Source organism: Triplophysa rosa, linkage group LG21 (genome assembly GCF_024868665.1).
Source record: "Triplophysa rosa linkage group LG21, Trosa_1v2, whole genome shotgun sequence".
Lineage (NCBI taxonomy): Eukaryota > Metazoa > Chordata > Actinopteri > Cypriniformes > Nemacheilidae > Triplophysa > Triplophysa rosa.
In genome coordinates this window covers 9,492,407-9,545,733 of record NC_079910.1, presented here as the reverse complement: position 1 = coordinate 9,545,733, position 53,327 = coordinate 9,492,407, and the positions used below count along the sequence as shown (strand labels likewise).

Sequence of the window (53,327 nt, the reverse complement as noted above, 5' to 3'; positions counted from 1 at the left end):
AACGTGTCATCTCAATAGGGTCCCTTTGTCCACTTATCCACTATGGTGGGTGCGTTCATGAATCGCCTGCATGTTTCCTGTCGTGGCGGAAAGCAGGTACACGTAAACCATGCAGCAATCTGAGGACAGGATGGAAATTGTATATTACTTATGCTAATGATTTTTTTCATCTCTGTCTGGCAGAACATATCGAAAGGAGAAATGCTGGTTGTGGCATCAGCAGTGGGCGTGGCAAGCTGTTTTGGGGCTCCAATCAGTGGTCAGTTGATGTAAACACCTTGGTCTCTTTCAGCACTATGAAGAAGCATGTCATATAATGCCATCAGTCCATCAGTTTTTGCCTCACTTATATCTTTATCTTATTTTTTAGGGGTTTTGTTCAGTATAGAGGTGATGGGGTCTCATTATTCGGTCAGAGATTACTGTCCCTGCTTCTTTGCAGCCGCTTGTGGAGCAATAACCTTCAGATTGCTTTCTGTTTGTAGCAGAGATCAAGGTGAGAGTGTTTTCACTACCTAGAGCGCCCTCTGATGGATGGTGGTAGTTTTTACCTTAAAGGGATTGTTTAAGCAAAAATAAAATTCTGTCATTATGTATTCTCCCACGTGTTGTTTAAAACCTGTATATGACTCTTTCTTTTGTGGAACACAAAAGAATATATTTTGAGAAATGTATCAGTGGTTTTGTGTTCATGAGGGTGAATAAATGATAAAAATCATTTTCTCAACAGAAACCATCCAGGCCCTGTTTAAAACCAGCTACCCTGCTGAGTTGCCTTTCCAGCCGTTTGAAATATTTCTCTTTGCTTTAGTTGGGTAAGTTTTCAGGTTAAACGTTACAATTCAACACAATTATGTGACTGTCTATCAATCCCAACAATCACTGTCATACAAATCTAAATTTGATTGTTAGTCTGTCCCTGATGAATAGTGTATACTGAGCATCATTATGTTGTTTATATCTGTAGGTTTCTTTGTTTCCTCTGATTCAGGCTGATCTGTGGTTTTATCTGCTGTTTTTACTTATACTGTCATCGCTGGGCTCTGCGGTTTGTCAAGACAAACAAACCCATCAGCAGACTTTTGGCAACAGAGTGAGCATCAGAAAGACTCATGTCATACTAGAGATTTGTTGTTTAGGGTATCTGCTGTTTTAAATGATGTCCGATAGCAACCTCACGCTGGCTTACGTTTCTATATTTATCCAGAAAGGCTATTTATTCAGCCATCGTGGCATTTCTTCTCGCCTGCTTTACGTTTTATCACTCGGCAGGACGTTTCATAGCTGCTGAGGTGAGGATCCTTTTCAGGATTACTGGCAGTATAATGGAAATGCTTTCTCTACTGCTGTGTTTACCATAAATGTGACTTTGTTCCTAATAGCTCACAATGAAGCAGCTGCTTTCTTCCCTGTTAGATGCCACATCATGGTACAACATTTCCCAGAATTCCACAGGGCTGCCTGAGCCCCAGAACACATTCTGGCAGGCATGGAACCCACCGGATGGAAGTTACTTCAAAACACTGGGAATGTTTATTCTTACTAAGGTGAAATGAAATGAACATGAAATAACATTATTCGTTTTCATGACCTAATTTTTAACAACTTTCTTGTTGGTTAAGGTTGGGCTGTTGGTTGTGGCGTGTACCTTGCCTTTACCTGCTGGCTACTTCATGCCAGTGTTTATTTATGGTAGGTAAAATAAAGTAATTATAATGCCCAATGCTTATAATGACAAACATCATAAGTTAACTGAATAAAAATATATTGTTTTTCAAATGTCTTCAGTAATACAAAATCCAAAATAGCAGTTGCCAAAATGTAGTTTTTGTAACCAAGTCATTTTCAATTTATAAAGTAAACAGATGTGTTGTCTAGGTGCTGCTGTTGGGCGTTTTGTGGGTGAGGTGTCTGCCTATGTTTTCTCAGCAAAGCTTCAGTTAAACCCGGGGGGCTACGCTTTAGCAGGTAAACAAACGTATTAACCTGTCAATTTACTGCATGAAGATTATCAATACTGCGGGCTGACTCAGATGATAAGACCTCTTTAAATATATGGGGCTCTATTTTGGTGCGTGTGTGTAGGAGCAGCAGCTTACTCTGGGGCTGTAACACAAACGCTCTCTCCTGCCTTATTGGCTATAGAGATGACCGGCCAGTGTACTCATGCGGTCCCTGCCTTGGTTGCTACGTTGATATCCAACGCGGTGGCTCGAGCAAAGCATCGCCCATCTTTCTACGATGGCATATCCCTTATTAAAAAGCTCCCACATTTGCCATCTTTCATCCGGGCTTGTCCAAAGTGAGTAAACTGTTCACTTGTTGCCATCAGGTTGTGGCTGGAAATTTAACTCTTTTTTTCTTAAGCCGACAGAGCAATTTTTTACTAAATTAAGACCTTAAAGATTCTGGGGGAGGCATGAAGGCATTGATGGCTGGATAGTGTAGTGATTTCATCATGAACGCTTCCCCGCAGGTTGGCCTCAGTTCAGATCAAGCAGTTTGAGATCCCAACAGGTGTAGTGCTGGAGAGAGCTGAGGGACTGACAAGTGTGCAGAAAATCTTAAATGTTAACACGGAGACCGAATTCCCTGTTGTGGACTCTCATGGTGAGTCTGATGTGTGAATTTCAAGGTTAAAAAAATAAAGATTTTACCTGCTGGCTAATGTTGCCCTGGAAACATGTTCACTGGCCCTAAATGATTTTGTTTTAATTCATTGTCATTACAATGTACAAAAAAAGTCTAAAGTCTATATTTTCTAAATAAAATCTGAAACATAATGGGGTTTATGAAGAACAAAAAAATGGTATTCTACAATTTAAAATAAATAATAAAATAAATAAATATAATTTAAATAAATAAATACACTTAATAAAATAAATAAATGAAATTAACAAAATAAATAAAACAATGAAGAATAATAAATAAATAAGTAAATAAAATGTGTAAATATTTTATTTAATAATATTATTCAAAATATTTTTCATTCAATTTTTTTTGGAAAAGATAACCTGACATTCCTGTTAAAGACGAAAGGCTGTATATAAACTAAATAAATAAGTAAATAAATCAAATTAGCAAAATAAATAATACAATTTATAATAATTAATAAATAAGTAAATAAAATGTGTAAATATTTATTTAATATTATTCAAAATATTTTTCATTCAATTTTTTTTTTGAAAAGATAACCTGACATTCCTGTTAAAGAAGAAAGGCTGCATATAAACTAAATAAATAAGTAAATAAATAAAATGAGCAAAATAAATAATACAATTTATAATAATTAATAAATAAGTAAATAAAATGTGTTACATATTTTATTTAATAATATTATAAAAAATATTTATCATTAAAATAATAAGAAAAGATGTGTTTAATTTTCATTATTACCTTCTGCACTGATGATCGTTCACAGAACAAGACGCCGACCAGTTGTCACAACAGGCAGAGTAAACACATGCGCAGAGTTATTTTTAAGTGTCGGCTAGGCGTGTGTCCTTATGAATCTCACTCATACTGGGCCATATTTATTGTTGAGCACTCATCTTCCACGTCATCAGCGCAGCACCACAATTTAATCTCTTCACTTTAATAATAGTTGCTCTACAGCGCATTTCAGTGCTTGACAAAGCAGAGCGATCGCTGTTGAAAAGGCCAAATGTCAAATGATTCTGTAATGATGACTGAAGAGACAGCCGAGACGGGACTCTCCAGATAATGATTCGATATAGTACTGTTGAATGAAATGGGACTAATGCTCAGAAGCTTGACTTTGCAATAATCTAGTTTCTCTATTGTCTGATAGACTCTCTCACTCTCCTGGGCACAGTCAACAGATCACTGCTGCGAGACTTTCTGTATGAGCATAAAGATGAGGTAATTAAACCTATTATTTGCTGACTCACAGCGAGAATTGTGCAAAGTTACTGATGACATTAGTAATGAAGAAATAATGAATGGATTTGTATTAAGCTGGCTTCTCAGCATCGCTAAATGATTTGTCTTGCAGGGGTTGTGTAAACAGTTAGAAGAAGCATGTGCTATTCAACCTGTCAGACTACAACTGACTCCAGAAACCACAGTACAGCAGGTGCAGTGTGAAAATAAACTGGATTAACATATTGACTGGATCACAATGTTTATGGTTTGTGCAGATGTTCTTCGACATTGGGCATGTTTGTGTATGTTCTGTCAGGCCCATTGTATCATGAACATGACGGGCGAGAGGTGTTTGTTTGTAACGGAGAATGGGCGGCTGTGTGGTGTCCTCACACGGAATGAGGTGATAAAGAGTAGCCAGTTTACAAAGACACACATGTACAAAGACAAAAATATTGTTGCTGTCCTTCCGAAACCTCAGATGTCCAAATTGCTGTTTTTTAGAAAAGGGAAATAACACTGTACTTTTAAAATTATGAAATTCTGTGTTGTCAAAGTTGACAAGCTCATGTAATACTTTTTATATTTGCAAAACCCAGTGATAAACATAATAGGTAATGATGGAGAGACGAGGTTTCAAAAGAACAGCAGCAATATACATTCATACACTGGTTATGCTGTATTAATGGACTGTGTGAAAACGGCCAAAATGTTTTTTAACACTTGATTTTTTCTTCCAGATGAAGAAAATAATCGAAGAGATGGCAAAGGAGGTCTAATGCATGGATGAGAAGCCCAAATGTTAGAACAGGCATTGATTTATGCTTCCCACTTAAATCTCATTATTGTAATAATCATCCGTAATGTTTCTTTTGGTGGTGATTTTACTTGCATTATTATATGGAAATCAAGCAATAATTATTCATTGTAAAATAATGAGAAGGTGATCTTCTCATTGAAATGAAGCAGGAGTCCAACTGGGCTAAACTCCCCAAAAGATTTTCTACTTCTAACAACATCATAACATTTTCCTAAATATGTAATATTCATGTCCATATGGTCATTGTGTGCAGTGACCAGAGGTAAATTTTGAGGTAGATTACAGTTGCATTCTCAGATTGTGTGGTTTAGCCAAGTCAATAAGAAATTGTATATATTTTTCATCGACAGTTTTAGGCCATGTTGTCTTAATTGATTGAACCCAACTGTTCTAACACCATGAGCTATAGTGATTACATTATAACCGATACTGACCGTCTTTAAAACTGACCCTGTTACATACAGTCAAACAAAAAGTTATTCAGGCACCAGATATATTTTTTTAGTGGGTGCAGGACACTGTAGTTCGTTTGTGAGGATAGCAAAATAAAGTAAACTGTCATATTATAGTCAAAAAATCTTTATACAGTGGACTACCAGTAAAATTGATCAAAATTTGGGACCAAATTATTCAGACCCTTTGACCTGACCATGTTTTGCTTAAGTGTTTTTTCTTTAATTGCTAATGCGACCTTTTTACACCACAGACTGAACAAAATGAAGCATTGCTTGTTGATTGGTTGCCCTAAATTGGTATTATCAAATTGTGTACTTAAATTTAACAGCTGACAGAAACAACTGAATGAAATGGACTATCTTGTTGTAACCCCTCATGGCTTATCTACTATACTGTATGACCAACACTGGAATAAAAGAGCAGTTCTGAACAAAGGCTTCAGTAACAAAAGACCGTTGTTTGATTTCTCGGCCATCCAAAACCGTTTCTTTTTCTCTGTATTATCCTCATTATTCTGTGTATGCGTTAAACACCCACTGCTTGTTCCCCATAAGAGGTTTCAGAAGAATTCATTTAAATTCTCAATATACGTCTCCTTAATATATTTGGTTGAAATTGAATTCCAGTTACAAACACCATTTTGATTCTGCTCACCACCCCAGAGCCTCTATCTACACAATTAAATCCTACTTTTAGGTTTTTGACGTTATCTCACCTAATGTGCTGTCTATTATAAATGCATCCCTGTATAATAGCATTGTCCTGTCGTGTCTTAAACATGCGGTGGTTCACCCCCTGATTAAAAAACCAAATCTGGATTTCTCTGATCTTCAAAATTACAGACCTATTTCTAAGGCGCCCTTTCTGCTGAAAGTTCTGGAAAAAAGTGGTCTTAAACCAATTTACTCCGTATTTAATATCCAACAATATTTTGGATCCCTTTCAGTCTGGTTTTAAGGCCAAGCATAGTACCGAGTCTGCCCTCTTAAGAGTGACAAATGACATCCTACTATCAATTGACTCTGGTAAATGTGTAGCACTTATGTTGTTAGATTTAAGTGCATCTTTTGATACCGTGGACCATTGCATTTTGTTAAACAGATTCAAACATGAGGTTGGTATCCGTGACACTGCATTAGTTTGGTTTGAGTCTTATCTTTCAAACAGGAGCATATCTGTTGAAATTGGAGAATTTTCTTCATCTCCAACGCCGATTACATGTGGGGTACCACAGGGTTCAATTTTGGGTCCAGTCTTATTTTCTCTTTATATGCTCCCCTTACGTTTGATTTTTTAGCGTCATAAGGTTTCTTATCACATATATGCAGATGATACCCAGTTTTATTTGCCATTAGACTCTGGCAGTGATTCTGTTCCTTCATTGCCTGCTTAAAGGATATTAAAGAATGGATGGATGTAAATTTTCTCCAGCTGAATGAGAAAAAGTCTGAGGTCATCCTCTTTGGCTCAAAAGCACTGATTGATAATTACAGTACTCTCCTGGGACCACGACAGACAAATAACCACCGATATGTAAAAAACTTGGGGGTTATCTTTGATTGCCACTTGAAGTTTGATAAACAAGTAAACTCTGTGGTCAGGGCTAGCTTTTTCCAACTAAAGCAGCTGCGAAAGTTAAAATCTTTCCTTTCTTTCAGTGACTTGGAGACAGTTATTCACGCATTTATCTCCTCAAGGCTTGATTACTGCAACGGCTTGTATGCTGGAATTAGTCAGTCATCACTCTCACGACTTCAATTGGTACAAATGCTGCAGCTCTATTTTTGACTGGGACAAAAAAGCGGGACCACATTTCACACATCAGAGCCTCCCTCCACTGGCTTCCGGTGAAGCAAAGAATTGATTTTAAGGTCTTGACATTTGTTTTTAAAGCTTTACAAGGACTTGCTCATTCTTATATATCAGATCTTCTAAATCTTTATTCACCTCAGAGATCTCTCAGATCTTCAGACCAGCTATTGTTGAACGTCCCGAAATCTCATTTGAAATCTATGGGTGACAGGTCTTTTTCAGTCTATGCTCCTAAACTCTGGAATACGCTACTCAGCAAAACCGCCAGTGTTAAAAAAGGTCAAATTAACACTCACAGTGTATATATAATCCACACTATCGAAGTGTGGATTATGTATACACTGTGAGAGTTAATTTGACCTTTTTTAACACTGGCAATTTGCTGTGTACCAGTAACGATCAAAGCCTCTCCTACATTAACTGCTTTTAAAACATCTAATAAGACATTTCTTTTTTCTCATGCTTATTTATAAGTAGGTTTTTATTTTGTATTTTTTTACTGTACTAGGGGTTGTAGTTTGTGTTTTAGCATTTCTTTTTATGAAATATGATGTAATGTACTGTATGTTGTATACTTGTTTTTAGTTGAAATACTCATTTGACATGATTTGTTATTTTTAAGTATGTTGTTACTATTGCTATGTGAAGCACTTTGGTCAACACTTGTGTTGTTTTAAGGCGCTATACAAATAAACTTGACCTTGACCTTACTTCAAATCCCCCCCCCCCCCCCCCCCCCCCAAAGCACAGAAGCAGCCATGCACATTATCTGACACCACAATAGGATCACACTGTGTAAACTTCTATTAAAAGACCCTAGAGCATGATAACACTTGACCATTCCACCTCCCAACACTCAGCTATCCTCTTCTCCTTCTGCCACTGTATCTATTAGAATTCCCCACATCTCTCCTTTCCCTCTTCCTCTCTCTCTCTCTCTCTCTCTCCAACACCTCTCTTTTGTTAGTGGAGTGTGAATAGGGCTAATTACGGAGAGAAGGTAGACGATTGTTATTCCACCTATGCCACTTTTGTGTCTTACAGAACAGTCGCATGAACGCGCATGAATTTTCTCGTCAACAAGCATTTTCCGCAGCAATATAAATTTGAGATCCTTTTTAAGATGAAATCATAATTTACACGTACAAAGGACTTTTCACAAATATGACAGGTTGACACATTCATTACCACAACATGAAGGCAAGTTACTCAAAGGCAGCTGAGGTAACACTTTTGTTTCACTTCTACATAGTGTGTACATCTGTGTCAAGTGTGACCACACCCCTTTAAAAGCTGAAGTGTGTCATTTTTTATGTTAAAATACTTTCTTCGATTAGACAAAAACAGAAGTATGCCTTTTGAAGGTTGATTTTGCTGAAAAGTGTAAACACTGTGGCTATGAGCTTTCCAACCAGCTCAACCAACGACATTAGTTTGAGGCCGGGCCATTGTTTTACAACCAAGGGCATTGTCCGGGAACCTTGTTTTTTTATTTGGTGACACTGGTAGCACTGAAATTACACACTTCAGCAAATATACAGCTGCGAAAAAAATTAAGAGACCATTTCAAAATTATTTCAAGTTTTTCTGAGTTTACTAGGTAGCCTGTATGTTTAGGTAAAATTATCATTTTTGTTTCATTCTGTGAACTACTAAAAATATTTCTCCCAAATTTCAAATAAAAATATTGTTTCTATTTGCATTTATTTGCAGAAAATGAAAGGTGGAGAAACAGGTCAAAACAACAGAAAAGATGCTGTGTATTTTTTTAGACCTCAAATACAGCAAAGAAAACAAGTTCATATTCACTTCACTTTTAAGCAATACAACAGTAATATTTGTACATGTATTTAGAAAAAGTAAAAAAACGATTTTTATATGTGATAACCTCGATTTGTCTCACAGTTTTCATGTGTCTTGTCATGCTGTCAGTCTTTCACATTGCTTTTGGATGACTTTGTCACTCGTGAGGTTTGATTTTGTTGAAATTCATCAGACATTGGAATGACAACAATACATCTAGAACTGTATTTTTTTCCGCAGCTGTGTATCCGGTCATTTGATACATTTGTTACATATTTTACACTCAAAGTCTCTATAATAACATTCAGCAAAATCTTTCAAATCCCACAGTCCCAAGAAATAACTGCAGCTGTACTCAAAGGCATAAATCGTTTCCATCTTCCCAAGTCCTTACAAAAGATTTCTATTCACCCTGTAGCCTCATTGAGTTGCTCTTGGGAGAAATACACTAGCAGAAATGTCTGTGCTCTATCTGGGAGATGAAAGCCTGTAAATTTTGTCTCTCTCATCCTCAGTCTATAGCACTAATAGGGATCCTCTTCTTTTTGATGGTCTAGCAGTGCTGAACGGGTGCTGTAAATGTCAAGTTGTGTTAATAGCGTGACCCTGTTACTTAAAATCCAATCATCATTACTGGAAACAGAGAGGGTTTCATCTGGGAAAAGGTCATGTGATATGGAATTAGCATGATCTTGTGTACATCGATCCCTGCATTCATTGTTTGAAGACGCTCGACGGCAGCTATTACGTAGTTTAACGGTAAAGCGATAACCTCGTTGCGCGTAACTTCATACAGTCTCTCTCTCGCATCGCCAAACACAAACAATAGACAATATGCTGACCCTTCCCATCACCAGCGGTCAGTTATAAAACACCTCATCCTCAGATAGAGAAATACTGTCCGCATGTCGCACGCTTCCTTCCGACGGGGAGATTCTGTGCTGTGGTATAGGACGTTGTGTGTCCATCGGAGAATAGGAACGACTGGGGGAATGAGACTTTGGGGGCTGAGAAGGAGCCAATGAGCTGGTTTCATCATAAGCTTCCATATGCATCCTGTATAAGTGCTGAGGAACACCCAGACTCCCTCCATCCAACAGGAACTGAGAAAGATAGAGGCCCTCGGGGTCTGCGAAGACATCATCAACATCATTACGAGAGCAGGAATTAAAACGACCTCAAGCACAAAGAGCGTCTTTCTCTGACAGAATGAAAATTGTATTATAAATGAAGATGTCCATTAAGTACAAGCTCAATAAAGACCGCTGATGTGCTCGAACTATGAGTCATTCTGTCCCCAACACATTCTCACAACAGAAACATTTCAGTCTTTTATTAATGCACCCGGATATGAGGCTCATCAATATCAGAGTATAATGTTGTTATTCATTTTGCACCTGGCTCATCTGCGTTGGCCATTTATCATTATTCTGTGCCTATTACTGTAAAAGGGCTATCATTCTCTTCATAATGAAATAATAGTTTTTACACCGGCTGGTACACAGCGAGATGAACTAAATGGTGAGCATGATTTAACTTGTGCACGTCTGTAAGCGATGAGAACAGGAATATAATATCTATATAACAAAAAAACATACAAAAAAGTATAAACAAACGCATATTCAATGTATGTATGTACAGCCACAGAAAAAATTAAAGAGGCCATTTTAAGACCATCTTCAGTTTTTCTGAATTTACTATTTATAGTTATGTGTTTAGGTAAAATGATTATTTTTGTTTTATTCTTTGAACTACTAACAATATTTCTCCCAAATTTCACATAAAAATATTCTATTTGCTTTTTTTGCAGAAAATGAAAACTGGAGAAACAGGTTAAAATAGCAGAAAAGATGCTCTGAATTTTTTCAAACCTCAAATACTGCAAAGAAAACAGTACTGTTCATATTTCATATTAACTTTTAGAATGTTAGAATGAAAAGCTTATATTTACTTTCAAGCAATACAACAGTAATATTTGTACAAGTAAAAAAATAATATTTTTTATCACAAAAATATATTTGATGTGATAACCTCGATTTTTAACACAGTTTTCATGTGTCTTGTCATGCTGTCAGTCTTTCACATTGCTGTTGGATGACTTTATGTCACTCCTGAGGTTTGCTTTTGTTGAAATTCAACAGACAAAATTTGAAATGGTCTCAAAAATGTTTCCACAGCTGTATATATGGCTGTATTCTACATGTGTGACAGATTTTTGTAAATAATTTCGATATTATTACCTTCCCCATATTATCATACAACCATGAATTTTCATTCCAGCATTTATGACCAGCCAGCTTAGCAGCAACACCTTAAATCTTATATATTTGAATATTGTATTCAGTTTTTTCCATCGGATTTCTGCTGCTTAAGCCAGGCAACTACTGTGTTGTTGTTGTTTTAGCACACCAGCCTATTGATTTTATTTTATTGATTATTTTAGCATAAATACGTCCATCGTGGAATTGGAACTTTGAGTCCATGCTTTTTAATGGGTTCTTACCTTGTAATGGGATTGTGCTGGTTGTCAATTGACTTTCAACGTCCTCTGTGGACCAGGCATTCATCGCTGCTTCAGCCAGGGCAAACTGTTCTGCCACGCCTGGGAGAGACACAACATAAATCTTTAAGAGCGGAAAAATGAAGATTCAACTGTAAAAAAAACTGTTGTTTCAACTTAAAATTTTAAGGCAGGGTAACTTTTTTTAAGTTAATTAAACTCAACGAGTTTAGTCAATTCAACAAGAAATGTATTGAGTTAACTAACATTTTTAAGTTGAATTAATTTAAAATGTTAAGACAACCATTTTAAGTTGAACCAACAAAAAAAGGTTTTTTTACAGTGTGAGCACCTGTCTGCTCACAACAGAAAACAAACTCTCAGACAGGTTGCAACTAATATGTCAATATATCCATATTTTTGTATTTGTTATGCAGATGTGAGTGTTCTTTTATTTGACAATCGTTGTAATCAGATATGTTTGTTCACACAATGCATTTAGTATCTGTAAAAAAAAATATATATATATATATATATATATTGTTGTTCATTCTCTCCTTTGCTTACTCCAGCTCTAATCCTCCTATAGCATGGCCTTTTAAACTAACGGCACTGTTTAGCGTGTTGACAAAATGTTTATATGCTCTCCTGCTTGTAATTCGTTTTGGATAAAAGCATATGCCAAATGAATAAATGTAAATGTAAATCTGTTGTATTTACAGTAGTTGCTATAGTGACCGAAGTGTCAGCACAATACCAAGAACCGTACAATAGCAGACATTGTAAAAAGACAGATGGGGATTGATGCTTACCTACATCAAAAGCTTGTTAAATTAGATTAATAACGCCACATTTTTCAAAGTGCATTGTGTGATGTAAATGCAGCACAAAATGTTAGTGATTCAATTTCTATGTTAAATAGGCCTATAAAACGGCCGTATACCTGCAGCAAATCGAGCTTCCTTGATTTCATCAGTTAGATGAGAGTAGAGCTGTTCGTCCTCCTGCAGTGCCGCTCCGACACCTCCCCTGCCCCCTCCATCTCTGCTCCAGCCACACCATCCTCCTCCAGATGCCTCCCCTCCCCAACTCTTCCACTCAATCAGATGGGCGACCCGGCCCTGAGCCATCGCAGTGGGCTTAGTGATGTGGTCCTTAATGGTTGCCAGCAGTCCTAAGGAGATCGTAGCGATTAGCATGGGTGCGAATCAAATGAAAGAAAAGAAGACATGGAAGGAGATGAAAATGTGCTGTTTAAAAGAGAGATATGACATTGTTGGATTCTAGATAAAAACTTCTTTTCAAATCACAAAGAAGTCAAAAAGCAAAGAAAATTTTGCAAAAACATAATTTCCATACACTAAAAATGTTGGATTATTTTTAAACCATGGTTGGGTCAAAAGGGGAAAAACCCAACTCAACCCAAGTATTTTTAGAGTGTAGGCACAAATGCATTTCTTGTTAACAGGCCCTACTAATTTATTACTGATGTGAAAAAGAAAAATGACACAATGGATCCTGGACAAATTAGATGTCAAGCTACTTTCCAAACCATAAAAACAGCATCAAAAGCAAAGAAAGTTTGTGGAAATCATAATTTCTCTATAGGCACATTGCAATTCATTGTTATTATGGAAAGTCCCTGTATTACTAATGTGAGAAATAACAACATCAGATCCTGAATAAATTGGCACAAAAATTAAGAGATGTTATAAGCTTCTCGCCAAAAGCAAAGAAAGGTCCTAACTTATTACTGATGTGCTGCCATCCATGTGACCAGTTTTTTAAGTGGCTTTTTAATAGCTTCCCCCTCCCCCAAGTGCTTAATTTATCCAAATTTGTTAGATAAAAAGTAAGAAATTAAGCATTTTGGTTAATCATAGATTTGCCGGTCACTCATTTGAACTCATAATACATATTTCATTGGCAGGTGACGGCATTTATAATTAAACCAAATAGATAAAAGGTTATTTAAAAAAGATTAAAAACCCATAACACAGTCTCAGTAATTAACTTCCTGAAGCGAGTGGGCGTGGAGTGGAGCTTAAAAACAGGAGGAAAAGAAAACAGGTGGTTAAAGATGCACTGTACGAGAAAGAGAGAGAGAGAGATGTGCATAAATGAGATATGCAAGCAGAGGGAAATTATATTAGCAGGTTTGCGTAGAGGTCGACTGCACTTCATTCAGATGAATGATTCTGAATGATAACAAAAACATAGCAAAACAACACATCCTGTGTCTAACATGCTCTGTGTTCCTCACCCAGCAGGGAAGATGTGGCTAGTTCTCCAATGTCATACCCACTGCTGCTCCTTTTATCTGACATAGCCCCGTTATAGGACTGATGGTTATCCTGAATGAATCGACAAGAGATATACATGACAGCCTTACATACTGAATACAAGCTTTTGAAACATCACATATCCAAGCAAGGCGGTGAATCATAGGTGCTAATTACACCTAACAAGATGCTTTTCGTAACTCTCGCACATCCTCAGAGTGTGAAAGCACTCTTGTGTATCTTTAAAATGTACACATTTTTATAGACTGTTAGAGAGACTTCTATATATTTTTGAATAGCTCATGGTTATAAACAAGCCTAAGTGATTTGTGTCATAAATGTACCTTAAAAATGGGCTGTCCCTCAGTGTAAGAGTGAAGCTCTTCCATGGGGTGTTGCTGGCCACCTTGAAGCTCTGTAGATACACATACATGCTGCTGTTATTGTTTACTTAAAAATATATATTTCCACAATAATATATAGAAGTGCAGTGTTTGTTTGCATGTGCTAATGTGCCCTTCTGAGTTTGAACTGGAGTGGACGGATGGGACTCGTTCCTGTTGCTCTTGTGTTTCCATAGCAACAAGAGATTGTCTTGACAACACCTCCCTGGGGATCCCCGGTGCACGAGAACACATTTTCGTCACGGGCCGCATCTCATTGAGGTGAGACCTCAAAGAGGACAGCTAATCTGTGGAGCTTCGTGGCCCACCAACAATGTTTATGGACATTTGTTAATAAGTATCAAATGACAACGTGTGACCTTTACAATGGCACACGTCACCCACGTGACCCCCGGTAAAACCCACCTCCCATACATCACACCTGCATTATACATAAGTTTCGACCCTGGCGTTTAGCACGCAACGTTCTGTCTTAGCTACGGCGTCCCTGTACCTTCTCACCCGTGCACGAAGAACAGACAAACAAACACTGCCCCCGCTCCATGGGATTTACACATCATCCACCTGACTGCAACCTTGTTGCTTGGTATTTCCTGGGAGAACACCTTGAAGATTAAATGTCATCTCTTGCCTTAAAGGGACAGTTCGTCCAAAAACACCGTTAACTACCACAGTAGGAAAAATTACAATAGTAGTCAAAAGTGCCCCAGAACAGATTCCTTTCCTACATTCTTCAAAATATCATCTTTAGTGTTCAAAAGAACAAAGAAATTCATGAAGCAATTTTTCCTACTTTGATAGTCAATGGTGGCCAAGAACTGTTTGGTTACAAGCATTCTTACAAATATCTTTTTCTGTGATAAAGGCAATAAAATCCCTCAGTGTAGGAGGACAATATTTTGACAACCATAACACAATATAAATTCCCAATTTTATACCAATTTACTTGTTTTGCTCACAGAGAAAATCCCACATTGTTACTGCAACACTTATCTATCTCGAACACGAAAGATTCAAAAACAATTCTACAATCTGGTACTATTCACACCAGCCGCACCTGCATAAACATTCATTTTGCAGTCTAAATAATACACATAACAATACACTGTGAACATTATACACATCAGTTCATTATGGAGCGCTTATGGAAATGCTCTGCGTGGTGGAGATAACAGACAGGTGGATTGAACAGACTGAAAGGTAAGCTGATGGACACAGGACGCAAAGAGAACAAGACTCACATAAGACCCAGAGACAGATAAACTCACAGACAATTAGGACGAGACTGACCTTGGTGACCTTTGCAGAGGCAGGAGCCCATGTTTAACAGCTAAGCAGTTATCTGTTCACCATGCTGAGTTAAAGTGGGGCGACGGGGGAGTACTAACAACAACAGAGAGAAAGAGAGAGCGAGGGGGGATATGGAACAGACTGAGAGAGCCAACTAGATGATAGAGGTGGAGAAAAGTCAGAAGGAAAAAGATTGGTCCAAAAGAAGGATAAAAGAAGCTGTGGTGTCCATCTGTACACTGAAGCACTGTTTCATAAGTGGGGATGCAAGTGAGGAGAGAGAGAGTAAGTAGGGAAAACTGCACGCTGACTGTCTGCGTAGAGTCCCTCCCCTCCAGGTCCTCTTTTCTCCTCCCCCTTCTGTTCTCTTTCTGTACCACAGCACCGCAAGTTCAACACCTTCTGAATACTGAAAATGCCACCTTTCATTGAGGTTAAATGGGTGAAAAGAGTGTGTAATCATGCGAACGTGTCAGAGAACAAGACTGATAGACCGATGACAGGAGAGAGAAAATAATGGTAGCTAAACGTGTGGGATTAGATACATTCTGGTCGAGTTGTGCAATGCGGCTGAAATTTTTAGGGCAGCGTAAAAAAATCTTTGAGGAATTAAAACAAGATTTGCTGTCAGCTCATATGTAAACATGTAAAGACTTTAGCTTTGTGCTGCCCTCTAGTGGTCCTACAGTGAAGGTGCATACAGAACAGTCAATGTGAAGGACAGATTTTTTTAAATGATTGAAGATTACTTTTAGTTTTAGTTTACATACAGTACAGTGAATTAAAATATATATATTATGTATGACAGTTTTGTAAAGTAAATTTTGTGGTCACTGAATTGCACAGAGCATCCCTGGGAGATAAAGGTAAGAATCTTCCTCAAGGGCAAAAGAGACGTGATAGGTGCTAAGGAAGAATTATCTGAACACGGAACAAAATAATTATGGTTTGGAACTGTCATTATTAAAAAAGAATAAAGAAAAATTATTATTTATAATTGATCTGTTAAGATAAACTGTAGAAACATGATTTAACGCTACGTTTAACTTCTATCATCTGAATGAGCATTTTTATCATATTATTTTATGTTACTTTAATGAATTTAAAGGAACAATACAGGGTTTTGGGGAGGATCTATTGACAGAAATGCAATATAATATACAAAACTATTTCTTCAGAGGTGTATAAAGACCTTATAATGAACTGTTATGTTTGTAATACCTTAGAATAAGATGTTTATATCTACATACAGAGCGGCCCTACATACATTGAATTCGCCGCCATGTTTTGTACAGCAGCCCTAAACGGACAAACAACTCTACAACGCGCGTTTCCTCTCCCTCTCCGCTAGTGAAACGGACTGCGGATGATCCATGATCCGTACAGATCGTACTCTACGGTTCGGAACGCATGTGACCCGCGGATTAAATTGTAAATGTATTCATCATTGAGTAAAAGAGTAAAACACGCTCTCGCGCTCTCTCCAGTTTTAGCCCCAGTGCGCTCTTTCTCTCTCTCTCCAGTATCTGGACGAGAACAATATTAAAGCAGTTCCAGATAAACAATGACGCTCAAAACTGCTCTGTCACACAGCTAATATTAGAACAACAACAACAACATATCTTGGTTCTAACAAACAGAAAAACCAATGTTACTCACATACTGATCCGAATCAAAGCATCATCGGGGGTGATTTTTAGACGATCTTTCTCTCCAACGTCTCTCTGCTGGAAAGTATCTCCATAGTTATCTATGAGTATCTCTGCTAAAAGCCATAGTACCGCGGGTCCTAACGCGTCTCTGCTGGAAAGTCTTTATAATATTAACGCAGGTCAGCTCCTGCCTGACTTTTATCCTTTAGACTTTTTATTTTATGTAATAAATAAGACATCGCTCTTTCTATAGTCTTTCTAATGCCTGCTTGATCTCTTCCCTGCGTCAACATGAGAAGACACGCTGTCTCAGCCGACGACATCTTTTTGTACTGTGGTGGCCACCGTCGTGTTTGGACTGAGAGAATCTATAATACTATAATGCAACGCTAGTGGCCGCTGTAAATCATAAACTGCGCCTTTAAAGGGTGTGAGAATCAGCTTTATTATATAAATCTTCCTTCCTAAATCATTATTTAACAAATTAGATTCAATTACTCTCTCATTCCTGCAGGGATATAAGAATCGCAGAATTAAGAAGGCACATCTGTCTAAACCTAAACAAGAGGGAGGTCTGGCTCTCCCAGACTTCCGTCTTTATTATTGGGCTTCTCACATTAGACATTCAATGTGCTTATATTATCATAGTGACTCTCCAATTTGGCGCCAAATAATTTGTGATCAATGTTATCCTATACAATCCAGGAGCGGTGATTCGCTCACCTGTTATTCTAGATCACTCTGCCTTCGATAGTAATATCGTAATTCGTAATATTCTTTGTATCTGGAAACGGATAATTATATACATGTTCATACAGCCTCGTTGGATAATGCTTCGCCCTCAATTATTGATAGATGCCTTACCCAGTGTAAAGGAAGAAAAGATGTGTTACCGATAATTTATAACCTGTTACAATCCTTTAATCCTCCCTCCACTAGATTTCTTAAAGAAGAATGGGAGAAAGAACTAGGAGTGGAAATATGGCAGAACAGTTTAGAGGATATCAGTGAACATTCTATTAATTCTAGACACAACCTTATTCAGTTTAAAGTTATCCATAAACTACAGTATTCAAAAAAGAAACTGCATAGAATTTTCCAAAATGTTTCACCTCTCTGTGACAAATGTAACTCGCAGATGCGGCAGATGCTGATCTGTCCCACGGCTCTATTTTTTGTTCCAAGTTACAGAATTTCTGGAATGGTATTTTTGAAGCACTCTCACGAATGTTTAAGGTGCAAATACAGCCGGATCCGATGCTTATTATTGTGGGACTCTCTGATGCATCCATTCTCAGGAGCACAAAACAAACTGCTTACATAGTTTAATTATTGCAAAGAAGTTAATACTGTTGTTCTGGAAAAAAGGAGCCTCCTACGGTCAAGTTATGGCTTGAAGCGATGACTTCTACTTTATATGGAACGAATTAGATACTGGTTGGAGGATAACTATGAACAGTTTGTCAAAATTTGGCACCCTTTTTCTGTTATCTTAATGGAAATTCTATGGACTAATGCATCTTCTGTCAATGTAATGCCTTAATGCTTCTAATTGTATTCTACAATTAATATAAAACAGGTTGGGTAGGGGAGGGTTGGTGATTCATGTGATTTGTTTAATAATGTTTTTTTTCTCTTCTCCTTATTTCTTTGTATGTTTATGGTAAAAGAGACAATTATGTTGTAACTCTTCTTAATTTGTGTCTTCAATAAAAACTTATTTGACAGCTTTATAGATTCACTGCCAAGCAAAGCAAAACAATTTTAACCTGGTTGGAACACGTGCCATTCTGAGCCAGCATGTGTCTTAAAACCTACAAACATTTTGGTAACCTGTAAACTGGCAATATGGTATGATTTATCTGAGTAATTTGGTATTAGTAAAACTAGGCCGATTGTAGCATGAATATTCCATTTAGCCTACTGTAATAAAACAAAGAGTTCACGTTTTTTACATTTTTGTAGCCTACATAATGTTTAAGAAAATGTCTTTTTTTCCCCTCAGAACGAGCAGAAAGACAGGCTCACAAGTCTGAACTTGTGGCTTCAAAACAAAATTCTTTTCACTTTGTCTTTTGTCAACCTGTAATCCAGTAAAAGCAAACATTGTTCACATTGTTTTTACTTGACGTCACGTCACCCTCAGTCAAGTTCTTGCACATGGGAAATGTTTTGCATGTTTGTAACTGTCCTGCAAGTCGAAGTTAATCATTTTTAGTCACTTAACAAAAAAGTGACTGTTCACTTTACATTTTCAGGATGAGCATTTTTTAATCTAACGAAAATTTGAAATGATTAATTACAACATAAGGGATTCATTTAGATGGATGTGCTGCATTGTCTGTGGGTACATAGACACGTTTAAGTTTGTTAAGTTCTCTTGCTTACCACAGTGTAACAAATAAACTGTAAGTGAATTTCCCTTTAAATCGAGTAGGTCTATTTTCTCAAGAGCGAAAATAATTTGCTTAGAAAGCCTGACACCCTGTGGTAGTTGGATTTAAATACATTGAAGTGAGTTTTAATTGAGCCTAACTTAGAACTTAGAAACTGTAAAATGTTAAAAGTGTGTATAACGGATACTGATATGAGGACACATACATTTTCATACACATTTAACAGGCCTTTAACTATTCCCACAATTTTCCATGCATACACACCGGATCTATTTCTTAACTTTATCACAGCATGGAAAACTAGCCTAACATATTATTACTGCCTATTCTAAGAGAACAGAGAGGGGAATACTTTGTGGGAGGGGGATGCTAGTCATCCCAAATTAAAGTGAGCAGTACTTCACGAAGGTCCCATCCAGACGGGCGAAGTGAAATTCAAGTGTCCTTTAAAGTCATTTGATCCTGGCTCTTGCAATTCTGTTTTTTCTGACGTTAAAGGGATATTTCACCCAAAAATGAAAATTCTGTCATCATTTACTCACCTTCGAGTTGTTCCAAATCTGTATAAATGTCTTTGTTCTGATGAACACAGAGAAAGATATTTAGAAGAATGCTTACAACCAAACAGATTTTGCCCCCCAATGACTCCCATATAGGAGAAATTACTTTATCTTTTTTTTTTTGTTATGTTGAACAAAAAGAAGGCATTTTGAAGAATGTAGGACTGCAAACTGGGGCACTTTTGACTACCATTGTATTTTTTTCCTATTATGGTAGTCAATGGGGGGCAAAATCTGTCTGGGTATAAGCATTCTTCCAAATATCTTTGTGTTCATCACAAAGAAATTTATACAGATTTGAAACAACTCGAAGGTGAGTAAATGATGACAGAATTTTCATTCTTGGGTGAAGTATCCCAATAAAGGATCTTTATGAAACCATTCGGCAAAACAATGCATGGTTCTTATATGGCACCATTATTTTACGCACACAACAACTGTCAACGAAAACATCCCTGAAGTATTAAGTATTAGTATTTTTATTTTGTGTAAACCAAACGCCACGAAAGGGTAAACAATTTGAAATATATATATATATAAATATATATTTGATAAATATTTTTAATAATAACATATAAGCAGCTGCATTTTTTCTGCTGTTGTAAATGTATAATTCTGATTCAAATATGGACAAGGTTTAAAGTATTTGCAACATGTGCATAGTAGCAGTGCGCTGCCAAATGAATAAAATAAACCTTTCACTGTATAGTATGCTACATGACAAACACAAAATGCAGACACAGAAAGGATGAAAGAGATTTACTGTAATATTGTGTTTTGTATGGCGGTTAGCTGATGACACACTGAGATGTCAGTGATGAATTATAATTAAAGAACTGTAACAGCTCACGGATGATGGACGATGCCACGTGGTAGAGTGAAGGAAAATGGGTTTTAATAAAACAAACAGGAACCAGGAACAAAAAGGGTGATCCATAAAAATATAATCCACAGGGTAAAAACGTGAAAAAAAAACAAGAAAATCCAAAAGGCAAGTAATCTACAGAGCAATACAAAATCACAAGCAAAAACCATTCACGCACCAATAGAACACAGGTACGGGTCAAGAACATCCACGGGAACCCAGGTTCAGAACTAGATATACATTAAACTTACAACAAGACCTGACAAAACACAATGGGCAACAGAGAGTACATATAGTGTCCGGATGATGGGGTGCATGTGTGAAAGACAATGAGGGACAGGTGACAGTCAATAATGATGCACTTTTGAAGGAGCGTGCAAAAAGGACATCCTGGGGTAAAAACAGGGAAAAAGGACTAGGGACAGACAGGAGTGTCACAAGAATAGGGCACAATAAATGGGTGTGTGACTGTGTGTAATTGAACATCTGCATGAACGTCTATATCCATGCTGCTGAGCGTCATCAGTATAAATGTACATTCTGGTCTCCACAGGATCTTCTAAACTACTTCCACCTTCATGTGCTTTGTTGATTATCCTTCCACAAAAAAAAGGGTTGAAAAGATTATAAATCATACAAAAAAACATACAATTCTGTCAGTAGTTGCATGGGTGAAATTAATATGGATGTATTCCAGCTGCTCCTGCTGTGTTTTACACTGGGTTATAAATAATCACAAAATAATAATTGAAGCTGCTGTCAGTTAATTATGATTTGACTGATAAACCCATGCCTTCATTAGGCTGGTTTATTAAATAAAGTCATGTTAACTGTGATAATACTTTCCTCTGTTGTGGATGACGCCATCTTAATTTCATCTATTAATTCACTGTAACCATAGTTATAGGCAAACAGCTTTTTATTTATATTTTAGTGGATAATGTTGATTCTCTTCCACAATAAGATCATTGTAAGGAAAGAATACATTCCATTTAAATTCTTTTGTATGCTTATATTATAAACTGAATTCAAAATAATTATGTGCAGTTTGGTTCTCTATTCTTAACCACTTTAGCTATAAACAACTAAACATGCTTTACTGAACCAATAAACTAACAGATTCACAAACACGAAAGGTTTTTCAAAAATCTTGACAAAGAGTTTCTGTGATTAACATGTTTTGTTCAATTTGGTTCATGGGGAATAATCCCTCTTCCTTCCCGTGGGATTTGTGAATCTAATCCCCAGTCTCTCACTTTTCCAACATTTCCACAACCCAAAGCACACGAGAGAAGTACACACTGTGAATTTATTTTCGGTTGCAGATCTGCTGCTCTGTGTCTCCGTTCCGTTTATACTCTATTACCATAAATAATATGGCTAAAGCAATAATCCATTTTTATGAGTGTGTCAGTAGTTATTCCCCGGGAGAGACAGGACTGAATGCTTTTAAAAACACAAGGTTAACTGCTTTAAGAAAAAAATGGAATCAGATGATGTTTTTAATATATCAAAATATTTATTGCAGATTGGGTTTTATTAGAAATACACAAATATATTTTTTAAAAGGATTCAGTTAAGCTTGTTCAGACTGATTCTTTAAGGGAACTTTAAACCTTTTAAAGTTGTGAAATCCGTTTTCATTCAAATATCTTCAACATATTTATGTAAGGGATAATGTACAGTTATCCGGTCATTATTAAAAAATAAACCCAAAGATCCTAAAGGGGTTTATTTTCTGATGACCGACTAACTGTACTTTATCCAGTTATATCATGCATGGCTACTTACCAAATAAATAAAGGTTAGCTTTTTTAAACAATGGAGTCAGAGGACTTATTCAAAATAACTAAATATTTGTTGTTTTCAATTATTTAAGAAAAAATAGTTATTTGGCTTTAATTATAATATATAAACAGTTATTTAAATAATTTAGTTTGAATAATCTATTTGGAACGAATTTGGAAGTGAAAAGACGTAAACAAATAAAGACATGGGCACCATAATATGTACCATAATCATAGTATAGGATGACTCGACAAGTAGCCATTTTTCTTTTTATTGACACGTTAAAACATGAATAACACATCATTCAAATTCATCATTAACCATGCAGTGATTATAGGGGATTTCGTGAGCTGTGGCTTAAAAAACACATATTCTTAATTAATAACCACAAACCCATAAATCATGTGTCATTTGTTGATAGTAGATCACTTACATGTTAAAATTCATTATCAATCAATCATTTATTTATACTGTTATTATATCACCGCTTAGATAAACCTGATCTGCTTTTCTTGTCCACTGTTTTTCCCATTGTAAAGGCCCATCCCAACTCCAAACCACCAGCTCAGCAGGTTCCCGCTACTGTTTACTCCCTCCCACTGTCATCTGTTCTCACACCTCTTCAGACAAAGGTAATCTTACCAGTCTCACCTGCTGCTGTGGGCAAATCCTCTGTGACCCCCCACTTGTCCCTGTTGAGGAAAGAACCCTACATATTCTTTGACTGCTTCAAAGAGAACGATGAAAGACAGATTTGGAGATATGATACGAATGTGCCAATGCTTGTTATTTTTTACGAAGTCTCTGTGCATTTTGATGGACGTTTGGTGCTTGTAAATGCCATATGGAAACAGTGTTTTCTGCCTGTTCCTTTTTGATACTGTTACGCTAAAATATTTGTACTGCAGTTAATGTCCTAACGTAACACAAGAAAACTTCAACTTAACAAATTCAGTCTGCTTGTTTAAATGCTCCAGGGCAAATGTGCTGAAGCACCAGGAACTGAGGCCCACATGTGAATCAGAAAGTGATATATAGTCCAGTGTGCAAACAAGGAGTTTGTGTTCACAGATGCTTCTAATGCACAGAAATACACTAAAATCATACATTAAAATAATAGTAACCAAAAAATGTAATAAAATTCAAGAGGCGCCTTGCAGTTGTCTGCACTTAATACAAATCAACAAAGCATTTATTTTATATAAACTGTGCCATGTAGGAATGAAGAATTTAAAGGGACAGTTCACCCAAAAATGGTTAAACCATCATTATATATGTATAAATGTCTTTGTTCTGATGAACACAGAGACAGATATTTGACAAAATGCTTGTAACCAAACAGTACTGGGCCAACATTGACTACCATAGGAAAAATGTCTTTGTTATGTTGAACACAAAACAAGTCAATGGTGGCCAAGAACTGTTTGGTTACAAGATTTCTTCCAAATATCTTTCTCTATGTTCATCAGAACAAAGAAATTTGGAACGATATAAGGGTGAATGATGACAGAATTTGTATATGTGGGTGAACTGTCCCTTTATGTAAGATGATGCACACTCAGATACCACCTCAATACATTCTGACAGGGCAATCAGCTTGCTGTAAGTATTGCATCGTACATTTTGAAATAATGATTTATAAATCTTATTACATGGCTTTCTACCATACAAGTAGATAAACAGAGTTTACATTGTTTATTGTGTTAAAAAAGAACAGAGACCTAAAAGTGTCGTGAAAGGTGAAACCAGTAGTTTATGAGAATGGCTGTCAGGAACAACGGCCAAATATATTTGATCACAGAATGACCAGCGAGCCGTGTAATAACAAATAGCTATTAAGGCCACTTACAATAAACTTCATTCTGAACATACCCACATGGGAACATATAATGTAACTGTGAGATGATAGTTCTGAGGTGCTTTTTCAATGTTTAAAACCTCATCTTCTTGAATACATTGTCCTCCATTGTTTCCTTTTACCAACAATGTGAGTATCCAGAGCCCAGCAGCGTACATCTGCATGACCAACTGCCTCCAAAACACTATTCAAGCTCAGCTAAAAGGAAATTGCTTTAATCCAAAATTGGGTTGAAGCAATTTCCCCGGCCCCTTGCTTAAGCAGTGCCAGAGACAAGGACCACCTCAGCAGCACCTCACGTAGGGGGACGGATAGCAGGCCTCTGTATCCTCGGGGCATGCAAACTCTCTTTCCATATGCTGCGTAATTGGTTTAATTACTGTAATTATCTGCTGGGGTTCACATTGTGCAGACAGGAGCGATAAATGGCTTCAAGAACACATGCAGACAGGAGTAAGGGGGTGAAGGGAAATGCTGAAGAATGCCAGCAGAAAAAGGCTCAATAAAGTTTGAAAGGACTGTCGCGGCCGCTTAGCGACAAGAAAAAACAGAGCTAATTGGAAGAATACTACAGAGAAGCGAAAATAGAGCTCGTGTTGTTGAACAAGTAATTATTTGACCTGGAAAACTTACAACAACACCGTCAAACTTAAGGGGAAGCAATCACAGGGATTTGTAGCGTTTGCAGCTGTCGTCTTAAAGGAATAGCGTAACTGAGCAGCAACACGGAAAGGAAAGAGTTCATGTTTCATTGTCAAGCTGTCAAGATCTGAATGAAACTTAACTAAGGCGCATTGATGGATGGGTTACAGTCTAGCGAGCATAATTAACCAAACCGCATGGCCTGTGTGTTGTAAAAATAAAGATAAGATAAACTATGTTAAAGATAAACATATCAAGGACACGTTCATCACAAAGCAGCATTTGTTTGACAGACAGACAGACAGGCAGACTTTTTATGATATGCAATCTTGCTATTGCATTGGGTGACCATTTAATGCACAATATACAGTCAAAACCAGTAAAGAATAACCGAGCTGCGACTGAAAAGAAGACATGGGCCATGAAGACAAACAGAACAATCTGTTGGAAAAGAGAGCAATAAGGAGAGGTGAGGAGAGAGTGAGAAACATACAGAAAAAGTGAGTGAGGATGACCAATATAGCCCCAAATTGGAGGATGTGTTTTTTGGTCAGAAACCCATCTCTAAAATTAGCAAGGGATGTAAATTCCACAACGCTTTCTGGCTTTGTGTGTTGAGATGAAAAAGAGGGCGATGGAAAAGACAAGAAATAAAAATAAAATGGAAAAGTATAATGATGACTTTAACAACACGAGCGCTTTAAAGAGCAGGAACATTTCAAAGCCACTCAAAAGGAAAGCTAAAAATGAAAGCCACAGGCCTCACACTGGACATTTGGCCATTAAGGTTAAACCATGTGTACAAAACATAAAACAATGCAAATAAAACAATGCCCGACCTTCAATGCACTCCTCACCTATGCTGTTGTAGCATGGAGTTTAGGCTTGGAAGAGCCACGCATGCACCAGGGTCGTGCACCATTAAAACTGCATTGAGAATGCCTTTTATATCCAAATTCAAATTCCACAAAAACGTTTTTAGATTTTCTGACTAATCTTAAAGAAAAACAATCACGTTGTGACTGTGTTGAATTACGTTTTCATTCAGTAAATCCCTATCATTTCTATTTAAACCCAAATAATACAAATGTTAACTCATAATTTAAAACCGACTATGTTTCACACATACATACACATGTTGAAATATTATATGTATAGATATAAAAAAAATTATATTGTACAAACGGTATATTCTATCCCCTAACCTTCAACCTACCCCTAAAGCTAACAGAAAACTGCATTTTCACATTTTCAAATAAACATCATTTAGTTTGATTTATAAGATGTTTTCTCATGAGAAACTTAACCATCTAAATGAGGTAATTCCATAAACACTATTATTTTTTTATACATAGCTATAAATACTATAACCTAACCCTTAAAAAATACAATCTTGAAAAAAACTATATTTTACTGTTTTCATGATTTGTATTTATTTACTATGTGTTTTCACAAATGTGTTTTGTTCAGATTTTGCTCACTTTTGGGTACAAATTTGTTCCCAGAATATAGTTAGGTGGGTACACGCACACAAACGCACGCACGCATGCACACATATATACACACTTAGGGAAATGTGCTTCCAATTATCCACATTTTGGTCCATTTCTGATGTAAACAGTTCTGTTCCCTGCTCACATGTTTATGTAAATGTGTCATTTACATACATGACTTCCTTTCACTGCAGCCTGACTCCAACTTTTTCTCCCTTTGTACTTTCTTTAACCCATGTCCACCACAGACAAACATACACACATTGAACCACATGAGACATATGTAAATATACAAGACGAAATAAAAAAGTCTTAGTGCAGCACTGGTTTTAGGTCTTTCCACACAACACTATTTCAGACCACTAATGCAGGTACAGCTAAACAAAGTATTGCAAAGCTACATTGACCAAGAGGGACACGGGCATGGTCATCAGAACCAATCCTGGATATTTTCTCTCCTGCTTTACCTGCTTGACGTCGATGATGACATTCATGCCAGCTTTCCCTGTCCGACTATTTTCGTATACAAATATTTACATTCCAACCCTGACATTTCCACCTTATCAAAAGGATACATTAGTGGTATTGTTACCTGCATCACTCAGCGGCAGCTGATAAATTTAATACTCTGGGCGCCAGGCAAAAGCCGCTCTTAATTTGGGTTCAGTAGAGCTGTGGATGTGTATATGAGGGGTAGAATGAGAAAAGTAAATCAGCCAGCAAGGGTCATAAGGTTCATTGGTTCTTGTCATAGTTTACAGATGAACTGCAACCCATTGAATAGAAACTCATTTGACCAATTAAATACTGCAGTCTTGCAAAGTTCCTGGCTTCCTGAAGTGACACGGTCTACATTACTACAAAACAGCATAATGCAATGCAACGAAGTACTCATTAAAACCGCTTTTGTGTTTATTTTCCTCTTATGCCTTTTTATTGTTGTGGGTATAGTGAATGAATAAAAAAATGGGGTAATAAAAGGCGAAATTGAATATAAAGGCTACAAAGATTTTATTGTGACTGAAAGACAAACTTCAATTACAAAATAAATCCCAGTTCAGTGTTGTTAAGACAATAAATAGAAGTAAAAAATAAATAAAACTTAAATAAAGTACAAAACAATTGGCCCAATCAAACGTGTTTTCGTGAAAATTGTGTCCATGAGTGGGGTCTGCATGTTCCTACAGAGCTTTTTAATATTTCACGTTTGGGAAAAGAGCAGCGTAGAGCAGAAATCAATAGTCAAAAGCAAGACATTACAAAGAAAAAATCCCTTTTCAGGTGTGTTATCAATCATACCACACTTAGAAAAGATATGAAACATAAGTTTTGCAAACAAACACTAAATATGTCATTCCAAAACACGGAAGAGCCCATGGAACTGCAATATCATCCGATACCATAAGTGTCTTTACCAAAAAGTTAAAGGACATTAGATAGTTAATTCTATCCTTTGTAAATACAAATAACCCTAACCTTCCTGTTTAACAAGAAACCATTAACAAAACCTTTCATATTCGTATCTATATTCCCATTTTAGACCACAATGAGGTTCTGTAATTCAGAGGAAATAATCGCAGGCTATAACATTTCATCCCCGCATATCTTGTATCAGTTAATCATAAACTGAATCTGCCAAAGATATTCCACACAATTCACAGCTCCAGGCAACTGTGCTTTAATCTGCTGATACAGAATGAATAACAGACCTTGTTATATCAACCACATATCCCGGTAAACAAAACTGTTTGTAGATTTCTTCTGATCATTCCCTTATTTTGCTCGGATTGTCGCTCGGCGCAAATATCTCGAATTCAAAGCCGTGCGTTTGTTTGCAGCGCACTGCCAAACAGATTTTCCTATTTGATTCAGTCCGACGTGACAGCTTTGCATGCCAAAATGAGTCTTCTTTTTTCTTCGATTCTTTAACCATTTCCATGTTGTCATTTTGCGTGCTCCGTGTTCCCTTCAATCCCGAATACCATCATAACAGCAACCTTCCATAATGATAAGGGATGAGACAACCCGCATTTAAGTCTCGTCCACGCAGCTGCTGAGATTTCTGATTTAAGTGCTTTTAATTTCATGGTGCTGCGTCTGCTTCTCTCCTCTCGACTGGCTGCTCCACTTCATTCAAACCAGAGACTTGAAACTTGATGGTTCAAAGCACATAGCACTGAGATTGTAATTGTAAAGAAAATGTCATCAGCGCGCCCGACATCAAATCACGGCCAGCTCAAGCTACGATAGAAACCAGAACGCAATCACCTTGATCTCCACTGAACATCACTAAGTCTTACGTTAAACCCATAACCACCAGCTTTGATTCCACATTTCTGGTAGAGGAAGGCTGGTTCTTTCTCTTAATGCAGACAGTCATGTTGTCGCAGCATCCAAGCTAATGTTAAAGAGCTCAGTCATATACACGGCCCATTCTGACAACATTGGAGGAGAAATGCTGGCTTTGACTTTAAGATCAGAGTGTGACAACTGCATTGGTTGCTCTCTGGCAAAATAAAGCATGCATATGAAACTAAACGAAAAACTAAAGCAACTACTATACATGTTTCTAAAAAATAAACATATGCATATGCAAAAATATATCTATATACATGGTTTGATTCAAACATCAATAGCTTTTTGATTGTTTTACACGTTCGCCCTCCCCCCCTCCATTTTTGATAAGCACATCAAATCTGCTACAAGTCTCCACAGCGACGAAGAGTCCATCTTGGCTGGGGGGTTATGGGCAGATCGAGGGCTGTCCCTGCAGTCCGATCCCAAGGCATCTTAGAGTTTATTCAGTACACGGGGGGTTGGTCCCTTTGGCGAGTTTTAAAAACAGTTCACACAGCAAACACACTCAGGGTGCTGGTTTGATCCTTAAGCCCCAAGATGCTGTAGGCAATCCTCTTTAGGTGCCCCGGTAAACGGACTCCAATGTTCCGAATATCCCTGAAAAACAGAAAGAAAAAATGTGTTAGGACGGTTGAATGCTTGAAAATAAACAATGCAATCTTTCATAAGGTAATTTTGAGGGAGGCAGTCCACGCCAGCAATTCTGCATGTTATCCACGTTCTAATTATATTTTTAATTCGCGCCTTGATAATTTAACAAGGGTTCCCTGCACCCACCGCGAACGAGAGCCGGCGGCCACGGCCAGTGGAGGACTTGTAAATAGTTCTGGTTTTAAAGAGTGCTACCAGATGACACCATATGGAACACTCGCCCATAAAAAAATGACAAACACATCAAAGGCATTTCTGGTCTTCCGCACAAAGTTCACCAAGCTTCCAGGCTAAAAACACCCATGGGAGCTGATCCAGAGGTCTAAGGGCTTGAAGCTACAGTTTCCCTTCGCCTCTAAGTCGCACCCGATTCATCTATTCCAACCCCTTCATCAGTCAAGCTTCCTCCTCCGCGAGGCCTAACATTGTTGTCTCTACATCCATTAGTCTCAAAACTTCAGACGGCACGCCCTGGGAGCACCCACTCCGGCTGATGCAACTCCGTACGCAAGGACACCGTTTATTTTTTTACTGTCCTGTGTTATTTTAATACGTTTTTTGTACAACCGTTTGAGGAGAGCGTCCCAATATTACTTGGGTTTTTTTGCACTTATCTAGTAGCAAAGTTTCGTACCTGGTGTTATATATTATCTTTGTAAACCCCGCCCCTAAATGGCATGTACAGTTGCATTTACATCAGCTGACTGTGTCTTCTGGTCTACCATCTCATTTGGCTTTCATCTCCTATGTTCTGTCTTTTAAGTTCGATGCTATTGATGTGAGGGGGTGTAGCCGCATAGCCTCACGGCCCCAGAAGGCTGAAACAGTGGTTCCTGGCTTTAGTTGAACACAGGCTTCGGGAAAAAGAGCCGAAACAGTGGGAGGAAGGGAGTGATGGCAGACCGGGAGAAGAGGAACAGCACGCCTCTATCCACCACATCCAGGCCACTGAAATCTAAGTCTATTCTGTCTCTCTCAGTCTTTTTCTTTTAGGTTTGCTTTAAAAAATAGCTTTTAAAAGTATTTAAGGTTTTAGTATATTAAAATGTTGTTACAGTCAAGTCAAAAGTTGAATTATAGTATTGAGAAGGTTAAATCATTATTACTATTTATGTGGTTTCCATGTTGGTCAGACACAGTAAATTATAAATGGTCCGTGGCTCTGCAAGATTATCCTTGCAACCAAAGCGCATATTTAAGCCACGTTTAATTACGGGATCTTTAAAAGAAAAACATGGAAAATATTTGTGTTCGTCAAGAATTATTAAAAGTTGAAGATACCATCTCATTGAAATTCAATCTTGTCCTGGCCAATCAGTGTCAGCGTGGGTCGTTTCTTACTGTGTGCCACAGGAGAGAGAGAGAGAGAGAGAGAGAGAGAGTTCTCTTAACAAACCAAATTCTTTCCTAAATTTACAAGTCTCAGTTACAGATGATGTTCATCTGGGGCCATTTGTATAAAGAACAATTTAACAAAAAAACAATGTTTGCATTTTGGACGAGGGAGGAGTTTCCTTAAAAAAGGTTTTTCTTATAGCTATAGATTTAAATGCATTAAAATGTATTGTTCTTTTAAACGCAAACTATGTTTTTGGTTTTTATGTGTTAAAGGTAGTTTTTTGGAGGATCTATTGACAGAAATGCAATATAATAATAACTATGTCTTCAGCGGTGTATTAAGACCTTACATAATAAAGTGTTATATTTTTATGACCTCAGAATGAACCATTTCTATCTACATACACCGCGGGTCCCCTTACATGATATTCGCCATGTTGTTAGCCCTAAACTGACAAACTGCCCGCTAGAGCACGTTTCGTAAAGAAATTAGTCAATTTTCCTGTGTCAGCCACCATAGTGCTTCGAAAGGGAGGGGTGGAGTGAGCCTATGGTTGCAGTTCGTAACCTCACCACTAGATGCTGCTAAATTTCATACACTGGACCTTTAATTTGCAAGATAAATGAAATATTTTGAAGACTGTTAAATACTACAATTGAGTAGTTGAGACAGGTTTTATTAAACTCTAATTTAAAAATATAATTAAGTCCGTATGCCAGAATCTACTTATCGTTTAAGTAGATCACATATTTAGCTTTCTTTAAAAGAGCAAGTGAATGCATTGAAACATAATTGGTATGACTTATTTCATTTCTTCTTTTCTACTGGATAATCATTTCCAGTAAAGTGCAGTCAAACCCAACATTCCATAGATCTAAAAACCAGAATGTGACACATCGAGGAACGAACAAAACAAGTTGGACATTCTTCTGATCTTTCTTTGGACTGTCCGTGTGACCTCATCTAATTGTTCACAGCGCTTTTCTTTTACACAGCGTTCTGAAGAGCCGGACTGAGAGGAGATCTGCATTACTCACTCGCTCTTCATCTGTAGCACCTGCTCCATGCTGACGATTCCTGCTATGCTGAAGTTTTCGCTGTACTGGCTCATCTTGATGGACTCCAGCCACTCGGCCACAGACCTGAAGGGAGAGCCGTCTGAGCCACTGGTGCTGGGAAGCCGGATGGAAACTCTGACAGGGACAGAACACAAATATATTCAGCAAACCACACAGTGAGACTTTATTTTGGCTATTCCTTGTTGTAATTGTTGGGTGGGAGAGAGACGGCTCGGGAGGAAAACCTGTCTGTTCAGTTTTTTGAATCTGATAAAGATATGAAACTGTCTCTTCTCTCACACACATACAGTGTGATAACATAAAAAAAATGCCAAACCATTCCAGGCATCTGACTCGTACATGGTGCGTGTCTTAACCGAGAACTGATTTGTTTAAAGTACATGTGCACTTATTCACAATTGTGTAATAGATGGTACATGCCTCAACTTCTCTCTGCCTCTTATATGCGGTAAAGCTCTATTTAAGCCTATTTTAAACCTTTTTTAAACCTTTTTTCACCCCCCCAATACAAAATAAAAACACGTCAAACACAAATTCTGTCACTATTCACACTTCATATTAAACCTGTATGGCTCTTTTATAGAAAATCCTAAATATGGTAACATGTTTGGTATATACTGTCCGGCCACTTTTCCATTTAATGAAATACAGTAAGGTTTATTCACCTTTCCACTTCATTGTGTTACAATAATCATTCTTTAAACATATTTTTCCCTAAATGTTATATGCTGAGCTCTCACCGTGGGTCAAAGTCTGCAATGGCCTTCAGGGAATCTGGGCTCTTAAGGAGTTTATCCAACAAACTGACAATGTCACCAAAGCGGGGCCGTTTGGAGCGATCTTGCAGCCAACACTGCAACATCAGTTGATAAACAGCAGAGGGGCAATCCATTGGAGCGGGGAGCCGGAAAGCCTCATTAATGGCCTTCATTACCTATCAGAGAAATTAAAAGAAATCTGATTTTGCTCAAATGAAGATCTCTCGAGACAAAGTTATTGTTTAGAGTCAGTGCTGTGTGGCCTGCCTGTACCTCATGGTTACTCATGTCCCAGTAAGGTCTCTCCCCAAAGGCCATGACCTCCCACATGACAATGCCAAAACTCCACACATCACTGGCTGACGTGAATTTCCTGTAAGCGATGGCCTCCGGAGCAGTCCAGCGAATAGGAATTTTACCTCCCTGTTGGGAAAACCATACAAACAAGTGTCAGGCAACCCTTTGTAATTTCAGAAAATAACCAGGTTGTAATATTGTAAAAATAAAGACATCTGGGTTAAGAGCAGCTTTAGAGAACAGTCCGACCGCAAATCTATTGAACTTCTACGTGAACTTACACTGGTGGTATAGGTTCCCTCGGGGTCATCCTCCAAAACACGTGACAAACCGAAGTCAGACACTTTGGACTCCAGGTTACTGTTGACCAAGATGTTGCGGGCAGCCAAATCCCTGTGTACATAGCTCATGTCTGAGAGGTATTTCATTCCGGCCGCAATGCCACGGAGCATACCAACCAACTGGAAGGAGGACATCTCGCCATCATGGTCCTGTGAAGAAATGCAGAGTTTAATTTTTAGTTGGTCTTGGGGCGGGAAATGGACACAGGCACATTGTAACTAAATTATTTGAAATAAATCACTTTAAAATGTAATATGTCATAATAATGTCCTAATTTTATGGTCTCAGAAAATGAATTTGACTAGCGTACCCTCAGGTATTTGTCAAGAGCGCCATTTTCCATATACTCGGTCACAATCATGGCATGTTTGACTGCAAAAGAGAAACAGACACACCACATGGTTTTATTACATAAAAAGCCAATAAAACTTTGAATTAGAATCAAAGAATACATTTTTTTTTACATTTTAATTCTAATGTTTCAATTGACAATGTTTTATAATTATACAATTTATATACATAATATCTAATAATTTTGTTTAATTATTCATATTCATTTAAAATAAAACAAAAATGAAATAATCCAAGATAAAATAAAATAAGCTAAAATAAAAAATCGACACCACATCTGGTGTTGAGTAGGCAAAGTATCAGCCATACAATAAAATAATAAAAAATAAACTATATTTATTATAAACTGCAAATTTATTATAAAATGACATTTAGACTACCACACTTACATTTGGTGACCACCCCCTCCAGTCGAATAATATTTTGATGTGAGAACTGTCCCATAATACTGGCTTCACCGAGAAAGTCCTGCCTCTGCTTCTCGGTGTAGCCCGGCTTTAGCGTCTTTATCGCTACTGCAGTCTCCTTCCGACCTGGAGCTTTCATAATTCCCCGAAACACCTCACCAAACTCACCTACAGCACACAAACCACCCAAGTGAGATGCGCACAGGCATCAGATAACAATATGCAACAAAAATCTTGACTCATGATGACATATAGGGGTTATTTAGAAACACTCCATTGTGATAGTCAGCACCAGAGAGGGTGACGAACAAGTGGCATGTGGATGACCCACGTGCACCTTGAGCTAAGGCCATGAAGAGGACCGTGAACGGTCAGTGAGGAGGGGGTCATTGAGGGCATGAGAATTTGTGTATAACAAGCAGACAGAAAGTGGACAAGATTCATGTCCTGTGGGTGGCTTGAGAGACTGATCTTCTCATTTAAAAACTAGGGAGGGTTGACATTTGAGGTACAGCCTGTAAACACTCGGGGCTTAGAACCAATTTAGCTGTTGTTTGTTTTATTTTAAAGTCATGATTAATTAACTTGGCTTTTTTCAAACGGCAGTGCTTCGTGTGGGCTATGAAAAAAGCTCCAGAGCGGCTTACGAAAACAACACTAATTCAATTTGAGTGACAGTGAAAAAAAAGACGCTCTCGGGAGGGAAAGAATTGCTACATTGAAAATATTCCAGCTCGAACATGTAGAGCTTGAATCGAACAATATCTGATTCGTGCCTTGTTGGAGCTGTCACTCCAATGATCTGTAAAAAGGCTGTCACTTGCAATGAACTGTAACATAACTTCAAATAAATAATGAGTGAAGTGCACAAGAGGGAAAGAAAAGCTCCCTTCCCCCAAAAAGCATGCAAAACGGCCCCACAGCGGGTTGTCAAACTGCCACAAATGTACGAACCGGCGCCGATGACTTTCTGCTTGGTGATGTGATTGGGATGAATCTCGCTGGCAAATTTGAGCACCGCTGTGTTTGGGTCTTCGTACGTGTGAGGATCAACGTAGGTCTTCAACGGCTTCAGTTGGTCTGGATCGAAGAGAATTTAGTGAGAATTTAAGAGGACTAAGGTTATAAAAGAAGAAAGCGACCAAATGAAATTCTATACCACTAACCTGGGCTGGAGAAATAGGTGTCCTCTGGCCCCTGCCTGGTGTGAGAGTTCCTTCGGCTGTAGAAAAAAACAACTCAATGAGAGCTCTATTTTGCAGCAAACCGTTTCTTTTCAGACCGGAGCTGAAAAGTGGCTAGTGGCGGATTGGCTCTATTCATTCGAGAAGTGCTTAGATAAAAAAGCAGGATGTGTTTGCCAAGTACCGACGGAGGTCTAGGTTATCACAGGGAGGACTTGGGTCACCTTTATGGGCTACAGTCTCCAAAGCAAAAGAACGGACTGCTCTTATCTTACACAATACGCCTCTCTGATTCATCTCTTCAAAACATGCCTCACTTATTGAGCAGTCAGCGAACCGGTCGCATTCAATACAGATTTCTCATTAGAACCGTTGAGTGAAAGAGTGCAAGACCAGTGAAAAGAGAACACTGAATGCACATTAAAGAAGGAAGAAAAGAAAAAGAAACAAAGCTTGGGTGTGTGCGTAATAAGCGCTCGTTCCTAACCGTTTTCGGAGAAGCAGGATCACCACCACGATGAAAAGCATGACACCTCCCCCAACCGCTGCACCAAGGATCACTGCCGTGTTTCCCGTTTTTTGAAGGGCTGAAAAAACAACAACAAAGCATTCAGGCAAATAAATCACTCCATAATGCAATAACAAATTCTACAGCATAAAAAGCACTTGGATACAATTCATTGTTGCGTCTCCACAGAAAACACATTCGGCCATACGTTATAACTCTTTTCACAACCTATATAAATGTCAATGGTATGCATTTCTGCTTTGTTTACTTTGTGGGAGTGTTGAAAACTCCTGCTCCATGCTGTAGCTGCCCGGGTTTCCCTCTGGACTGAGAGCTTGGACTTTAACCAAGTAGACGGTGGAAGGAGATAAATTACTGATCTGGACAGAGTTCTTTTCCAACACCAGCACGGTGTAGGTAGTGACCTTTCCTCTGGCTTTCTCCTCATCGTTCTCCTGCGGTGATGATAATGAAAAGACCATAATGAAACGGAGAATAACAACGGGCCGATCATAGATCACAACTTGGAGTCATGCATATGAGATTAAGAGGACACGTTCCCGACCTTCTTGCGATACATCAGTTCGTAGCGTGTGGCGACGGGCTTGGCGCGGTGAGAGACGGACCACTGCAGGGAAAGACTGGTGGGGCCGCTCTCCACCAGGTGCATCGCGGTCACTTTTGGAGGATCTGGAATCAAAACAAAATTTTTACATTTCATGCTTGTATTGTTGTATATATAATAAAATGAGCGTATTCAAAAACATATATTTAATCTATATACGTGACATTTTGAAAGTGATGAAATTGGATCCGTTTGTTCAGACAGTGGAGTTAACATCCAGTGAATATAGAGAACAAGAGCGGGATGAAAATTTTGCCTCCATTGACGTCTATCGTGACGTCTTGCCACGCTTTTAAGCATTTAACAACATAAGCCGTTTATCTGTTACACATTCATGCAAATGCCATGTCCAAATGCGCCGACTCATTCACTGCAAAGACAATGTCACATAGTTCTCTATGGGGAAATATTATTAGGGCACAGCTTCAGATAACATCGCATTTTGTATGATGTTACATAGGCGTTGCAAAAAAGTCAAAAGTGAAATTTGAACAGACTATTTAAAGTGACATGCATTCCAAAACATTACATTATAACCAGATTTCAGACCGCATATGTAAACATAGAATAGTTAAATTTTTTAGTTAAAACTATGTCTTCTTGAATGTCTTTGTGTTCACCCTTGTTTTTGGGCGAAATGGATTTAAGTGTGTTGTGTGTGTTGATCAATAAAAGCACAAACCTGTATAATGCAATGCGGTGTTAATGCTGCTGATGGCTCTTTTACTGCTGAACTGAGACACTCCGCTACGCGCCTCCACGGTGAACGTGTAGTTCAGATGCGGCTCCAGTTCACTCACAATCACTTTGGTCTCCTTCAGGTCAGTGCCGCTCGGGTCGAAACGAACTTTTTCGCCACAAGACTGGCACACTTTTCCTTCGCAGCATTCGCAAGCCACAGCGTACGTGATGTCGCTGCGACTGCCAGTGTCTGCGGGAGGTTTCCATGATAACCGAAGCTTGCCTATTGGCATCTGAGCTGTCGTGGCCACTAGACTTTGAGGAGACGAGGGTAAACCTGAGCAGACAAAGAACAGAGGACAAGCCTTTTATTTACCCGTTCACTCGTGTTCAAAGGAACTCATAGTTTGCTTAATCCCTAAAGAAAAGGCTGACATGGGTAAAGATCCGTAAAGGTAAATAGAAAATGACAGGTGGCTAAACTGGGTCGTGACAGGAACAAAGGTAGAATGATGGTTTGACTGGGTCTATTCTTACCGGAGCAAGCCGCTGTCTCAGGGTCCGCAGGTGCCCGGTAAAAGCCCTCTTTGCAGGAACAGCTGATGGCGCCGGGCCCCGAAAGTTGGGTGTTTTCTGGACAAGGTTTGCAGGCCTCGGTGGACACTGATGATTTGAAGAAGCCTGGCCCACATTCTGCAAAAAGAGTGTTTGGATAAGGATGAGAGGTAACGGTGCAATTAAACTGCTCTCGGCATACATGTCAAGTGATCATCTATCTATGAACACATTTAATGAAGCTCCATTGATGTGGTGTTTTTTCTCAGCTTTTTTTTTAAGCTCTGTGCAAGAGTGTGCAAAGTTGACAGAGCACGACTAAGCATACTCCTACTCCTCCAGTATGAACCATCCCCCCCGTTCTCTACAAACAGGACCAGTCATCCCACATTCCAGACCAGAACCTTCGCTCTCAAAAGTCAACTAGAGAAAACAGAACAAAACAAATAAAACCAACACGCAGAATGAATACTGCATCCAACAAAGAGAATAAATAGTTTTACGAAAGAGAAATGTTTTCAACGAAGTCTGGTTAGTTAGTTGCCACACACATTTTTGACCAATGCATAAATCATATCCCATGATTTTTTTATGTTTATAACGGCAAGGATTTTTACAAATAATTTTGTAGAGATTATAGTAACAAAGAACGTCATCTAGCCATCCAAATATTTTAAAGCTGAGCATAACTAAGAAATACTCATATCTGCATAGTTTAATCATGAAAATCATTATTTTAAAATTTCTTCATACTTTTAGGTTTTTCATTACTGAATCTCTTTATATTTGACATGATAACAAACAAATATAACACATAATTCTAGAACAAAAATGAAAAGCAACGAGAATGCTTTGTAAACATACATAAATTAGCCAATTGGACGTTTAAATGTATAAGCAGGAAGAATTTTCTGAATCTGCCTACAAACATTCCAATGTGTCCAGCTCATGTCCTTCCGCTGTCAGAGTCATTCACAATCCCTCACCACCCCATATACACACACACAAACGCACACACACCGTTTCCTGTCCGCAGTGTACTGTTCCATTTATTTACATTCGCAATAAAAAGCTGATATCTGGTTCTCGGTTTCATGTGTGGCTTTTATCAGACAAAGGACAAGCTGAGACATGGCAGGGCAGATTATTAGTTGCATTACACAATCATACACGCCATGTGTCTGATGCAGGTGAGATATCAAAATTTGTGTGCTGAAATACTGCCAGCGGTACGTTCAGTGTAATGCCGCAGAGATTAAATATGATTAAATGATCCAGAGTAATATATTAGTTTAAGGACACTTTAAAAGTATGACTGGATGGAAAAACACACACCCTATGGTGAGGAAAAATGTTAAACATGTTTAATTAAAACGTTTGTATTAAATAGACAACTCAAAACAGTTATTTTAAGAACTCAAGCACTTTAAGAACAGTTCCTTAAAAAACAGTTTACCTCATATGCACACAGGTGCCCTGGGAAAGTAACAACAGATGTAGTTTATTTATGATGTAGAAGACATTTATTGTCTTCATTTTTTAAAGTGTTAGCTTGAAAAGTGTGTCTGTGCCATCTTTCTTTCGAACAAACGGTTTAATTACCCGACGCGATGACATTCATGCATTTTAAAGTGTAACCGAAACTTCCAAATAGTTTTCCGGGGCCACCGTATTCCTGTAACACAATAGCCAGAAACCAAATCACTGTTTCCATTTTCTAATGGTTTGTTATCTGAAGATTTGCCAAACAGTTATAATTACAGACTGGTGTGCTTCTCTCTTCCTGAATGCTTTGTATCAATTGAGGCCTTGTTTTGGGTTAAGCCACTTGCTCGGTCTCACAGGAAGGGGGTTAACGGGGGTATACATTACCTCTAATATTTGAGAGCACGCATTCTCTTATTTCAAAAGAAAACTCTCAGCATGAAAAGAATTTAGTGTGGCAGGGAAGATCGAGCCAATGTGTTATTTATTCCTTCTTTCAAGTCGACTCTTCATCGAGTTTCTGTGCCAGCTGTTGTGGAGACTTTACTGCAACTCATTAACACGGCCCGCTGCGGAGGTGGGGACGGTGTGGGAGACACAGGGACTGAGAGAGAGAGAGGGATAACAAGTCCTACAGGGATTTGAAAGGAAAGGGGGAGAATAAGAAAAAGAATTGTCCTATTCACGAAGAAGGGGCCAAACAGCTGCTGCTGTGAAGCCAGTTTCATATGCCTGCCGCCCCCCCATACATGCACACATTGGTAATCTCGAAATTCTTAAGTCCCCTCGCCTGCCTCATAGCTACGTGTGAGCGTCTGACACAACAATCACCAGCCCATTCAATCTGGACAACAGGCACGGAAAGCCACTCGGCACAGCTCGAGAGAAAACACTTGTTTCGAATAGCGTAGATGCCACATAACGCGTTAATACGATGGTTGGCTTCTTAACGGCTGCGGACAAAAACTTGACAGCATTTTTGGAGTGCTGCGTTAATCCTAGTTAACAAAAGAAGTATTCTACAAAAATCTATTTACGTTTTTTGTGCACACCGAATCAGCACATCTAGCTATAGTCTATTATACTGATTAACTTGGCATTTTTAGTGAACTTTTCACTTTCAGGAATGCGGTTCAGCGCGAGGGGCTTTGTCTTAGTGTTTTGGACAACAGGAAGCAGGAAGGACGAGGCTGACGCGTTGCTTCCTTCCTAAGGCAGCCAATCAAAGCATTCTGGGATGGAGAAGGCGAATGTTGGAAAGGACAGCAGATCCGACCCATTCGCAAAAATCATCCAGGAAGGGTCACAGAGAGAAAGGACATATGGCTTTTGAGGAACGTTGATTACATTTATGTAATCCAAACGTCCCGCAGTGATGAGACCCTGTCTGTTTCGGACGATTCTCAAGAGCCCCGTCTCGTTATTTGGCACCATGGGCTTAAGCCCTAAGAGGCTCTGAGTGACTGTTTGTTTATTGTGAGAGTAGCTGGATCCTGCTCGCCGCTGACCTGCCGGAGTCTGTGAGTTGTGTGGGTTGAGTGGAACAGTCGGAGTGAAGACTGATGAGAACGTGACATTAATGGACGGATGTATGGATGGATGGATCGCCCGAGAAGGGGAAGAGGGGTTGAATGAATGAGTGTTTACATGGCGGCGGGACAGCACGAAGCCCTCCAGGACAGGGGGTGTTTCAAATAAGAAAAAGGAAAGAAAAACAAAAGGCCCAGTCATTTAAACCTAGGCGCAGAGGGGCTTACATGTAGCCTTAGGCAGAGTTGAGTTAAAGTGTACTGCCCCACCAGGTGCTGAGGGCCAAGTAAAACAAACACCACAGCGGAGTAAGTGCGGACAGCGGCCAGGGGCCCATTTCACAGGGGAAAAGGTTAAATTCAGAAGGGGAGCCATTAAAAAAATAAAACATGTGCACGTACGAAAACAGAGATTAAGATAACATGGAGGAATCGTAAAGGCTGCTTTTCTGGAGTCTGTCATGAGGTACAGCCACATATGCTGCCGACTCGTCCAAAAGGCCTCAAATCTTTGTTTTTGATGCAATAATGGTATTAGGAAAAGCCTAACCACCACATAATAACTTTTCACACAAAAAAGGTTTTACCACATCTGAATGGTTCAGCAGGACAATAACAGAACTGTGAACATGTGTGTGTGTATGTTTGGGGGGGATGTAGTGGTAATATGAGGCCACTGGGGAGGGAATGGTCTCAAGGTGTGGTGAGAGCATTAGTGCAAAGGATTATCAGCCCAATGGAACAGTTGTAAGAGAATTACATCTACGCTTTACAATTCCACTTACTCTTTCATCTAGTCGTTAACAGACACAATAAATACTCTAATCCCTCTCTTTTCACTCATTCTCAAGAGAAGAGGGGATGAGGAAGAGAAGATGATGGGCACAAAAGGAGACAAAGAGTGAGACCCATCCAGAAGATTTGTTAATTTAGAAAAGGGGTTAACTAAGAAACCTCAGGCAACGCTCTGAGATTCTCAATGACTGCAGGGGCACAACGCTGATTTTCCTAAAACATTGGCTCATTGCCCAACTATTAAGATGATAACACAGATAGGAAGAATCCTAAAAAAGTGAGGCAATAAACAAAATTCCTCAATAAATAGGATATGAACAAATGAATGGAGTCTATGGCCAGAGATCACAATAGAATCCCTGAGCTGACGGTTGGAGGGTCACAGAGGATTAGCAGGCCTCCGGTTTCCGCTATAGTTTGCCCTGTTTCGGGGGACGAGGGGCTGACACGGGGGCAGGAAACCGCTGATCTCACAATGACCGCACAATACGCTCAACAACACTGAGCACATGCACACAGTTCTGAAATGAAACACATGAATCATGTGAGGGCTTCAATCTATAGATGGTTTCAGCGGCAACAACATAGACATTATGTGGCCCAAACTTAACTTCCGGTAGACCTCCGTAAAGTAGAGTAGTTTTAATTTAATTTAACACAATTAATATACAATAAAATAAATTGCTCATTTTTACCAAACACAGACCAGAAGTTAACTTTGGGCCAGGGGCGTGCATCTGATGAAAACGTTTAAATACATGGTGCTTTAAATGAAAGCTATTTAAAATATACACACAAAAAGAAAATAAATGGCTCAATGGTCACTAGAGAACTTATATGTAACATTTTCTCACATTACTAAGGTGGAAAAATTCCCAAAAGTTCCCTCCTTCTAGGCTAGCGAGTCATACTAAAAGACTTTGCACACTGTGTGTAACAGTGATTTGCAGCAAGTGTAGTTTATTTCACATTAATTTCTACAAAAACCATTATATTGAAATGGAAAGAACAATCATAATATCCTCACTTTCTCATGTTATGTTCAAACCTGACAGTAAGTTGACACTGGATTAAAGAAGGCAAACAACCCATTTCCATTCAAGTACGCATCATTATCTAAACCTGTCTAGGCAGATGACACTGCAATAAAATGAGCCACCAATGAATTGCTAAAGTAAATGAAAATGATCCCAAAGGTGAAGATCAAGTTTTCTGTGAGCCAATAAATGCAAAGAGGGGAGTGAAGCATGTTTGCATATTTGAGAGGAATAAAGCACATTTGCAGACTGTACGTCAACACGCATCGTTTATGCTGTCAGAACATAGCTGGCCATGCCGTACTATTTTTACTTTAAATAAGCCGTTTACTGGCAGAACGGTTCAGTTTTTTATTCTATATGCATCTCAGCTTTACTTCCAATGCCCTGGGCACAACGTGTTCTGTGGCCCTGCGAGCTCAGCAGATATCTCACTATGCACACTGCATTTAGACTCCACAGTGACTCGAGTTCTATATTCTGCTTTTAAGCGAGAGAATCGATCTGCATGTCACTCAATGGCATGCAGTCTTTGGAGTTTCTCAAGCTTTTTAAACATACACAACACATTTTGGATGTATCGGAATTTTGAGCAAAAGTTCATTTGAAATGTTGTTGCGTGTAAACAGGGGATGGTCTAAAAGCATCTATTTATCTCTGGAAGACAGAGGGATAAGCAAAGCTGTTTATTTACGAGACACCATTGGAAATTTCCCAAAGGAGTATAAACATTTTTTGCAGGGCCGTGTGAAACGGAATGCTTCAATGCATGTCACTTCCAAGACCTGAAGTCAAGGCCAAAAATAACATTGTCATCAGAATAGCCAATAATAATAAATATAGTCCATGCTGCCCTGTTTGTTCAATTCGGATAAAACTCAGGGATCAGTCAGTCAACATATAAAAGTGGAACAATACAATATGATATAAGACAATATAATACAATTTCATAAATGATACATACTGTATTATAAAATTATGTTCTATATTATTTTATAAATCTTGCTATATTACATATCATATTTGTTACCATTTTACCCTATTATTATATAAATTACATGACGAAAGAAAGCGAGAAAGAAGAGCAACAGCAGGATAAGAAGATACATCCAGTAACCAGTACGTACAGCTCTTGAGACACACACCCAAGTCAATTGCTACCCAGCCATTCACTCACCACACATAATACACAAACAGCTTTAACTTGGTCTCCCATAACTCACGTTCCGGTGGGGGGGAATCACAAGGCTTCCATAACATTGAAACTTATTACAATAAAAGATTCAAGATCATCAGACTTCATCAGCATCTCAATTTTCCTACAGACCAACAATACAGAGGCCAATTGCCTATGTAATGATTCAGTAACAATAGACATTTATCCACCTCTGGAAACTTTGGAAGGGCTTACTGTTGGTGGCAGGGTGTGGGCATGGATTCCTTGAGCAAACTAAGATAAATCAGGCAGCACGTCTTTGTGTGGTCAGCTAAGGTATGCACTCTTTTATTCCACGGAGCGTTTTGACTGAGTATGGGTGTGTTTTATTAGTGGAAAACCGTGTCAGTGTCAACACTGATTAAACTTGAATACAACGATGTGCGCTTCTGTCTGCACGTGTGGATCCCTGATGTCTGACGCTTTTGGGTTTGTATTTTTAAGTAATCCCACTCTAGACAGTTTGCCATCCTCTCCGAGAGCGAAGGCTGGACCCCACCCACCCCATTTCTCTTCTCCAGTGCCCTGATCCGAGTATTCGACAATGATTGCCTTTAATCAACAGTACATCCATCAACCCGAGTCGCCTCCGGCCTGAAGCTCTCCCCAGGGAATTCCTGCAGCCTGCAGTAGTTGAGGAGGCTCCTTAATAAACCTAGCAGGAATGCATCAGATGAGTGAAAGAGGTGGGGGCATGTCTCTAGCCGAACACAACACAACATTGTTCTGCTACCTTTACATTCCATTCTGCACCTTTCCAGTACAACCTCCTTCCTCTCCGGAGTCCAACACTTTATCTCTCTTCTAGGTTTTGAACACACACACACACCTGTTCCTACAATTCCAAGTCTACAAATCAAGGAATGTTTGCTGAGGAAACAATGCACATGCAAGACAGTCACCTAAAACTGCTAAAATGAAAAAAATCTAAGCATTCAGCCTTATTTTACCTGTCACCGCATGTGTTGGTTGGGGTATGTGTTGTTAAAATGTTTAAAATGGAAAGATTGTAAACACGTCCCGGCATGTCTGTGTGCTCATATGCATTTCAACAGCCACAAAACACTTAAAGACTGTCACATTGATATTTCTCTGTGGTGTGGCAAAGACAGGAGAAGAAGAAAAAAATCAGGTGATATGACACACGATAGGCCCAACCGAGAGAAACTGTTACAACCTCGAGTTTTAAAACAGTCCTCGAAAACGTTCTGCCTAAAGCACAATTGTTCGCAACAGCCGCTGACTTCTGAACTTGTGTTTAAAGAACGCTGGGGGTTGTGGGAGTCAAACCCAAAGCGGTGAAAAGCAAACAGGTTTTGAAAGAAGGAACAACAGGAACAAAATGGCTGATGAGTGAGATGTTTTAAAAAGAATAAAGTGTGGTTGTGTGGATTCCAAAACCGCCAAAACAACCCCAAAAACAAATGTGGGTTATATTTACAAGAAAATATTAAACTCTTGTGTGGCATTATCGTATGCTCATACATCCAAAACCCTGTTATAACCAAAAAAATGATGTGGCAACATCTTGTCCATCTTTATCACTCAATACAAACTATCACTTCTTTGAAAATAATATAGTATTTTACATAATGATATAGCAAATGGTATGATAATCACAATCCATGTGAAAATCTATTCAATATTCAAACGCTTGACCAAAACCAGTCCTTAAAGGGACAGTTCACCAAAAAAGGGAAATTCTGTCATCATTTACTCACCCTCAGATTGTTCCAAACCTGTATAAATTTGTTTGTTTTGCTAAACACAAAGGAAGATTTTTGGAAGACTGTCAGTAACCAAACAGATCACTTCCCCCATTTACTGCCATAGTAGGGAAAAAAACGCTATGGGAGTCAATGGGGATGAGATCTGTTTGGTTACTGACATTCTTCCAAATATCTTCCTTTACGTTCAGCAGAACAAATACATTTATACAGGTTTGGAACAATCTGAGGGTGAGCATATGATGACAGAATTTTTATTTTTGGGTGAACTATCCCTTTAAATAAAATCATATGCCACAATAGACTACGTTGACAACAGAGACTGCTCTTACTTTCAAAATGAATCAGACTCTCATTTCTTACCTTGGCATGCGTCCTTCATGGCCTCGAACCCAGGTCTGCACTGGCACTGGCTCACGGGTACCACCCACTCCCCATCGGCGGTGCAGTAAATGCGAGGTTGGTCCTCACTTACAGCATTTTCTACACAACTTCCAGCCACTTCCCGCAGGGCCTGGTTCTCTCCCCCTGCCACTGTCTCAGGAAACGCTGCCAAGCTCTTCACTGTTGCTGGACATGTTTTATAGTAAACCCTGACAGAGTAGATGGCCACACAGGCCCCAATGTCCTGGAAGGCCAGGTAAAAGCCTTTACGAGAAAGATTATCCACTATTTTTGTCTCAATGTTCATCTTCATCTCCCCAAGGCTGGATATTTCATCTGGAGCGATGGTGGCCACTTTCCGGAACTGGCCTTTGCGGAAAGCAGTGCCAATGTCAGCGTCAGCTTCCGAGGCATACAAATTAAAGGTCTCCTTGCAGGTGAGGGAGTCTGCATTGAAAGAGTTGCAGTCACGGACGACGAATCGCACCTCCACGAAGACCCGTGAGGCCGTGGGGTTGCGCTGGATGAACGTAGTACGAAGCCAGTTGTCTTGTTCTCGCTCCTCCACATTGCATATATAGTAGTTATATAAAAGAGAACCGTTCACAGCCCTCTGGCCGATCTCCCACTGCAAAGCGAATAAAAAAAATGCATGTTAGCAATAGAGTCAAAACCAAGATTGTAGAAAAGAAATTTCAAAGATGCCACTGAATGCTGAGGACAGAAATAACGCAAAATGTCCTGACCATGGAATTTTAAGTAGTAGTGAGGATGATGGTCAATTACCCACGAACCTTTGGCAGGAAACAAAGCAACAGTCTTTCTGCTGCTCTATTGATGTAATATACCATAACACATACAATTTCAGATATGTACGCATTTTGTTTTTTCTTTGATTTCCGGTTGACATTCTGCCATTAATTATAGGAGTGTTGCGTTGGTTGCGCACTGTGTGGCAATGCAATAAAACTGTTGCAGCTACAAATGCTTCCATTTAAAATGAATTTTGTGGTTTAAAGTATTTCATATAAGTTTTGAAGTCTTTAAACAGCAGCTCATTAAGAATGCAGTTAACTTTCTATAAAACAGACATGCTGACACCTTGTTCGCATTCAGAAACCCTCAGCTTTTTCCACTAGACCCTAAAACAACTGTACAGATTTTATTACTTTATAATCTTTGCTGATAATAACTTTTCCCCTTTGAGTTTTAGCTACAGTCTTCAGTGTCAGAATGGTTATTGATTAGACCAAGATGTAACAAGTCAGTACTTGCCATCTCTGAACATATGCACCTGTAAAAAGAAGAAGGGTTTTAAAACCAATCCTGCTTCAAAATTCTAGTTAACTTTAGGATAAAATTCCAGTTCTCTGCCGCTCACGTCACAAAAAGCACCATATGGGCCAACCTTTAAATGTTAATTACACCCTTTAGTTTTACAATGCCTAACACTGGGCTTTAAAATCACACGAGACTACAAGTCTTCAGCAGGCAACCAAGTATATGCCCAACTTTTCCACATTCTTTGAGTAAGGTGAAGGCACTAAATCACACCTACACACTAATGACAACTTCGTGTTTTTACAAAGAAATCGAGTGAAACGAAAAAGAAATTATACTTGTAAATGTATAAATCAGTTTGTCACACAGAAATTCAGCCAAGGCTTACAGTCAGAGGGAAACTTACCCCATGATCAACAGGTGATGTCAACCAACCCAACTCTGCTCCAGATGCCATCATATCCAACAGCACCTCTGTGAAAATAACGCAAAAATATTAAAATGTGTCAAAAAAATTAAATATTTTTGACAGGATAGAGGGTTGATTTAGAAGCCACAGTAAAGTAGCCTAAATGTGCAAGCACGCATGTTTCTTCAAGCACACAAAACATGAAAACAATTTTTAGAAAAAAAATGTTAACAATACATAAACATAAATATTCCATATTCAAAAGTTTGGTCCGCTTAGTTTTGGTCCGTCTTTAACGCGCATTTTACTTGTATTTATAATAACATCAGACTTCTTGATGTGAGATGTTTCAACATGTTATCAAACATAAAAAGGTAATTCATTTACTAACATGTTAAATAAGTTCATTTCAAACAGGCAATCTTTATCCGTATTTAAATTCTAACTGGATCGCACAGACTCAAAACCAGTCTTTACAGACGTATGAAGTTAAACGTGACAAGCGCACGGGTTTGTTACGTCTTGCCGATCACAGGCAAATCATTTGCACAACGCAAAGACATTTTGGAAGACATGCCATTTGCACGGTTTAAACCATGTGAGCCAACCTGACTGAGATGTTTCAGAAAAGTCAGAAGAGAAAACTTCACGTAGGCCTACCTTCTTTTTTCTGAAGAGAAATAAATACACTGTTCATAAATACGTGGACAAATAAAATACGCTTAATCCGTCGGTAATCCATTTTCTCTGTGGAGTGGAGTGGAGTGGACAGAGTTGTTGGCTTGCTCCACGCTGAAACCAGTCTCTACTCCAGTTGCGCTCTCGGCAAACTCATTGAAACGCGGATCGTCATGAACCCCGCCCGCTGGAATGTGATCGACGTCCTTATAGGAAGGAGGAGTGGTGTTGGACATTGACATGTATGAGTTCCATCTTGGGACCCCGCCCCTGACCTCTTAACATGTAACCCGTAAAAAGAACAGTAGACCCACATTTGTATTTTTAACAACTTTTAAACTGAAAGTGTTTTTATTGTAGGTACCGAGGCTACACACAGGTAAGAATCAATCTAAAGCTAAATCTATTATCTATCCTGATATCAAAACTATGTATGCTTAAACAGGAAGTTAATAGGCAGTATTGTGAGATTGGATACAGGATTTGTCACAATACTGACAATAAGTGTCCCCTAGCAACTTCTTTGGAAGTTTAGAGTCAAGTTCCTGGTGTTTTGAGAGCTGCTTAGCAAAGATATGAAAGGAATTACTTGACAAAGAGTATTTAACAAGACAACCTCCATTCAGTTCATTTAGTTATTTTATTTAAAAAATACATTTCTTTTTCATTTAATCCGTGAACTCGAAGTGAAAGTGAAATGTGTTTAGAATGTTTTTCTAATTATTTAATTTCATATCATTATTATTTTATTTTAAATATTTTCAAAATTTCCCAGGGAATAGACTATATTTCTGCAGTCATTTAGTGCTCTTGTTAAAATGCCTTCTCTCCGCACCTCTGCACCGTACCCAAAAAGTCCTTCACACCAGGGGCTGATCCCAGTGTTTCAGAGATTCTTTTGGTTAACAATACCATCTCCTTAACTTCCACGCCCCACTGTTCTCACCTCACACCCATTTTTCACACACGTACATGAATTTGATATGAGAGAAAATGCAGTGCTTTCTTTGACATTTTTATGATATACTCTACAACATGCAGATGACATAATTATATAACATATTTGTTTTTTTAGTAGCCCTGCATTTACATAAAAGTCTTCATGGGAGTGTAATAAAAAGGTCGGTTTTAGGATTACAGTGTTTTTATGTAAATGTAATGTACGTATATATAATTTATTTTGTATAACAGCAATTTGAGATTAAACGTGAAGTAGTTGTACACATCGTAAATCTTGAAACTTCACAGTTGTGAATAGATGGAGATTGGTGGCTGTGTGGGGGGGAGGTTGTGAAGGGAGTGCTGTTGGAGGACAGGTGGTAGTCCACTCCGCAGCAGAGTAGCAAACAGCAGGTCCATTGTTACCAGCCCATCAACATACAGCAGCAAGTGTGGCCCAAAGACACGTGTGAGCTTATGTGTATCTCATTGAATCACCTCTGTGGTAACGCTGAGACTTCCTGCTCTTAAAGCCTGTCAATATAACAGGAAGCAAATGCTTTCTGCCAAGGGTCTCATAATATTAAGTGTATAGGGCGATCCTTTATGTAAATTCTAACTGGATGGACTGTTATCTTTTTATGATGGCCAGTTTGTTATGGTAACGATGGAAGCAGTATTTATTTTGCGTTTATTGTGTCAGATCACATGATAAGAGTCATTAGCAGGTAAATTCAAGCACCGGGTTAAAAGTTCAAGAGGATTATTTGAATTGCAACCAAGGCGCTTGGTAAAATATTTACTTGAAATGTGGTCAGAGTTCATCATACTGTAAGAGACAATGTTTCAATTCTGAAACAGGCTCGGAGCAGAAGACCACACACATTTCAGGACGTTGGGCCACATGAAGGGACTAAACAGCCGTTTCAATTGGGAACCATCACCAAAGGCAGTTTATGTGGCAACTTTACCAATGACATCATAAAACAGCAAATTTGAATACGAATAACAGTAAGGGTACTTAACATCGAATGTAGTGATTTGTAAGAGAAAGTCCTCAGGAGTATCTATGAGCACACACACATACAACGCTTCCCTTCAGGTTGTTGTGGGTGAAAAGCAGTTTCAGCATCTTGGTTAAGATGCAATGTAGAATGGGAATGATGGGAATTGGGAAGATGCCACTGTGGCCCCAAGCCTCAAATCACTGCAAGATTGTGTGGTCGCTGGAAAGAGACATAAAGAAAAATTCCATTCCGTTGGTCGATTTTCCGACACTTCAGCATCTCAGAAATAAAGTGCATATCTAACTGTTGATTGGGAAGAAGGGGGTGGAGATGGGATCTTCAGCACTCTTTCCTTTGTATCACGGCTTTTTCATGAAGCATTTGGTATTTTTCATCGAGATCACAAAGATTTTGCTATCTATACAATCTAGTTATCTATTCAATCTAACCAATTTTCCTTAGGAGGTCACAAAAGTGAACATTTTAATATTTACTTTTCATTTTTGTGTGTCTAAGATAACTGTTTTTTGACAAGTTTGCAGGTCTAAATTTAAAGTGGTAATCAGGACTGGCTAGAGTTGGACATGGATGATCCACATGATGCCACAGTATTTAGACCCTTTTTTACATAAAATAATGTAATCTCATTGTAATTCTCTTTGGGTGCAGTACATTTGTAAAGTTTGTGAATTTTGAATGCAAATGTTATTGCGATTTTTGATGAAAATTAAAAAGGATCTATGCAACAAAAATGTATTATATATTATACGAAAGGGCTATTCTGTTCTATTCTATTCTATTCATAACATTAAATTAAAATTAAATTAGAAATAAAATAAAATAATTAAAAAATCAATTCAATTCAATTACAGAACAGAAATAAAATATTTCAATAACAATAATAATAGGCCTAATGTAAATATTTTGTTGTATATTTTTATTCATTTATTGTTTGGCAAAACATTTTAGGGATCATATTTGAGTGGGTATAGTACCTGATAATCTGATGCAAAACTCCTGCAGATTACATCTATTTGAATTCCTGTTTTTGGTACAACACATTGGCTCTCATTATGAGCAGCAACTAATAGCCGGGCCGATTGCGCTTCACAAAGCGATGCACATATTCACTTGAATGAATAAATGCTGTCTGGGCACTGAGGGCCTTTATAACAACATTCCAATGCTCTGACTTGGAACACACCAATATACCTTCTGTTCAATTAGATATGCTCAAGGCTCAGTTAACACAAGAGCAGAAAAATGCACGTTCTAGATACTCAATGGAGGCGAATGACCTTGTCACAATTCATCCACCGAACAAGGAATCTATATGAGGAAATTGTTTTTAGCTTGTGTTAAAGAGATTGAATCCCAGTCAATCTCCTATTAAACTGGCATAAATCACATCAGGGCTTTACTTGCACTGTATTAATGAGAGACTTGTTGAATGGCCACCTGTTGATTCAGGGCTCATGAGCCACCCAGCATTGAGAACGTTCAGTCATGCATATATCAGACAAGGCTGGCAGGCGGAAGGGATGGAGCGGGTATGTGTGTGGTAACCTATGACAGTATGATTGAAGCCTATGTGGCACTGTTTGTTTGAACGTAACTTCAGTTTGCAGTCTGTAAAGTGGTGGAACTCACTGTGAAGTTTTACTGTGTTGTATTGAGTGAGCAGACACCAATAAGCCACCTGTTCCAGCAGTCGAGCCCCAGGAGGTTAACATTGGTTTATTGAGGCAGGCATTAGGAACGTCAGGCATGTCACCCCCCCCCCCAACCAGCTGACTGGCCCTTCCTTCCTCCCTCACCCTGCCAAGGAGAGCCGAGAGAAAGTGGATGGCAGCTGTGTAAATTATTGGAGGAGGGAGGAAACTCATAATGTAGTGGTACCACATAAGGGAAAGGAGGAAAAGGAGAGGAGGATCAAAGCATAGATCAGTCAAAAACAAGATAAAAAGCATTACAAAAGATGGAAATGTGTTATCCGTTTGATTAAAAACAGCAGACGGCGAGTTTACAGAAGAAAAGCACAGAGGTGAGGTGCTGTACCGTCTATGTAGGTCACGGAAATGTCATTATCAATGGTTTGATAACAATCTGAACTAATGAACGATCAGTTGGGTGTAGCCCAGCACAGTGTACTGCAAGATTCCAAAAAAAAGTAATTTAGTCATTCTTTCTGACACACACACACACACACATATACATGCTGTACAATATATTGCTGCCTGATTTTTATTCATTATTCAAATTCATCCATTTCGAAACAACAAGTAAAATTTTAGTTTTGTAATAAAACAAATTTATATGTTTTCATAATTATATATTTGTCCGCAAAAGTTCTTTCAACAAATTTCAGCATGTCAGCCTTCGCATTAAAAGGTTAAGGTTAAAGTCAAGAGAAACTTTCACTTCAACTATAGTGTAAATATTGTTATATTTATATTATACTGTATATTGATATGTTTTGTTTTATGGGATGGTTTCATTAAAACATCTACTGACCCATGAAGTCAGATCACATGATGGACTCTGCAGATCAATTTGACAGCTGAACAGTCTGTCCATTATTTCGACAGGTAAGTAGTGGTTTGGAATTAGAGGTTGCAAATCCTTTGCTCATTTGCTGACAGATGTCACGTCTTACGCAGTGCTGTGAATCTGTGGCCCATTATCTTCTCATGGGGGACTTTATGTGAGGTGCGAGAACATGTCTGTCTTTGTTGGCCTGGTCCCAAACACGACCCTCAGAATGATTCACCAGATGACAGCAGGCTTTCATTTTAAACGCATTGGCACATGGTGACCATTTAAAGATTTACCTCACCCCCCTCAATTATACGCAAGTATCCACAAAAATCCACACGTGAACACAAAACATTGTATTCTTCAATACATCGTATTTTATTTGTACTATACTTATATTTTTAAAACAAGCATAAACAAAATGCAGAAACAAAATGTTAAGGGATAGTTCACCCCAAAACTAAAATTCTTTAATAATTCTTTACTCACCCTCATGTTATTCCAAACCTGTATGACTTTGTTTCTTCTGCAAACCACAAAAGATATTTTGGGAAAGGCTGAGCCCCACAAAACTACAGAGACATTTCTCAAAATATCTTCTTTTGTGTTCCACAGCAGTTTTTTGATGACACATAGTAACCATAAACAAATATTTATTTTTGTG

At 38.5% G+C, this 53,327-nt stretch overlaps 3 protein-coding genes across 3 annotated transcripts in view; 1 reads left to right on the top strand and 2 right to left on the bottom strand.

Moving 5' to 3' along the window:
• clcnk (chloride channel K) overlaps positions 1–5,591 on the top strand; it is an 8,890-nt gene extending 3,299 nt beyond the window's left edge. The window contains exons 6-20 of the mRNA XM_057319536.1: positions 19–96; positions 184–259; positions 371–496; positions 731–815; positions 992–1,093; positions 1,208–1,292; positions 1,383–1,547; positions 1,623–1,692; positions 1,879–1,968; positions 2,086–2,302; positions 2,477–2,610; positions 3,812–3,882; positions 4,016–4,096; positions 4,202–4,288; positions 4,626–5,591. Coding sequence (XP_057175519.1) covers positions 19–96; positions 184–259; positions 371–496; positions 731–815; positions 992–1,093; positions 1,208–1,292; positions 1,383–1,547; positions 1,623–1,692; positions 1,879–1,968; positions 2,086–2,302; positions 2,477–2,610; positions 3,812–3,882; positions 4,016–4,096; positions 4,202–4,288; positions 4,626–4,664 — 1,506 coding nt within the window. The 3' untranslated portion in view covers positions 4,665–5,591. The remainder of the gene's footprint in view (positions 1–18; positions 97–183; positions 260–370; positions 497–730; positions 816–991; positions 1,094–1,207; positions 1,293–1,382; positions 1,548–1,622; positions 1,693–1,878; positions 1,969–2,085; positions 2,303–2,476; positions 2,611–3,811; positions 3,883–4,015; positions 4,097–4,201; positions 4,289–4,625) is intronic.
• Positions 5,592–8,096: 2,505 nt separating this feature from the next.
• Positions 8,097–15,531, bottom strand: fam131c (family with sequence similarity 131 member C). The gene is made up of 6 exons (XM_057319519.1): positions 15,253–15,531; positions 13,903–13,973; positions 13,540–13,630; positions 12,220–12,450; positions 11,280–11,378; positions 8,097–9,905 (listed from the first exon to the last, which is right to left on the bottom strand). Exons 1-6 carry the CDS (start codon positions 15,281–15,283, stop codon positions 9,637–9,639), a joined length of 792 nt encoding a protein of 263 aa, XP_057175502.1. The 5' UTR covers positions 15,284–15,531; the 3' UTR covers positions 8,097–9,636.
• Positions 15,532–27,437: 11,906 nt separating this feature from the next.
• On the bottom strand, positions 27,438–48,350 carry epha2b (eph receptor A2 b). The gene is made up of 17 exons (XM_057319162.1): positions 48,165–48,350; positions 47,502–47,569; positions 45,794–46,442; positions 37,624–37,779; positions 37,088–37,423; positions 36,346–36,470; positions 36,049–36,235; positions 35,760–35,859; positions 35,255–35,310; positions 35,043–35,168; positions 34,071–34,256; positions 33,641–33,702; positions 33,270–33,479; positions 32,965–33,114; positions 32,674–32,867; positions 31,892–32,047; positions 27,438–29,461 (listed from the first exon to the last, which is right to left on the bottom strand). Exons 1-17 carry the CDS (start codon positions 48,244–48,246, stop codon positions 29,353–29,355), a joined length of 2,952 nt encoding a protein of 983 aa, XP_057175145.1. The 5' UTR covers positions 48,247–48,350; the 3' UTR covers positions 27,438–29,352.
• Positions 48,351–53,327: the final 4,977 nt, after the last annotated feature.

Excerpts from the sequence above, each read along its gene's own strand:
- fam131c (XM_057319519.1), bottom strand. The coding sequence starts at position 15,283 with ATGGGCTCCTGCCTCTGCAAAGGTCACCAAG. Across the intron at positions 13,974-15,252 it reads CCTCTGCAAAGGTCACCAAG|AGCTTCAAGGTGGCCAGCAA; the intron begins GTCAGTCTCGTC and ends GTGTATCTACAG. Across the intron at positions 12,451-13,539 it reads AGCCACATCTTCCCTGCTGG|GACTGCTGGCAACCATTAAG; the intron begins GTGAGGAACACA and ends CGATCTCCTTAG.
- epha2b (XM_057319162.1), bottom strand. The coding sequence starts at position 48,246 with ATGGATTACCGACGGATTAAGCGTATTTTATTTGTCCACGTATTTATG. Across the intron at positions 37,780-45,793 it reads CATGAAGGACGCATGCCAAG|AATGTGGGCCAGGCTTCTTC; the intron begins GTAAGAAATGAG and ends CTCTTTTTGCAG. Across the intron at positions 29,462-31,891 it reads GTGCTACAGATGAAGAGCGA|GGATATTCGGAACATTGGAG; the intron begins GTGAGTAATGCA and ends TCTGTTTTTCAG.